Source organism: Oryctolagus cuniculus, chromosome 12 (assembly GCF_964237555.1).
Source record: "Oryctolagus cuniculus chromosome 12, mOryCun1.1, whole genome shotgun sequence".
NCBI classification, from domain to species: Eukaryota; Metazoa; Chordata; class Mammalia; order Lagomorpha; family Leporidae; genus Oryctolagus; species Oryctolagus cuniculus.
In genome coordinates, this window is record NC_091443.1 from 51,475,359 (window position 1) to 51,541,960 (window position 66,602).

The 66,602-nt window shown below is 57.0% G+C and overlaps 5 protein-coding genes and 1 long non-coding RNA gene across 21 annotated transcripts in view; 3 read left to right on the plus strand and 3 right to left on the minus strand.

The window, feature by feature from the left end:
• Nucleotides 1–4,542, minus strand: part of DHRS2 (dehydrogenase/reductase 2) — a 14,938-nt gene extending 10,396 nt beyond the window's left edge. For 2 of the 7 annotated variants that reach the window (XM_070053291.1, XM_070053289.1), the window contains exon 1: nucleotides 4,339–4,536. Coding sequence is in view for 1 of the 7 variants with exons in the window: in XM_070053293.1 (XP_069909394.1) it covers nucleotides 4,339–4,349 (11 nt within the window). In the remaining 6 variants the exon portion in view is untranslated. Of the gene's footprint in view, nucleotides 1–1,095; nucleotides 1,397–4,338 lie in introns of all 7 variants that reach the window. The other 5 variants (XM_051821755.2, XM_070053292.1, XM_051821757.2 and 2 more) reach the window with 5 other exon arrangements.
• Nucleotides 4,543–25,975: 21,433 nt separating this feature from the next.
• JPH4 (junctophilin 4) lies at nucleotides 25,976–35,341 on the plus strand. The gene is made up of 6 exons (XM_051822699.2): nucleotides 25,976–26,675; nucleotides 27,190–27,739; nucleotides 28,319–29,090; nucleotides 31,996–32,114; nucleotides 32,442–32,974; nucleotides 33,797–35,341. The coding sequence occupies exons 2-6, from the start codon at nucleotides 27,361–27,363 to the stop codon at nucleotides 33,878–33,880; spliced, it is 1,887 nt and encodes a 628-aa protein (XP_051678659.2). The 5' UTR covers nucleotides 25,976–26,675; nucleotides 27,190–27,360; the 3' UTR covers nucleotides 33,881–35,341.
• Nucleotides 35,342–35,467: 126 nt separating this feature from the next.
• AP1G2 (adaptor related protein complex 1 subunit gamma 2) lies at nucleotides 35,468–44,177 on the plus strand. Of its 6 annotated transcripts, none has more exons than XR_011380795.1 (22): nucleotides 35,468–35,643; nucleotides 36,018–36,222; nucleotides 36,620–36,744; nucleotides 36,872–37,013; nucleotides 37,125–37,221; nucleotides 37,391–37,467; nucleotides 37,556–37,651; nucleotides 38,030–38,110; nucleotides 38,363–38,461; nucleotides 38,618–38,673; nucleotides 38,814–38,927; nucleotides 39,068–39,208; nucleotides 39,284–39,338; nucleotides 39,422–39,544; nucleotides 40,129–40,218; nucleotides 40,302–40,429; nucleotides 40,627–40,731; nucleotides 41,014–41,140; nucleotides 41,223–41,358; nucleotides 41,855–42,112; nucleotides 42,278–42,376; nucleotides 42,462–44,177. XR_011380795.1 is itself a non-coding variant. In XM_002718086.5 (22 exons), exons 2-22 carry the CDS (start codon nucleotides 36,019–36,021, stop codon nucleotides 42,561–42,563), a joined length of 2,361 nt encoding a protein of 786 aa, XP_002718132.2. In that variant the 5' UTR covers nucleotides 35,468–35,643; nucleotide 36,018; the 3' UTR covers nucleotides 42,564–44,177. The 6 variants fall into 6 exon arrangements, 3 of the variants coding, with proteins under 3 accessions (XP_002718132.2, XP_051678658.2, XP_069909969.1); XM_002718086.5 differs by having other exon boundaries at nucleotides 41,949–42,112; XR_011380797.1 differs by lacking the exon at nucleotides 41,223–41,358 and having other exon boundaries at nucleotides 41,949–42,112.
• On the minus strand, nucleotides 42,724–46,100 carry THTPA (thiamine triphosphatase). The gene is made up of 3 exons (XM_002717909.5): nucleotides 45,733–46,100; nucleotides 44,805–45,353; nucleotides 42,724–43,554 (listed from the first exon to the last, which is right to left on the minus strand). The coding sequence occupies exons 2-3, from the start codon at nucleotides 45,346–45,348 to the stop codon at nucleotides 43,397–43,399; spliced, it is 702 nt and encodes a 233-aa protein (XP_002717955.2). The 5' UTR covers nucleotides 45,349–45,353; nucleotides 45,733–46,100; the 3' UTR covers nucleotides 42,724–43,396.
• A 2,418-nt stretch (nucleotides 46,101–48,518) lies between these two features.
• ZFHX2 (zinc finger homeobox 2) overlaps nucleotides 48,519–66,602 on the plus strand; it is a 28,769-nt gene continuing 10,685 nt past the window's right edge. For 2 of the 4 annotated variants that reach the window (XM_051822679.2, XM_051822682.2), the window contains exons 1-3: nucleotides 48,519–48,872; nucleotides 63,419–65,550; nucleotides 65,747–66,264. In XM_051822679.2, the coding sequence (XP_051678639.2) occupies nucleotides 63,468–65,550; nucleotides 65,747–66,264 (2,601 nt within the window). In that variant the 5' untranslated portion in view covers nucleotides 48,519–48,872; nucleotides 63,419–63,467. Of the gene's footprint in view, nucleotides 48,873–51,736; nucleotides 51,872–60,553; nucleotides 62,965–63,418; nucleotides 65,551–65,746; nucleotides 66,265–66,602 lie in introns of those variants that run through there. The other 2 variants (XM_051822680.2, XM_051822681.2) reach the window with 2 other exon arrangements.
• Nucleotides 66,258–66,602, minus strand: part of LOC103351179 (uncharacterized) — a 17,438-nt gene continuing 17,093 nt past the window's right edge. For both annotated transcript variants that reach the window (XR_011380804.1, XR_011380803.1), the window contains exon 7: nucleotides 66,258–66,602. This exon is cut by the window's right edge. This is a non-coding gene — a long non-coding RNA (uncharacterized lncRNA).

Here is a 66,602-nt window from a genome sequence, read left to right on the forward strand (position 1 = left end):
CGGTTTCTCCTCCTGATTGGCCCACCTTCCCTAAGCAGGACAGTGGGTTCTAAACAGTGCTACGCCCCGCGGGCGCCTCCAGCCCCAAGCCTGAGCGCACATTAACCCCCTATGGAGGGTGAGGGGGATCCAGTCTCCTTGGCAGCGAGGGCAGCCGGGAAAAGCGGACTCTCGTTTTTTTTTGTCGGGACATGACACCCCCTGCTGGAAGGCCGGAGCAATAGCACCGCCAAGAAGCGTGGCGGTTTTCCCGCGGCGGAGGCCGGCGCTCGGGCAGCGTTACAGCTGGGGGCGGTTTGAACTTGCCTCAGGGTGGTCCTGGGGAAAGCTCGCCTTTTGCGAGGAAAAGCAGCCCCGACCTGTTGCAGGCCTGCGGAGAGGAGATCAGGCCTCATCCTGATCTCAAGAACTGTTCCCCCTGCTTCCCCTTCCCCTTCAAAGCCCCCTTGGCATCCCCTGGGAGAGGGAGCAGCCGCCCAGGGCTCAAGGTCATCCTCCCGTCACTCACTCACTCACTGGTACTTACTCCAGCCCAGGCGGGCATGACCACAGGCTCAGCTTAGAATGCCCAGGGTGATATCCCTCCCCATGCCAGTCCATTCAGACCCAAATATGGGAGTGGGAAAGCCAAATGGACTCCCCTCACCCCCAAACACACACACACACAGCCCCATCTTGGAGGTGGACGGCCTCAGCACTGGGTCCTAGAGAGAAGAGAAGGGCAAAGGAAAAGAAAACAAAGATCAGGGACGAGGGAGAACCAGAGGCCGGGCACAGCGGGGGTCCCTGGGAAGGAGAGACTAAGGAGCTGTGGACAGATGCTCTGTGATAGCGATGGCGGGCAGGCTCTTGCAGCTTAGGAGGAGGAGGGGCTGCCCTGGATGGTCCTAAGGGCCTGAGAGCCCCCAGAACTTCATTGGGAAGACCAGAGAAGTGAAGCCTGCCCAGCGGACACACGGCCAGGAGAAAGGACTACCAGCCCAGAAAGGGGGAAGGAGTGAAGGCGAGTGCGGTCGCCGCTCTGGCGTGGGGCAGACGGGCTCAGGCCACACTGTCCCTGCCCTGGGCTCAGTGGCCCCTGCTGGTGCCGCCTACCTGGCTGCAGGTGAGAAGCGCCTCTGCGGGAGTCTGCGGCTGAGTGTGAGGAGGGAGGAAGCTGCGGGCTGCACAAGGCACTGCTGATTTCTATCTGGAAACCCCAGGATTCCCAGAATGTGTAGTCCCATTCCCAGAATCAGAGGGAGGCAGGGGAGGGGGGAGAGGGGGAGAGGCCTCACCCACAGCAGAGGAGGGAGAAAGTGCAGGACTTGAGGTGAGTCATGTACTGCAGACGCCACACGCACCACTCACCAGGGACCCTTCCCCGTGGTCTGGCTGCCCCCAGAGATGCTGTCATCTGGGGAAACAGACAGATGCGTGGGTCCAAAGCAGGCTCCAAGCCCCACTCTGTAAGCACAGGGTGGGACGGGCAGCTGCAGGCCCAGCTGGCTGGAGGGGCAGGGCTGGATACAAGGCCACAAAGAGGCCACAGGCCCCAGCCCCAAAGCTTCCCTAGGTCAGGGCCCTAGCACCTTCCAGGACCCATGGCTGGAAAGCTCCAGGTGTCTGCACACCACCCAGGCTCTCACCTGTGCCCAGGTGTTTCATGAGCACCTACTTCATGCTAGGCACTGTGTCGAGAATGACAAATGCCAAAATAATGCAAGCACTGTGCCTTACAAAAATCCATTTTAAAAATGCTTGCAGTGGCCAGTGCCGCGGCTTACTAGGCTAATCCTCCGTCCGCGGCGCCGGCACACCTGTTCTAGTCCCGGTCAGGGCGCCGGATTCTGTCCCGGTTGCACCTCTTCCAGTCTAGCTCTCTGCTGTAGCCCCAGAGTCCAGTGGAGAATGGCCCAAGTCTTTGGGCCCTGTACCCACATGAGAGACCAAGAAAAGCACCTGGCTCCTGGCTCTGGCCGCAGCAGCCATTGAGGGGTGAACCAACAGAAAAGGAAGACCTTTCTCTCTGTCTCTCTCTCACTGTCCACTCTGCCTGTCAAAAATGCTTGCAGCCTATCAGGAAGTAGGTGTGAGGCTCAGGGGCACCACAGGCAAGCATGGGAAAGCCAAATGGAGAGGCACACAGTGTGTTCCCAAGGAGGTGGCCCTGCCATCGGGGAAAGCCGCCCAGAGCTCAAGAGAAGGGCAGAGGTCTTAGGGGGAAGCAGCTTCATAAAGTGGGTGACAGCTGCCAGGACTGAGGTTGTTGCCAGACTCTGCGATGACCTTGTCCCCTGCTGCTGGCACTCACACTGCATGCAGCCACCTGTCCCATCAGACCAGGTGGCCGAAGAAATGATCTGTCCATTACTTCTGAGATGAGGATACAAAAAATCAGGCATTCCAGCTTGGGCCTGTGCACTCTCAGATGGTGAGAAAACACATTTCCAAGGGGCTAAGGTTGAAGATGACTGGCTAAGTGGTAACAGTTAGATAATGAATATAGGAGCTTCAGAGAGAAGGAACCCACTAGTAAAGGAACCTTGGAGGGATAGGGTAGAAAATACTAAAATTAAAAAAAATTAATGGCCGGCACCATGGCTCAATAGGCTAATCCTCCACCTTGTGGCGCCGGCACACCGGGTTCGAGCCCGGGTCGAGGCGCCGGATTCTGTCCCGGTTGCCCCTCTTCCAGGCCAGCTCTCTGCTGTGGCCCGGGAGTGCAGTGGAGGATGGCCCAAGTGCTTGGGCCCTGCACCCCATGGGAGACCAGGATAAGTACCTGGCTCCTGCCATCGGATCAGCGCGGTGCGGCGGTCATTGGAAGGTGAATCAACGGCAAAAAGGAAGACCTTTCTCTCTGTCTCTCTCATTGTCCACTCTGCCTGTCAAAAAAAAAAAAAAATTAATGAAGCAGCCACAATTAAAGCCGGCATTGTCTGTTGTTACATGAACAGACAAAGGGGAGGAACAGAAGGGAAGCTCCAGAAATAGATGCAAACACATGTGGGAATGTAGCATAGGATAAAGGTGCTGTTGAAACCGACAAGAAGAAAAGATTGATTTTGTGATCAATAACAGATGTTGAGACAACTGGGTAGCTTTATAGAGGAAAGAAACGAAACTAGATTTGTGCCTTTCACGCTGCCTTAGTCCATCCTCTGTAGTTACAACAGACTATCTGAGACCAGGTAATTTAAAAAGAATACAGGCTTGGCTGGCGCCACGGCTCACTAGGCTAATCCTCCACCTTGCAGCGCCGGCACACCAGGTTCTAGCCCCGGTCGGGGCACCAGATTCTGTCCCCGTTGCCCCTCTTCCAGGCCAGCTCTCTGCTGTGGCCAGGGAGTGCAGTGGAGGATGGCCCAAGTATTTGGGCCTTGCACCCCATGGGAGACCAGGATAAGTACCTGGCTCCTGCCATCGGATCAGCGTGGTGCGCCGGCCGCAGCGCGCCGGCTGCGGCGGCCATTGGAGGGTGAACCAATGGCAAAGGAAGACCTTTCTCTCTGTCTCTCTCTCTCACTGTCCACTCTGCCTGTCAAAAAAAAAAAAATAAATAAAAAATAAAATCTAAGGATGTGTTGCTCTGAAGAAGTGTTGGCCATGGTGAAGGCTCCTGAGACAGAAGTGGGGACGGGGGGTGCGTGGACACCTCCCCAGGGGGACGGAGGGGGATGGGAGAGCCTCAGGAAACCCCCTGAGGTAGCCATGGCCTTAAGCAGCAGTGGGGTAGAAGGGCAGGGACCCGGGGCAGGTGTTGTGGCCCAGCAGGTAAGATGCTGCTTGGGGCACCCACATCCCATATCTGAGTGCTTGGGCTCCTGTCCACTCAGCTTCCAATTCACAGCTAATGCACCTGCGAGGCAGTGGGAGATGGCCCTGGTACTTGAGTCTCTGCCACCCACGTGGGAGATCCTGATGGAGTTCTAGGTTCCTGGCTTCGATCCGGTCTACCCTGGCCATGGTGGGCACCTGGAGAGTGAGCCAGTGGCTGGGAGATCGATCAGTCTTTCTCTCTCTCTCTCTTCTTCCTTCCTTCCTTCCTTCCTTCTTTCCTTCCTTCCTTCCTTCCTTCCTTCCTTCCTTCTTTCCATCCTTTCTTCCTTCCTTCCTTTCAAATAAATAAAACTTGGAAGGAAGGAAAGGAAAGGAGGGAGGGAGGGAGAAAGAAGGGAACCAGCTAGAGCCCAAACACATAGAAAATGCCAGCAGCCTTATGGTGGCTGCCGGAGTTAGGCAAGCCTGCCTCCAAAGGCGACCTTGGAGACTTCTGTGTGCTTAAACAACAGCAAATTCCCATTGCAACATTTTACAACCGCCTTCCGATTCCTCGCCCCCCCCCCCCCCCATTACCATAACATCATCCAGAAGGCCAGCTGCAAAGGCGTTCATCAGGAGAGCAGTCAGCCTGCAGGCGTGCCTCGGCCCCAGCACCCTCCCATCACAGCTTAGCCTAGCCTGTGTCGGCCCCGCACACAGGGCGTACGGCATGCTCCAGTGAGCCCAGGCCACCACGGATCCAGGCTGGACTCTACCTCCTGGCACCAAAGAGCCCTCCCCCAGGGAGTCCTCGCCTTCCACACAAAGACTCCCTTTCTCCCTTTATGAGATTGCCTGACATGCAAATAAAGATACAGGATGCCCAGTTAGCTTTGAGTTTCAGATAAACAACAAATAATGCCTTTTTTAAAAAGATGTTATTATTTATTTGAGAGGTAGAGTTACAGACAGTGAAGGGGGGGAGGGAGAGAGAGAGAGATTAACTCCCCAAATGGACACAACGGCCGGAGCTGTGCTGATCCGAAGCCAGGAGCCAGGAGCTTCCTCCTGGTCTCCCATGCAGGTTCAGGGGTCTAAGCACCTGGGCCATCCTCCACTGCCCTCCTGGGCCACAGCAGACAGCTGGGCTGGAAGAGGAGCAGCCAGGACTAGAATTGGTGCCCATATAGAATGCCGGCGCCACAGGTGGAAGATTAACCTACTGCGCCACAGCGCCATCCCCAAATAATGCTTTAGCATAAGGATGTTCCAAATACTGCGTGGGACATATTTATACTAAAAAAATTTGTGGTTTGTTTGAAATTAAGACAACTGAGTGTCAGTATTTTGTCTCATAGCTATATCCCTTATGATTCTCCAGTGAACAGGGACAGCAGCCTATCAACTTATATGAAACGATATTATAACTATTATATAAATATCACACATGAGCCAGGAAAAAAGTGAACACAAAATTTTTATTTTGTTACTTGTTTGAAATGCAGAGTTACAAAGAGAGAGGGACAGAGAGAGAGAGAGAGAGAGAGAGAGAGAGATCCTCCATCCACTGTTTCACTCCCAAAATGGTCAGGAGCCTGGAACTCTGTCCTGGTCGCCCACATGGGTGGCAGGGGCCCAAGCATTTGGACCACCTTCCCCATCTTCCACTGCTTTCCCAGGCTCATCAGCAGGGAGCTGGATTAGAAGTGGAGCAGGCGGGACTCAAACTGGTGCTCACATGGGATGCTGGTGGCACAGGCAGCCACTTAACCCACTGCATCACAAGGCAGAACCCCACAAAATATTCTTTTTTATTTTGTTTTGCATGTGATTTTTAATTTCAGTTTTTTTAGCTTTTAACAGATTCAATATAGTTCACAGATACAATTCTAAGAATATGATATTTCCTTCCCCCCTCCCTTCCCCTCTCCTCTCTGCCTCTCTCCCCCTCTCTCCCTCCCACCTTGCCTTCATTTCTCTTTTTTCAGTTTTTGAGATAACGTTTTTAATCTATAAGTCAAGGGCTTAATGCTCCACCAAATAAAAAGATTAACATGTAAAAAGCCAAAAGGGGGCTGGCGCTGTGGCGTAGCAGATTAAAGCCGCCGCCCATAGAGCCGGCATCCTATATGGGCGGCGGGATCAGGTCCTGGCTGCTCCACTTCCTGTCCAGCTCTCTGCTATGGCCTGGGAAAGCAGCAGAAGATGGCCCAAGTGCCTGGGCCCCTGCACCCGCTTGGGAGACCCGAAGAAGCTCCTGGCTCCTGGCTTTGGATCAACCCAGCTCCAGCCATTGCAGCCATTTGGGGAGTGAACCAGCAGATGGAAGACTTTCTCTCTCTCTCTCTGCCTCTCTATAACTCTGCCTTTCAAATTAATAAATACATCGAAAAAAAAAAAACCAACACTGGAGAAGATCAAGGTGACATATGAGAGCACCGTGGCAGGTAGAAAGGAGGCCCGCACTCACGCTCCACAGAACTGTGCAGCAGAAATCTGATGAAGCCCGTGCTGCCCTCCCCTATGTGGACATAACAGTTTCTATCCTGAGGTCTCGTGCCAGAGCCCTGGAATAGTATTACAGCACTAGGTGAATTACAGCATCATTTTGAAACCAGTCATTCAGAGTTTAGAGAAAAAACTGAATGGACTATAATAAAGAAGGATAGGATCTCTTTCAGAGCTAAAGAGTCTTAGCTTTTTAACCTAGAAATGAACATTGCTGGAGCACCTTCCAGGGGAAGCTGTAGTATTGTGCTAGCTGGAGAGGCCCACACAGGCGCTGGGAGATAAGAAGGCTTTGTGAGCTGACATTGCCAAAGGCTTGCGGGATGAAAAGTCAGCGAAAGAAACCCGGGCACTGCCAACTCTACAGTGACACAGTCACTCGTCGGACTCTGGTGTCGCCGCAAGCACCAAGACTCAGCTCCCTGCATGTCTGAAGAGTTGTGCTTTTGCCTTACACATGGGGTTTCCTTGTTTTCTTTTATTCATCCAGTATTGGCACCAATTAATCAAGTTTTTATAAAGTTTTTATTTCTTTATTTAAGAGGCTGAGTTACAGAGAGAAAGAGAGACAGAGAAGTCTTCCATCTGCTGGTTCACTCCCCAAATGGTCACAATGGCTGGAGCTGAGCCAGGCTGAAGCCAGGAGCTTCCTCCAGGTCTCCCACATGGGTGCGGGGGCCCAAGGACTGGGGCCATCCTCCGCTGCTTTCCCAGGCACATTAGCAGGGGGCTCGTTGGGAAGTGGAGCAGCTGGGACCTGAACTGGCCACAGCACCGGCCCCTTTTAATCATCAAAGATCTTCTTTCATATGAATACTTGGCAATGTGGACCAGCTGTGTGGGACCTCACGCTTTCTCCTACAACACTTTGACTATTCCCACCTATGACACAAAAGCAATGGGTTAAACTGCTAGTGTCCATCACAAGTCAAGGCAGCGGCACAAAATATTCTTCATTGCCATGTATCTTGCCAACAGAGGGGAAGATGACAGATCCAGTCAACATCATTTCCCTAAAACTTGAATCTGGAGAGCATAGCTTTCTCACATTTACATTTTTTTGTTGTTGTTGTTAAAAAAAATGAGAATTATCGGGGCCGGCACTGTGGCGTAGCGGGTAAAGCCGCCACCTGCAGTGCCGGCATCCCATATGGGCACCGGTTTGAGTCCCAGCTGCTTCACTTCCAATCCAGCTCTCTGTTATGGCCTGGGAAAGCAGTAGAAGATGGCTCAAGTCCTTGGGCCCCTGCACCCGTGTGGGTGACCCGGAAGAAGTTCCTGGCTCCTGGCTTTGGATCAGCGCAGCTCCAGCAGTTTCGGCCAATTGGGAAGTGAACCAGCGGTTGGTTGGTCTCTCTCTCTGCCTCTCCTTCTCTCTATGTAACTCTGACTTTCAAGTAAAATAATAAAAAATAAAAATAATAAAAAAGAGAAGTATGCATACAAATTTCTGTTGCATACTGAAGAATGATGGCTATCTTTAAAAAGCACTTGTGCAATTGTTAAGATGTGACCAGCACCACTTGCTTTTGCAGTGTTGTGCTATTTTTGCTGGAAAGAAGGGCTGACAGATAGAACTGTGATCGTGCAGGTTTGGGTATCTAGCAGACATTTTCTCAAAAATGAGCAGATTCTGTCACTTCAAGGAAAAATAGCTGGCAATATTAGCTGCCAGTGATAACATGTGAACTCTGCAGCAAAAATTAGAATTGTGAAAAATGTGTGTCTGCCATCAGGAGCTTGACAACTGCCTAAGTTTTCCAAAAAGACCAATGCTGACATCAATAAGCATCATTTTTTGATCTTGTGCAATGGAATATGTCAACATTTAGAAAATCTGCATACCTCTGTTATCTCAGAACAAAACTTTCCGGATGACCAATGCATGATGTGACCAAATTATGCATGGGTGAAATACCCATCCAACATGCAAGACGGACCAGTGGAATTTAAAGATAACAGAATACAAAAATATTTGCTGACATGATTTCAGACTTCACGTTGCAAGTAACCTTTAACAAACCCCAGTCTGTGAAGTTTTGGGGTAATATTAAAGGAGGATATTCACAAGCATCTGAAAAAGCTAATGGTCCTCACTTTTCCAACTGTTTGTGGTAGAGCAGATACTTTGCATATTATGTCCATTGAAAAAACATTGTAACTGATTGCAAAAGCAGGTATGAGCTTCCAGCTAGTTCATTTATGTATTTGTTTATTTAATTGAAAGCCAGCAAGACAGAGAGATCTTCCACCTGCTAATTCACTTCCCAGATACCCCTAACAGCTGGGCCTGGGCCAGGCGAAAGCCAGGACCCAGAACACAATCCAGATCTACCACATGGGTGGCAGGGGCTCAGCTACTCAAGCCCTCAACTGCTGCCCCCAGGGTTTGCATAGCAAGAAGCTGGAATCTGGAGTGGAGCTAGGACAGGAACCCCGGCTCTCCGATTTGGGATGTGGTCCTCCGGAGCCATAGCTTAACCACTATGCCAAACACCCACCCCCAGCTGTTTTCTATTAAGCCAGATAGTAAAGAGATTTGCAAAAATGTATACTAATGCCTCTTTTCTCACTAATGTTCTTGTTTTAATAAAATCTTATTTACGTGAGCGAACAATATTTGTTTTTAATATTGCTTTTAATGAGTAAGTTTTTTTTCAATTTCTCAGTTTTAATTTTTATTGTGGTAAATAAGAGCAGATACAACTCACAAAAACAAAAACTCTTTGGAGACCTCAATAATTTTTAACAGGCAAGGGATCCTGAGACCAAAAGTTTGGGCACCTTGCTCTAGTTTGTTTATTCTACTATTGATGGACATTTAGAGTGTTCCTTTCATTCCCTATAAGCAATGTTGTAATAATCATCTTTGTATCTCTCTCTTCACGCATGATAATAAGGAAATCTATTTCACTGATGGGGGGGGGGGGATCTTCTGAATCTAGCTCACGGTGATTGTCAGCTGGCTCCGAGCCATGCACCAGGGGGAAAACATAGGTCGGCAGCTCCTGACCTGGTTGAGGGTGAATCAGGAAGAACCCGGGCCAGTCACTGGCGAGCATCATCAGAAGGCCTACGGCCGACCATCGTGACGAAGCTTGCGCTGCTGGCACCGGTGATCAGCACAGGTGCTAGGGAAAGAAGGAGAACCATCAGTTTGCTCTGCTGACGGTCGGAGGTGGTGACGCCACCTGGGGCTGTGGCAGCGGTGGAGTCAGGTCAAACCTGTGAAGCACCTGGCAGCACGCCTGCAGCCCACCAGGCACTGACCAGCTGCTGCTCTCTCTCACCCTTCTTTTCTCCTCCATTACGTGGCTGGCCCAAGTACTTCTCCCATCTCACCCAATGCTGGGAGATGGCCCATTCCCAGACTCACTGCCCCATCCTGGCCTCACACACCCTGGGCTTCAGAGAAGGGACTCTGGGGCCCATTTGGGAGGACTTCCAGTGTCACTAAGGCTCTGGCCTCCCCGGTCTGGGCAGCCTGCTCTGCGACTTGAGGACAGAGCAGCAAGCCCCCGGTTGCCCGGGGACAGCTAGGGCTGCCCGCGCCACCCCGTGCACAGCAGGACAGGGGTCAGGCCCCTGGCCCGAGCCTCCCTCAGATCCCCATCGCCAGTTCCAACCCTGAGAACGAAGCGGAAGGCAGGTTCCCACACAGCCACCCACTTTGTGCTCTCCCCCCATGGGCAAAACGGTACAACTTGCTCCTGTTGGTGACTCAACCCTCACCATCAGTCTATCAATTCCCATCTACCCCTAGGCCTCAGCAGGTGAGCACGGCTCAGGCTGCTGGAAACGACAGGTGCGTTAAGGGGAAGATTGATGGCGGCTTTCAGGGCTGCACACCCAGGAGCTTCGGGAGCGTTTTACCCCACCCCCTCCTCCCCTGAGAAGATATTCTTCCTGTCAGCCCCAACCATTGACTCAACAAACTGTTGCCAAGTCATAAATTATTTGTCTAAGCATCAGGAAGATTTCACAGTCTCCAACACAGACTGTCCCCAGCAGTCACCCTCTGCCCTCTGTGCCCCACCCACCTCCCAGAGCCTCCTGAGTTCCCAGTATGGGTGTGTTGAGTAAGTCTCTTTCCCCTAAACCTCACACATTACAGAAAAACCCACTCAAACCAGAGCACAGGCCTCAGGGCGAAGCATGAAACTGCAACGCGTTCGGGAGAAAACATGAGTGAATCATGAGAAACCACAAGGATTGATTTTTCATTGTTAAATAGCTGGTTGGTCATGACATATAATGATTTTTATATATTGCTGAATTCTATTTGCTCAAGGTTTGTTTAAAGATTTTATCTTCATGAGAGATTTAGAATTACAGCTTTCCTTTTTTTTTTTTTTTACTTTCTTTGGTTTTAATATCAAGGTAATATTAACATAAAATAAATGCCGGGGAGGGGGGCGGCACTGTGGCGTACGAGGTAAAGCCGCTGCTTGCTGTGCCAGCATCCCATGTGGGCACCAGTTTGAGTCCTGGCTGCTCTACTTCTGATCCAGCTCTCTGCTATGGCCTGGGAAAGCAACAGAAGATGGCCCAAGTCCTTGGGCCCCTGCACCCGCGTGGGAAGACTCAGAGGAAGTCCTGGCTCCTGGCTCCTGATCGGCACAGCTTTGGCCGTTGCAGCCAATTGGGGAGTGAACCAGTGGATGGAAGACCTCTCTCTCTCTCTCTCTCTCTCTCTCTCTCTCTCTCTCGGTGCCTCTCCTCTCTCTGCGTAACTCTTTCAAATAAAATAAATCTTTAAAAAAAATAATTTTTAAAAAAGGAAAGTATTCCTTCCTCTACCATTTTCTGAAAAAGATTTTGTAGAATTGGGCAAACCCATCTAGTGGATACCACGGGAGACAAACCTTTGTTTCTTTCTTTCTTTACTGACAATGGTTAATAACGCTATTGAAGAGGCAACCACTGATCTAAGCTAAGGCTCAATTCCACCCTGTTTGGAGTTGTGCTATCTCCAATTTAGTACAGCTTCTCGTATGTCCCAGAAACTCTTTTACACACTTCCTAGATAGTAATTCTTGCATCTCCATTGGAAGCAAGAACTATGATTATCTCTGTTTTACAGCTGAGAGAACTGGCCGAAAGAGCAAGTAACCGCACGTGGTCCCACAGCTGGTGAATGGCCGAGTTCAGGTGCAGCAAGCCCAGGCAGCTGCGATGCTCATGGATGGTTATTCTTACCTTCCAGGTAAACTGGAAGCCCAGAGGGCTAAGTTCTTTGCCCAACTGTCTGCAGCCAGAGCAGAATCCTTGACCCCCAACCCTTCTTGAAACCTGGCTCTCCACACCCACCCCTCTCAGGAAGGAATTCCAACCAAAGGTCAAGAGCTCCTCTCACCTCCTACCTCCCAGCCAGGAGCGAGTCCTGTTGCTGCCACCTCCGGAGCAGGCACGGAATCCCCACGTCTGCCTCCCCTACCCTCTCTCACCTCGGCTCTCACTGCGCTCACTCGCTCGCTTCCTCATTTCGTTTTTGAGCCCCCGGAAGCCATTCTCTGCCTACCCTGCAGCCAGAATTATCTTTTTAAACATAAATCTCCTCTGTTTATGGCCCTCCAGTGGCTTGCCACTGCACTCAGAAACACATCCAAATTCTTCCCTGCTCAAACACCGCCGCCGCCGCCCCCCCCCCCCCCAGGAGCTCTAGGATCACCTGGATGCTCCAGCCCCTCGGCTGCTTTCTGCCAATCAGACTACGTAACCACGCCCTTTGGGGGGTGAATAAAAGGCCCATAGCACCGTGGGCCCTCCCCTAGCTGCCCCGTGCCTTTGGGTGGGTGTGTGGCCTATCAGCTTCTTCCCTGCCTCAGCTTCCTGCCTGCCTGCTGCACATGACTCCTGGCCTGCTCTCTGCCTGGTGTGGGATCAACTTAGCTTCTAGACTTCTTTCTCCCCTGATTAAAGCCCTCACTTTCCTGTGCATTTCTCTCACTGAATAAAAATGCTTAAAAGCTCACCATGTTACCAGGTCCACTTGAGCCAGCATTTAGAATTCTCTGGATAGATGGCAAGAACCCACAGGATTATTAATATTGCAATTATGAATAAGGCTGGACAAGGTCAGCACCACTCCGTATCCTCTTCCTCCTTTCTCTTTCATTTCCTCACAGCCTCCGACTTTCCCCCCTTGTTTGGTGATTTCCTCCTCAGCTAGAATGCACGCACCTTAAGCTGATAATGATAACTAACACTTCCCTAACTCACTTCACGTGAGGCACTGTTTGCTCTGAGTACTGCATGCGTGTAGACTCATTGAGCTGCACTCTGAACATCTCCATGTCTCAGAGAACAAAACTGAGGAACAGAGAAGCAGAGCAACTTGCCCTGGTCACACAGCCTGCAAGGCACGGAGCTGGGAGCTGGCCCTGGTTGGCAGGCCATGCTCTCAGCCCTCGTGCTTCACGGCTCTCGTGGGAGTGGAGCCCTCATGTGCGTTGTACTTAGCCACAGTCCCAGCTCTTGTACCCACGCCTGGAGAAAAGGAAGCACCCACAAATCCTGGTGGAATAAACAAGTTCTGCATAACTGGTCTAAAGGTAAAGTCTGCCTTTGAACCGGATTGGTCTGACTCCAAACGCATACCTGCTGGAGTACAGACACTGAGGGATGCCAGCTTCAAAGCAGGAATTCAATGTTGCCTTCCTCTCTTCTAGACATGTTCACAGTCCCTAGGGAGAGCACACTCGCAAGGAAAGAACCATCCGCCAGGCAATAGACCCCGGTGCCCCAAGCGTGGGGCACACGGAGTTCCAGCCAGGGATCGGTGACTTTTTCTTTTTTTTTTCAAGATTTATTTAGGGGCCGGCATTGTGGCATAACAGGTTAAGCAGATGCCTGTGATGCCAGCATCCCATATTGGCGCAGATTTGAGTCCCAACTGCTCCATTTCTGATCCAGCTCCCTGCTAATGTGCCTGGGAAAGCAGCGGAAGAGGTCCAAGTGTTTGGGCCCCTGCACCCACATGGGAAACCTGGAAGAAGCTCCTGGCTCCTGGCATCAGCCTGGCCCAACCCCAGCTGTTGCAGCCATTTGTGGAGTGAGCCAGCAGATAGAAGATCTCTCTGTGTGTGTCTTTCTCTCTCCTTCTGTAACTCTGCCTTTCAAATAAATACAATCTTAAAAATACATAAATATATATTTATTTATTTATTTGAGAGGCAGAGTCAGAGAAAGAGAGAGGTCTTCCATCCACTGGTTCACTCCCCAAATGGCTACAACAGCTGGAGCTGGACCCATCCAAAGCCAGGAACCAGGAGTTTCTTTGGGGTCTTCCACTGGGTACAGGGGCCCAAGCACTTAGGCCATCTTCTACTGCTTTCCCAGGCCATAGCAGAGAGCTGGATGGGAAATGGAGCAGCTGGGACATGAATCAGCGCCCATATAGGATGCTGGTGCCAAAGTCGGAGGCTTAACCCACAGTACCAGCCCCAGGGGTTGGTGACTTTTAATTAGGAAGGCAAGGAAGCTCCAGAGGAAGTATGAGCTCCACCTCTAGGACATCCTCCTTGCAAAGTCAAAGGAGGGCTTCTAGATGGAGGTGCCCAGCAGGCAGGTAGGAACGCTAAACCAACCGAGAGGAAGCCGGGCTGTGGGGCTGCGGGGTAGCACCAGCTACAGAGATGTGATTATTGGGTGGGGATCGAGAGTCCAGACACAGGAGGAAGCGGCCAAGGCCAGACCTCAGAAATGATGGCGCTACTGACTTGTCCCTGGGCACCACGCCCACTCTACTCCGTGGTACTAGGGCTGGAGGTCATCAGGCAGCTCCTCCCAGACCCCCTCATACAAGCTCACTGCCCATGAGCTTGTAGGTGAGAACCACTGGGACAAGAGGGGGTGGAGGGCGTCCTTCCTGCAGCCAGCTCCTGCCCGCCCTAGGGTCAGCAAGGTTTGTCTGTGAGCAGCTGGAAGGGAAGCAGCGTGGACTTGGCAGGCCTTGGTCACAGCTTCTGGGCTCTGCCCCTGTGGTGAAAGCAGCTGTGGACAATAAGGAAATGACCCAGGGTGACCATGCGGCAATAAAACTTGAGGGAAACTGGCATGTGCATGTGAGTTTTTTTTAATAGTTTTCATGTGTTATGACCACCTAAAACATGGTGAAAACCATCCTTGGCTCCCAGGTCATGGGGAAGCAGGTGGCAGCGAGACCTGGCCTGGTGGGCTGCAGTTGGCCCAGCGCCCGCCTCCAAACTCCAGTCACTTCCAGCAGCTGCTGAACCGCACCTGCTGGAGACGTCCACGCCCCCGTCCCCTGCAACCCACAGGGCAGCCCCGCGCAGAGACCTGAGTCTGAACCGAATGGGGGCGACTCTTCTGAGCCTGACAGCTCTGGAGACACCACTAGGGGAAGGGTGGGGGCGCGGGAATCAGGTGCAACGTGCTCTTGTGAGAGTTTGGGGGGAGGAGGGTGAGCAACTTAAGGACAGGGTCTGATGTGGTGCCTGGGCCTCCCACCCATGCATGGAAGCGTGGAGATAGTTCTGCTCCCGTCTGGCCATCAATCACCTCCCCTGGGCCCCCTTGAACCCTGGCATGCCTTCCCACGCTGTTCCCTCCTGACCCTGTGTCTGAAGACAGAACACACTTGGGCACTGGCTGGGGGGTCCCTGCTCCTGCAGATGTCCTCCTGGTGGACTCTGCCCTCCCGGGTAGCAGGCGCAGGTGAATTTCCCTCCCCCACCCCACCCCCTCTACCTCCTCAGCTCTTGCAGGGGCTGAGCCGAGCGTGACAGCCAGGGTCAGCCCTCCTGAGCTGCCGTGCAGGCGCAGAGAGCGCTGTGGGTGTTTTCAACGCCATTGTGAGTTATCACTGCATTCAGTGATTATGTCCCGCATCCCCGTCCTCCGGCCCAGGCCCTGCTGTAGGTGCGGGTGACACAGCAGCAAGGAGAAGGAGGCCCATGCCTTCGAGGAGCTTGTGTTCGGGTGGAGGGAGGCAGAACAGAAGGGGCAGCTCTGAGAGCAGTCCGGAAGAGAAACGCAGTGCGGCGAAGGGGCCTGGGGTGTGTGCTGCAGTGGCCAGCTCAGCAAGGTCGCTCTGAAGAGGCCACAGGTGCACAGAGACCTGTAGGAAGTGGGGGGGCGAGAATGTTCCAGGCAGCAGGAAAAGCCAAGGCAGAGGCTGGAGGTAGGAGGACGCGTAGCACGGTTCAAAGACCAGCAAGGGGGCCAGGGCGGCTAAAGCGGGTGGGAGGGAGGGTGGGAGGGGGGAGGAAGTAAGGCAGAGAGGGTCAGGCTTCCAGATCGTCTCGCTGACCTCGCGGGTTCGAACAGAGAAGTGACACATCTGATTTGCATTGTACAACGTGTGCTGTGATGACCATGGGGAGAAGAGACTTCGAGCTGACCCCTCCATTCTTAGAACATTCTGAAAATAGAATACAAAGTGACATCCCCCAGATACAGCTCAACTGGCTGCATACAAGAATAATAGAAGGGAAGCTCTGGGTCAGAGTGCCCACAGGCTAAATATGACTTGGTTAGTGCCATGCTATGGGGAGAACCCAAATGCCAGAGTGTTCCGGAATGTGTCGGTATAGACAATCTGACACACAGAACTGGGTCGCCAGCCGTGTGCCGTGTTTGGCGCTTCTGGGACTCCCTGCCATGCCTTATGCTTGCTGGTCTGCCCACCTGCCCCGCAGCCTGGCCTGCAGCCGGTCCTGGTTCCCTCCACGAGGGCTGTCTCCCGGTGTTTCCCCTCCTCTCCTGCCAGTGCCTTTCATGCCAACATCCGTTCAGCAACTGCCATCCACACGACTGAATGAAGAGCACCATGGGAGACTCTGGAAGGCCCCTGACGTCCGTCCGAGTCCGAGGCCTTTGTTACCTGTGCCTGGAGAGCTGAAACCCCCGCTGAGCAGCTCTAACCGGGGGCTCTCCGCCACCTCTCACCGTCAGGCCCTCACAGCCAGCCTCCGTCTGCAGCCCGTGAGGCTGGCAGGGGCAGAATCGCGCAGCGAGTCCACGGGTCCTCTTGAATGCCTCTCCCCTCCCCGCTAAGCACAGCCCTTTCTTCCCCCAGCAAAGTGGGACACTATGTGACTGGGTACAAGGCTAAAGCATGTGGGACACACAGCCACTCTCGCTTTTCTGGAAGGGAATGGAGATGCGTCCGGAAAGGGTGAAACCTGGAGGCGCAGACACTGGGTGGCTGAGCCAGGGCAGGGGAACGGGAGCCAGTTCCCATCCTGCGGAGAGCGGGGACAGGTGTCCTCTTCCTCCTCCCAGCTTGGAGACTTCCCAGCCATGAGGCTCCCCGAGGTGTCTGCAGTCTTGCACCCAGCCGCCTGCTCCAGGGCCCTGGAAGAGTCCCCGGAGGTTGGAAGCCTGAGAGGCCACGGCTGGGGAGTGGCTCCTGCACTGCCCCAGGCCCAACACTCAGGTCCCGTGTGCACAGAGGAGGGGTGGGATGGAGAGGTGAGTTGCCAACAAATCAGAGTTCGCCCTGGCTTCCCTCCCCTTCCCTGCTTCCTGCCCTTGCCATCCCAAGGCCCATCAGATACAACACCCACTGGCAATGGAGTCTAAGAGCACGAATGCACTCCCAAGGGAGGGTAGCTCCAGCCCAAGTACCCTCCCGGAGGCCTCTGCCCCTGAGCGCTGGGGGCCCAGCCCAGCCCTGGGGGCTTCTGGGCTTCCTCCTCCACTCCTTTCTGACCAGATTTCCTAACCGTGGTTCTGCAGGGCTCCCCGCTCCCAGCTGCCCTCTCCTTGCCTGCTTCCTCCCCTCCCAGGGTGGGGATGTGGCTGGAAGAGCTTTGAATTCCAGAATAAATCCAGAGAACCAGGGCTCCAGCCGCACCCCCTCCACCAGGGTCATGCGACAGACTTCTGCTTTTTATTCCTCGGCCCAAGTCAGGCTTTGCTGGGGGTAGGGGATGGGCCCTGCCCTTGAGGGTTTTGGGGTAGGGGTGTGGGCAGCACAATCCCTTGTGGGGACAAGGGAAGAAACTTCTGAGCTTCATTAGAAGCCGTTCTCTTTGAATTTAAGAAGGAGAGAGAGAGAGAGAGAGTCTCATCTGCTGGTTCACTCTTCAAATGCCTGCAACTGCCAGGGCTGGGCTGGGGCCAGAGCCAGGGGACACAAGCTCAATCCAAGTCTCCCTCACCGGTGGCAGGGATCCAGTTATTTGAGCCATCACCACTGCCTCCCAGGGTCTGCCTCAGCAGGAAGCTGGCGTCAGGAGCCAGAGCTGGGCTCCAACCCAAGCACTCTGATATTGGACACAAATGTCCCAATCAGCAGCTTAGCCACTAAGCCAAATGCCCAGCACTGCAAGCTGCAGCAGAAACCGGGTCCTACAGGATCTCAGTGGAAGGAGGCACTTGCTCTGCTTGGAGGGTGATCCAGGAATGGGTGAGAATATGAACGGATAGGAGAGGGCTCAAAGATAAGCTTGTGGAGACAAAAACCTAGAAGTCTAATCTGAACCTAGAACAAGGACCAGTGGCCTGGTGCATCATTGGCCAAGGTGAAAGCCGTCAGAAGCCTTTCCAAGTTGCTTAAGGGTCTCTTGGGGAGGGTGTGGGGTGCCTCTCACTGCTGCCACCCCTTAAGCCATCCTTCCATCACAACCTGAGGCCACCACGGTCACTGGTGTCTAAAGGCCAGAAATAGAAATGAGTCACTTGGTCTTCGAATGTGCTGAGTCGAATGCTTAATTTATTAAATGAAACAGTGGCACTTTGTGGTGGGAACCATACCAGGCCCCGGAGCAGCTGGGTGCGGTGTCTGGGCCCCAGCATTCACGTTACGACAACTGCGTAGCACCTTCTGCTGCAAAGCAGCCACGCTACCCCCAGTCCAGCCCTAAGTCAGCTCTGGCAGGGGAGCGGTGCTGAGGCACCACCATCAGTGCAGCAGACGTCACCCTACTTTTCCTTTTCCTTAGCTTATCAGCAAAGGGCTGGAGATGAAGGGAAGCCTGTCTCCAAGGATGGGATTCTGACCTTGGACATGTACCCCAGAGGGATGAATGTCAAGGGTCACTCTGCACATACTCAGGACGACTCCTGTCCGGCATAAGCGGAGTGCTGACCAGGCAGGAAGAGATCTTTCCAGAGATTCAATGAGCAGGAGGCCATGGCAAGCAAGGTCTGGCTGTCGGTGTCAGGGACCCAAGGGCAGCCTCCTCAGAAGCCACAGGTCAGAACCTGAGGCACCAAGGATCCCCAGGTCCACAGGAAGGCCAGCAGCCACACAGCCTTGAAGCCAGGCCAGCAGACGACCACCAGGGGTTCCTCCAGCTCCTCTGTAGGACCAGGATGGCCCCAGGATTGAGAGTGGGGAAGAGGACAGAATTCTGTCCTCCCAAAGACCCTCCTGGTGGGCTGACAGCATGGCTTAGCCAGCGTGGGCTGCTGGGGTGACACACCACAGACTGGGTGGCTGATTGGCTTATTAACAGCAGAAAAGTATCTCTCACAGTTCAAGAGGCAGGTAGCAGGGCGGGCGGTGTGGTACAGCAGGTTAAGCCACCGCCTGCGACACCAGCCTCCCATGTGAACACTGGTTTGAGTACTGGCTGCTCTGCTTTGGATCCAGCTCCCTGCTAATGTGCCTGGGAAAGCAGAGGATGATATCCCAACTAGGTGGGCCCCAGTCACCCGTGTAGGAGAACCGAATGCAGTTCTGGGCTCCTGGCTTCAGCCTGGCCCTGCCCAGCCACCGTGGCCATTTGGGGAGTGAATCGGCATATGTAAGATCTCTCTCTCTCTCTCTCTCTTTCTCTCTGTCTCTCTTTCTCTCTCTCTCTCTCTCTCCTGGGCCGGGCAGGGGGCTTCACAAACAGAGCCGCATTGCTGGGACAAGTCTTCCCAGGCTGAAAGCAAGCTATGGGTGCGATTAGGGAGAGAAGAGTGAAACTGTCTGGTTGTTCATCCATTCCATCTCCCAGCAAGGGCAGGGTTTGAGGAGTTACCAAGCTCTCTAATCCACAGCCTTCTCATCTGGACAGTGGGGTGGTAATAGTCTGCTCTGTAAAGTCGCTGAGGATTACGTGACACTCTGCACGTAGAATGCCTATCACAGGGCTTGCTGCATGGAAAGCCTTCCGGGAATCAGTTCATCAGCACCACTGTCTCCCATGTTATCTGCAAAACAACAAGAATCCCGGGTCCAGTCAATGTCATGGTCAATGCCCACAGCACTGATGGGAAGACTGTCCTGGGGCCACTGTGTCAGGAGGCAGGGACTGCAGGGAGCTTCTGCGAGGTGCCCTGGGTGAGAGCCCAGCAGTTGTGCGAGGCAGGAGCTTTCAAACACTGGGAACTGGGTCTGCGACTGTCATGGCGAGACGGAGGCATCAGATCGGGGCTAAGGAGAGGAAGGGCAGGGCATCTGCCAGCTTCATGAGGCAGAATGAGAAGTTTCTTTTCTTTAAATTTTATTTATTTGGGAGGCTGATGAAAAGAGAGACCTCTCACCACTAGTTTACTCCCTAAATGCCCATAACAGCCACAGTTGGGCCAGGCCAAAGGGAGCAAGGAACTCAGAATCTCCCATGCCTGGAAGGGTCCCAAGTACTTGAGCCAACACCTGCCACCCCCCAGAGTGCCCATTGGCAGGAAGCTGGACTCAGGAGTGGAGCCCGGACTCGAACTCAGGCACCCGGACATGGGATGTGGACGTCCCAAGCAGCGTCCTAGTCGTTGAGCCAGACGCCCAGAGAGAAGCTTCTTTACCCGGAGACGTAGCTCAGAGCCGCCGGGATCTCCCACACTTATTCTCAGCACACATCATTTCAAACGATTGCTCCCACTTTTCTTCGAAGATGCCACTTTTAAAATATTTTTTCGACTTTTCTATTTTTATCGAAGAATCAAGGAGATGTTAAACTGTCTTTAACACCTGCTAATTTCCTATTTAATAAGGAAATGCTGTGAGAAGTAGCAGTTGCAGCTGCGAGAGGTAAAAATTGCACCCTGGGAAATAAAATGGTTGAGCTGCCGAGTCCAGAGCAGGCATCAGAAACGAAGAATCGCGAAGCCTGAGCGGGATTTCCTGCACTCACGTGTGTGCTGTAATTGTAGTTTAACCGCCAGGCCTCTTCCAGCTTCTTCCTCTCCCCGCAGCTGCCAGATAGGGATTTAGGTAATGATCCCAGTTTGCTGCTTCTTCAGGTGGCCTTATCTACAAATATAAACCGGCCGCTGAAGAGGCGTGATTTTGTGGGACTCAGCCTCTCCAAGCCCCCAGCTCCTCTTGCAGCTGTAGGTCAAGCCTGCATTGCTCTGGGAATCTTGAGGGTCCTAACTCCACCTCCCACACACATTTGCATGGGGTTAAGGCAAAGGAAGGGGCTGACCGCTGTGGCATAGCAGGTAAAGCTGCCGCCTGCAGTGACGACACCCCATATGGATGCCGGTTCAAGTCCCGGCTACTCCACTTCCAATCCAGCTCTCTGCTATGCCTTGGGACTGCAATAGAGGATACTCCAAGTCTTTGGGCCCCTGCACCCACGTAGGATACCCAGAAGAAGCTCCTGGCTCCTGGCTTTGGATCGGCCCAGCTCCAGCCATTGTGGCCATTTGGGGAGTGAGCCAGTGGATGGAAGATCTCTCTCTCTCTCTCTCTCTCTTTCTCTCTCTCTGCCTCTTCTTCTCTGTGACTATACCTTTCAAATAAATAAATAAATCTTAAAAAAAAAAAAAAAGACTTGGAGAAAATCTAAAAAAAAAAAAAGACTAGAGCAATGCCCCAGAAGGCAGTACGTGGCTGGTGGCCACCTCTTGGGTGTCTTGGCCACATCCCCGACTCTGGCTCAGAGGAGTGGGCTCCAACCCCACTCACCTAGGCTCAGGCATGCTTCCCTTGACCCCCTGATCCCCAGGCCAGTCATTGAAAGCACACAGCACGTGCACCTCTGCAAGAGGGAGGGTCCTTTGCTGTTCATTCAGATCCCACGTGGCCCTGTGACAGCCCAAGTGGTCGCAACGGTATCATCCTCCCTCCCCTTCCGCACTCCATCCCACCCCGGGCAGATCCAGGTTCTGCCCTCAGCCCCACCGACGAGGAGGAAGGTCCAGTACCAGGCGGATCTCTTCGCACCAGCACAGGAAGCAGACAGGCTTAGGAGAGCACCGTAGCAGATGCTGGGCTTTGAGGGACATTGTCCTCTCTCCAGAGGGGCAGAGAAGCGATATGCATGTCCCATTTGCCCACAGTCCCTGGGGCCCTTCCCTGTGTCTCAGTCAATGGACCTCCGGTAAAAACCTCTGCTCCCATGGAAACATGAACAGAGAAAGAGCAAAACCAAGATCTCACAGCCAGTGTGGTTTCGGCCAGGCCATTGCCCCTCTCAGCCAGCCAAACCTGGGAAAATGAGAGGTGGGGACAGGCAGGGAAGGGCGGTCTTACAGAACATTCTGGAATCGTGATCCGATGAGCAGAGGGGACCCGTGCATCTAGCTGGCAGTGGCCAGACAGAGGAAATGCAGTGTCTGGCTGCTGGCCACTATCACCTGCTCCCACGGGCAGGATCTCTGGCCCTCTCCTGACCCCTGGCGGCCCACAAGATGAGGCAGGGGAGGGCAACTCCTCCCTGCTCTAGGGGCAGGGGGCAGCCAAATGATCCCAGCGCAGCTGGAAAGATGCAGCCCCTACCCCACAGCCCCAGCAGGGGTCCCCACGAGGTGCCAGCATCCTTACAGTCATCAGATGTCTTCTCATTAAGAAGCCTGTCAATCATTCAGATGTATACAAAGAATGAACTTTTCAGCTGTCAATATGGTAAAATGGATATGTGTGTGTGTATCCCTGTGTGTATCCACATCTATCTGTAAGTGTGTGTGTCCCTGTGTGTATCCATGTCCAAGCATCTGTGTGTGTGTGTATCCTTGTCTAAGTATCTGTGTGTGTGTTACAAATAAAGGCCAGTATAGATCAGGGTGCAATGAAACCAGCATTCTCATTCATAACCTGTGAGAGTTAAATTCATTCAAGTGATTCTGGCAAAATCTTAAAAAGTCCTTCTATTCTGGGACCTAATAATTGTATTGTTAAGAATCCAACCTCAGGGGTCAGCGTTGTGGCACAGCAGGTTAAACCTCCACCTTAGGCCTGGCCCAGCCCCAGCCTTTGTGGCCATTTGGGGAATAAATTAGTGGATGGAAGACCTCTCTCTGTGTCTCTCCTCCTCTCTCTGTAACTCTGTCTTTCGGGTAAAAACACAAATAAATTTTTTATAAAGAAACTTGTTTAAAAAAAAAGAATTCAACTTCAGGGGCCAGCGCTGTGATGCCGTGGGTTATGCCGCTACTTGCCCCACCGTCATCCAATACCAGAGCACCAGCTCAAGTCCCAGCTGCTCTGCCTGGGAGGGCAGCAGGTGATGACCCAAGGACTTGGGTCTCTGCCATCCGTGTGGGAGACCATCATGGAATTCCTGGCTCCTGGCTTTGGCCTGGCCCCGTCTTGTCCACTGCAGGCCATCTGGGGAACGAACCAGGGTGGTGGATGGAAGCTCTCTCTCTGTCTGTCCCTCTTTCTCTGTGTAGCTTTGCCTTTCAAATAAATAAATCAATCTTCTTTAAAAAAAAAAAAAAAAGAAGAAGAAGAAGAAGAAGAAGGAGTCCAACTTCAAGAAATCGAGAGACTGACACCACAGAAGACCTGGAATTTGAGTAAAGGTGGTGGAGGGGGATAAAGTGAGCCAAGAGTGATTCTTGCTGAAGTGAGGGGATGGGCAGGTAGGCAGAGGCTGTTTAGTCTATCTACTTTGGCTTATTTTGAAATTTTCAAGAATAAAACGTTTTAAAGAAAAGTCAGAGATACAAAGATCTGTACACAAAGATTAATTTTTAACAACAAAAAAGTGCAGACAGCATAAAAGAGCTAAACTAAAATAGTAAAAAAAAAAACAAAAAAAAATATGGTGCCTCCAAACAGGGGAATATTACACAGTCATTCAAGATCCAGGGAGGTTTTTAACGACGTGAAAAAAAATGCTTACCACGTAAAGCCAAGTGAATGAGTAGGATGCAAAATCTCATGTGCAGCATTTAGCCAATTATATTAAGTAAAAATGCATGGACGCGGCTCTGAGAATGTACCGAGTGTCATACAGTGTTACACGGTGATTTCCCTTTGTATTCCTGGTATTGTACTGTGTTCTCCAAATTTCTACAATGTTCCCACTTTGCTTTTATAAAATGGCATCTGTGAGTGCATATGAACTTGAGCACCAAGGGCTGCCATAGGTTAGCTGTGCCACACTGGACAAATTAATTAACTTCCAGGGCCCTGATCCCTTACCTCTAAAACAGGCCAATTGCCAATGTATTTTCAAGCCGCTATTACTATGCACTGGGCACCAGGCCAAGTAGTCCGCCCTCCATTAATAAGCATACATTCTATCCATGCACACAATTTGCACGTGATCATCTCCATCTTCACCATGAGCCATGGAGTAGGTCATGATATCCCCGAGATACACGCAGGCTGCCAATCAGAATGGTTACGCGATGCGCTCAGGTTTACCCCGCTCAAAGGTGGAAGAGTCAGGATGCAGCCGTAGGTCTGTCCATCTTTGGAAGCCCAGCTCCTGGTCCCCAGCTTGGATGGCTCCCGGTTTCCGTTTGGTTGTGAGGAGTGAATGAGGTCATCCAGACAGCGTGCCAAGCACAGAACCTGGCTCCCAGCACAGAGCCACTCCATGTAATGCTAGCTCCCTTGGCCCTGACATCTGAACATGGGCATATGGTGGCCAAACAAACCAGTGAGCTCTTGGAAGAAAAAAAAAAAAAGCATTCCTGCCCTGAGAGGGGGACTGGAGGACATGTGAGGACAGAAGAGGACAGGGCCGGAAGGCTGGCTCCCCCAGGGCTGGCGTCTCACATGTTCCGCGCAGCTGCTGTCAGAGACTTCGGCACTTCAGCAAGCCCCCCTGTTTTAACTTCCACTTCAAATACAGGCACAAAGCACCGCCCCAACTTCCACTTATACCTGCTTCCTCGGGTCTGTGCTGTGCCCATGGCTTGGCGTGGCTTCTCCTGTATTCTCCCTTTCTTGGAGAAAAGAGGGGTCTTAACTGCAGAGTAAGACGAGGCACCACGAGAAGCAGGGAGGGGTAGCTATCTAAGGACAGCTGACACAGCCGCAGCTGCCCCCGAGCTCCCTTTCGGAGTCACCGTCACTGCCTCTTTCCCTGGGGAGCAGCGGGAGTTCAGCTCCGGCCCTAGTCCCTGTTCCCAGCCCATGGGCTTGCCAGGGCACTGGCACTGGTTAGCTGTCTGCCTTCTCTGTTAGGTGAGAGCAGGACCACGCCGTTCACCACCGGATCCCTAGCTCCCAGCAATGGGCCTAGCCCATGGTAAACTCCGCAATGCCTGATGGAGAGCTGAATGAATGAATGAATGAATGAACAAACGAATGACACAGGAGCTCTCCATCAACCATCAGGTCCCCAGTGGACCCTTACCCACCCTGTACCGTGCTAGCATTTATAAGATGCGGTCCCTGACCTGGAGACGTAACATTGACATTTTTTTTCCAATGTCATAGAAACTTAGTGAAAACTTAGAGCGAGGGAAATCTTGCTTACTCCAAACCTCACGCTCTCTATTTCCCACCCCACCCCATCCCACCCCCGCCAAGAACTCAAAATGGAGCCCCTGAGTCTCAGAAGTACATGGGATCCTGAGAGGAATTACAGGGCTCAAAATATCTGGCATCCAGTGCCCTGATCCTAGCTCTGCCGCCTCTGCTGTGTGGCCTCTGGCGACTGACTTCCCACTCTGGGCCTTCTCAACGTATAGTAAGGCTTGGGAGGGGAGCAGTGGAGCAGGTCTCTTAGGAAGCAAAAGCAAGTATTGGGTCTGACTGTTAACCTGCCATGTGTCCTCCTTCCTAAATGCTTAGAGACGGGTGGACAGAGCCGCACAGTCTACAGAAGCTTGAGGGGCTGCTGCTTGAGGCTGGACAGAGGCATGGTGGGCTGAAAGCCTCTCACTGCTCAAGGGGCCTGCGCAGCTGTGTGCAGCAGCATTTTTGCTGAACAGCCGCAAAGGAGAAGACCTCCAAAGCCCCCAGGGTCTTCATGGCATCACCACACACGACCCCACCCTCCACCCCCACCCTACCTCCCCCATTTTAAAATAGCACACCCCTCCTCTTCAGTAGCATGAACCAGGGAGCAATAGTTGTTGGGGGTGGATCTTGGGGAGGCCTGGAAAAGCACAGGTGGTGCCAGCCCCCCCCCCCGCACCCCACCCTCGGGTCAGGGCCCCGGTCAAGCTTCCTGAGAAAGCACAACGGAGTGCGGCGCTCGGCGCTCGGTCGGTCGTGGGCTCCCTGGACGCCCGCATCCAGGCCCAAAGGCTGCCTGGCTTCCAGCCAAGCTGCTGGCAGGTTCACGCTCCCCGCCTGGACCCCACCAACACCACTTCCGGCCCTCCTGTCTCCATCTGGGCTCTTCCTGCCTGCATTTCTATACCCACGCCTGCCCTGCCCTCTGCAGCGCCTTCTCCCTCCCTTCACAACCCTTCTCTCCATATCTATTTCTTTCCCCTCCCTCCCTCCTCCCCTGCTCTCCCCGCGGAACCATCCCTCACCAGCACCAGACCGGGTCTCCCGCCCCCCACGCCCGCGATAGCCACCCCCCTCCTTGGTGCTCACCCCTGCACCTCTCTCTTTGTATTCCTCTCACCGGCATCTCTCCTCCCCCGCCCGGCCTGGGCCTCCCCCTGCCTCCCCATCTTCAGCCCAGTCTCCTCCCCCTGGCTCCTCTCCCTCCCTCCCCCCACCTCACCCCACTCCCTGCCTGCAGGCCAGGGTTTCTCTCCGCCCTGGGGGTCTCAGTGCCTCTCCCTCTGCTCCCTACCTGCCTCCCCTACACTGCAGCTTAGCGGGCACCCATCCTTTCTGCCTGGGCTTTCCCCCTCCCCATCTTCTTCATCTGCCTCCTCCTCTCTCCACCCTCTCCTCTCCTCTCTCTGCCCCTTTAAATCTGCCTGGTCCAGCCTCCCCCGTGATGCTGGAATGGAGCAAACATTGATTTGTGCTCGGATGGAATCGGAATTTTGATTTTTTTTTTCCTCTCCCAACCATCAGAAGAAAAAAAATAATTAAAAACACCCCCTCTCGCTAGCCCCCTCCCCCTTCCCATCCAGCTTCCAGCTCCTCTTGCCTGTCTCCATCCAAGACAGATTTTTTTTCCCCTACACTATTCTCATCTCCCTCCACCCCTGCCGCTGCCTCGCCCCCCACTCCATCAGCCTGCTCCTTCAGCTGGAAAGAGCGAGAGAGAGGGGCCTCTCTTCCAACGACTCCCCACCTCCCCTGTCTGGGGTGGAGCGGTCTCTCCGGAAGGGGAGGGGGCTTGGCTTGTCCAGGCGAGGTGGGAGTGGAGGTGTCCAGCCATGGATGCTGAGCCCGGGAGGCGGCCTGAGCCTCAGCCCACAGGGTGAGTACCGGCCCCCTCCCTGCCTGTCTGCCCATCCCCACCCTGGCCTTTCCCCTTCATAGCCACCCCCTGTCCCCAACCTTCCCCCAGAGGAACCCTCTCTCTGCCCACCTTGTCTGATTCCCCCCCCCAACATTTTTACCCCACCCCCACCCCTGCTTCGCCAGAGAAGTCAGAGAACCGGAGCAGAGGGGTCCTGACAGCACCTGGGAAGCGGGTGGAAGAGTCTGCCCAGCCCCCTCTTGGGACCCCTAAACTGCCATCCTCTCCATGCGCTTTGGGGTTCTAGGCTGGAGAAGTGGGACGCCCGCTTGGGGTTGGGGCTTGCAGTCTCTACAGGGAGGGAGGGATGGGGAAGCCTCCGGGCCCCCCCAAAGCTTTGGGAGCTGCTACCGGGGGCGGAGGGGGGCGGCTGGGGGGCGGTACTGAGGCTTTGGAGACGCCCGGCCAGGGAGCGGCGGGCAGAGGAGGGGCCTCGCTCACCACCTTCCCCCCACCTCGTCTTTCTCCGCAGCCACTCAGGATGAGGGTCCGGCCCTGCCTGCCCGCGCTGGGGGCCCCCCGCCCAGCCCCGGTCTAAGTGCCCCCGCCCCCAGGCCTCGCCCGGCTCCCAGGCCCCCAGCCGGCTCTCCAGCCCCAGGATGCGCTGAGCCACCGGGGGGCTGAGGCCGCGCCAACTACATGCATGTCCCCCGGGGGCAAGTTCGACTTTGACGACGGGGGCTGCTACGTGGGGGGCTGGGAGGCGGGGCGGGCACATGGCTACGGCGTGTGCACGGGGCCCGGCGCCCAGGGCGAGTACAGCGGCTGCTGGGCGCACGGCTTCGAGTCACTGGGCGTCTTCACCGGGCCCGGCGGACACAGCTACCAGGGCCACTGGCAGCAGGGCAAGCGCGAAGGGCTGGGCGTGGAGCGCAAGAGCCGCTGGACGTACCGCGGCGAGTGGCTGGGCGGGCTGAAGGGGCGCAGCGGCGTGTGGGAGAGCGTGTCCGGCCTGCGCTACGCCGGGCTCTGGAAGGACGGCTTCCAGGACGGCTACGGCACCGAGACCTACTCCGACGGAGGTGCGCGGCCCGGCCCACCGATGTCTGTCTGCTCCTCCGCCGGCGCCCTCCCCCCCACCCCCCGCCATATGCCCCGCGCCCCGTTGTTCCCCAAACGCCTCCCCCAGCCATATGCGACCCCGGCGCCCATTCCCCCGCCCTTCTGCCCTCTCCCGCCACCGCCCGCCCCTGCCATCCTCGTGCGTCTCTCTCCCTCGTCCCCGTCTGCCCGCCCTCACCCCTTGCTGTCTGCCTGCCCCTCCCCACCTGCCGGCGCCCAGCATCCCTGCTCAGCCCACACGCCCTCGCTGCTCTCCTCTGAGGGCTTGCCCGTCGTGGTGCGGGTGGCTTGCCCCGTGTTTGTCGTAGACATATTGTCAGGTGGCCCTCACGCCCTCTGGGCCGCCTGTGTGTGCCTCCTCCTCGCCCCGTCACTCCCCCTACCCCCGCCACTGCCCAGAGCCACGTGCCTCCCTGCTCCGCTGGTCACCCACCCCTGCCCACCCAGCAGGGCCCCCCCACCTCCCACTCTCGGGACCGGGGCTGCCTGCAGCCCAGCGACGAGGTCTGACTGTGTCTCCCATCCCCTCCCGCCCGCAGGCACCTACCAGGGCCAGTGGCAGTCCGGCAAGCGCCACGGCTACGGGGTGCGCCAGAGTGTGCCCTACCATCAGGCGGCGCTGCTGCGTTCGCCCCGACGCACCTCCCTGGACTCCGGCCACAGCGACCCCCCGACGCCGCCCCCGCCTCTGCCCCTGCCGGGCGACGAGGGAGGCAGCCCGGCCTCGGGCTCCAGGGGCGGCTTCGTGCTGGCCGGGCCGGGGGACGCCGACGGCGCGTCCTCCCGAAAGCGCACCCCAGCGGCCGGCGGGTTCTTCCGGCGCTCGTTGCTGCTCAGCGGGCTCCGGGCAGGCGGGCGCCGCAGCTCCCTGGGCAGCAAGCGGGGCTCCCTGCGCAGCGAGGTGAGCAGTGAAGTGGGCAGCACGGGACCCCCGGGCTCCGAGGCCAGCGGGCCGCCGGCCCCAGCGCCGCCCGCCCTCATCGAGGGCTCTGCCACCGAGGTGTACGCGGGCGAGTGGCGCGCCGATCGGCGCAGCGGCTACGGCGTGAGCCAGCGCTCCAACGGGCTGCGCTACGAGGGCGAGTGGCTAGGCAACCGGCGGCACGGATACGGGCGCACCACCCGCCCCGACGGCTCCCGCGAGGAGGGCAAGTACAAGCGCAACCGGCTGGTGCACGGGGGGCGCGTCCGCAGCCTCCTGCCCCTGGCTCTTCGGCGTGGCAAAGTCAAGGAGAAGGTGGACAGGGCTGTCGAGGGCGCGCGTCGAGCCGTGAGCGCAGCCCGCCAGCGCCAGGAGATCGCCGCTGCCAGGTGGGCATCTGGGGAGTGCAGAGCCCAAAGCTTGGCAGAGAGGCCAGAGGGTGTGCTGGGGACAAGGCAGGAGGAGCTGCATCAGGGAGGACCGAGGCCCAAGGCCCAGGGCCTGGAGGGGGAGAGCAGGCCTAAGACTAGGCCGCAGTAGTTCTGGGCGATCGAGGGTGTTTAGATGTGAGGCTACAGGTGGATGTGGGTGTCATCGTGGGCAGCTTTGCATAGGAGGGCAAAGACTGCACGTGTGTCTCAGGATCCTCTGTGTGGTGATGTGTGTCCCACTGCTGTGTGTGGAAGTAGCCACGGGCACTGCTTTGTACAGGCCCAAAGGCCTTTCTGGAACTCAGACGTGTCCCTAGTGGGAAGACTCTGGCATCCGGTCCAGCTTTCAGGCCTGAACATCAGCCCTGGGCAGAACAGGGAGGGAGTGTCCCTTCCTAACCACATCCTAGGCTGACACCATTTCAACCCTGGGCCTGGGGGAGGTCTCACTTTCTCACTTGTCCGCCTGACTTACCCACCTGAAAAGATGGTCTCTCCCGGTTTTACATCCTCTGCCTTCTTTCATCGGATGGCTAAAGATGTGAGAGGAGGAGGAGGTGGCTTGTCTGTAAATGGAATTTCCTTTCTGCAAATCAGATTGCAGTTCCACACCAGGAGCTTGCTGTCTAAAGCAGTGCTGTCCAATAAGAAAATAAGTCAAATATGTAACAAAGTCTCCTCATAGCCACATTTTTAAAAAAAAATACACAGGTAAAATGAATTTAATAATATATTTTTACTTAAACCAGTATGAGTATATCCAAAAGATTATCGTTTCAACCTGTAGTCAATATAAAGCTACTGAGATATTTTGCATTGCTTTCAGACCAAGTTTTTGAAATCTGGTGTGTATTTTACACTGACAACACATGATTTCAAATCAGACTGGCCACATGTCAAGTGCTTAATAGCCACACATGGCTTTTGAGTATTGAATTAGATAGCACAGATCGAAAGCAAGCCAGAAATCCATCTGTAATGAGATTCAGAGGCCCTTGATTTATACAACCCACACATTTGAATTTTTATACGTTGGCTTTTCTTTAAAAGACATGGGGGCGTGGCTGAGGAATTTTGTTTGCATCTGAAACTATTCCAGAGGGTCGGAGAAGAGGATCTCTCCAGTAGGCTCCTGTGGGTTTGTATGATGGTGCCTCTGTGTGTGTGTGTGAACGTATGAAACCCAGGGACTGTGCATCTGTACATGTTTCTGAGCATCTGGGTGTTTGCGCTAAGCCAGGGAAGGGGGAAGGCAGAGCACCGGGGAATATTTAAGGCTGGAGAGGGTGGAGGCATGTGCAGGAAAATCTGATCTCAGTAACTAGAGGATCAGACAGTGGGAAGAGGCTGGTTGGTCTCCCCAGCAACAGGCCTGGCAACCCTGATTGGCTGCCAGCTGCCATGGAAACAGCAGAGCCTCCAGAGCAGGTGCCTCTGTCAGGTAGCCTGCACTTGGCCTGGTGCCTGAGCACAGATGAAGGCCGTGCCTAGGATCTGATCATCCGTATCCTCCATCTGCAAAAAAGCCAGTTTCAGGGCTGCCAGAGAGCTTGGTGCAACCCAAGACTGATCCTCACACCCTGCCCCAGACTCAGACCTGCTCCGTTTCAGCCTGAACACCCCAAGACAGAAGGGCAGGGCTCTCTGAGGTCCCTCCAAGCAGGCCCTCGAGGTCCCTGAGCCTCCAGGTTTGAGGACAGGAGACCGACCATATCTCCCCCATAGCACATAAAACAGTACGTGGGTAAGAGGTGGACTTCGATGACAAGAGCAGCCCCACCCTCCACCCAGGCTGCCTTCCTAAGTCAGATAAAACAGGTCTGTAGCCAGAGACTCTTGGGCCTGGAGCCATGCAAGCTCATGACAAAGGCACCTGATCACGTCTGTCTGCCCCTCTTGTGCTCCATCTTCAGTCAGGCACACACACACACACACACACACACACACACTCTTAACAGCAGACAATAAAGGGGAAGGGGAAATTGAGGAAGTGTCTAACCTCAGGGAGAACCGAAAAACTACAACTAAGAGGGGGAAGATTGATGCTGCTGCCAGGGTCGCTGTGCCGAGGAGCAGGGCGGGAGGGGATGGGGCTGAGTCACAATGGTGAGAACACAGGCACAGGATCACAGCAGAGGAGTCCCACCTTGCTCCAGTGCAGGAGCTCAGAAAAGCATGAGGTGGGGAAGGGGGGCGGAGTGGCAGAGAGAACAATGTGAACACAAAGGAGGCTGAAGAAAAGCAAGATGGGAAATGCTCATGTCAGGAAATCCATGCTGGAGGAGGTAGGATTTAAAAAGCAAGGAGAGCAGGCAGGGGAGAGGGGAAGGGAGGCTCCAGGCAGGGGGTGGGAAAGGCCGGGATGCAAGTACAGGATGGTACCCCGGACCCTACAGAGAAACCTGTGACCCCGGGGAGTGTGCAAGGGGTTGATACCAACAGGAAGCCCCCGCTGCAAAGAGGGCAGCAGGCAGAGCTTGCAGGCACCTTGCGGGCCGCCTGCAGAGGATGTGCCAGCACAGAGGTCTTGCTTGTCACCTGGAAGGGAGCAGGACAGGAACGGAATAACTGGAGGGCGAGGCCCCTGTTGCTGGAAGAAGGAAGTGTTACTATGGGCCCTAATGGCAGAGGGTGTGAGAGGAGCAGGAGGGTGTGATGGCAGCGAACACGGTCCGGAGCAGGCAGAAGCAGCCCCGGCCTGTGCAGGGAGGGAGCAGCAGGCAGGGGGAAAGCAAGGGTGAGGAGCTCAGCTCAGGAGGATATGGCGGGATCAGGGCAGGGGTGAGGGGCTGAAGGGCTGGGTGGGGGCTGATATGGAGCTGCAGGGGAGGTCTGCTAAGTCCCTGTCCCTGGGACCCGACAGGGCCGCCGACGCCCTCCTAAAAGCAGTGGCAGCCAGTAGCGTTGCTGAGAAGGCCGTGGAGGCAGCACGGATGGCCAAGCTGATAGCCCAGGACCTGCAACCCATGCTAGAAGCCCCAGGTGAGAGGAGGGCGAACCCCCTGGGAACCAGAACGGCTCAGGTGTGGAGCAGCGGGGATGGGAAGCCCTGGAGGGGGGACTGGGGAGGTGTGAGGGTCCAAGGGGGCGGTTGGCGGGGCCAGGCCCGGTTGTCTGGGGTGTGGGACTGGGAATTTATGAAATAGGGTGATGGGAGGTTTGGGGTCTGGCAGGGAGCAGCTATGGGCCGGTGGGGGTGGGGTGCAGCAGATTCCTGGGCAGTTCTCTGTCATGGGTGGTGGGGCTAAGGCTGTGAGCCCCCAGCCCAAGGCCAGTGAGGCCCCGCTGATTCCCGTCCATCCCTGCCAGGCCGCAGACCCAGGCAAGACTCAGAAGGTTCCGACACGGAGCCCTTGGATGAGGACAGCCCCGGGGTGTACGAGAATGGACTGACACCCTCAGAGGGCTCCCCCGAACTGCCCAGCAGCCCTGCCTCCTCCCGCCAACCCTGGCGACCCCCTGCCTGCCGGAGCCCACTGCCTCCCGGAGGGGACTGGGGTCCCTTCGCCAGCCCCAAAGCGTGGCCCGAGGAGTGGGGGGGCCCGGGGGAGCAGGTGGAGGAACTAGCTGGCTATGAGGCTGAGGATGAGGCCGGGATGCAGGGGCCAGGACCCAGAGACGGTTCCCCCCTCCTTGGAGGCTGCAGCGACAGCTCAGGAAGTCTTCGAGAGGAGGAAGGGGAAGATGAAGAGTCCCTGCCCCAGCTGAGGGCTCCAGGAGGCTCGGAGCCTGAGCCTGTGGCCACGCCAGTGCTGAAGGGCCCAGCCTCGAGGGGTCCCGCTGCTGGGTGCCTGCTGGAAGAACTCGAGGAGCCGGCTGCCACCGAGAGGCCTGCCCAGCCGGTGAGACCCCCTCCGTCCCCAGTGTGTGCCCTCTCTTCCCCAAAGCCTTGCCTCCCATCCTGTCCAGATCTCTGAGGGGCCTTGACTGCAACTCAGCTTCCTCTCTGCCCGGCCAGTCTTGGACCACCTCCCACCTTCCAGACCTTCTGAGCTGGAAGGAGCCATAGAGACCATGAGGTCCAAGCCCTTCGTTTGGCAGAGAGGGGAACTGGGGCCCGGAGCTCCGAAAGTAACTTGTCCGTGGTTACCAACTAGTGATTAACGGCAGAGCCAGAACATTTGCCTCTGTTCTCTTTCCATATCATTTCCAGTCCCCAGATTCCTACTCCACCCCCACTGCCACCTCCGCACTTTCTCTCTTTGGTGCCCAGAAATAAAAAAGGAAAAAATCGTTCCCTCCCTATTCTGTCTCTCCCTCCCTCTCCTGGGAAGAAGAGAAATTGGAAAAGAGGCAGAAAACTGGGAGAGGCGGGGCTTCCCCAGAACCCTCTATGCTGATTGGACTCCAGGCCCTCTCCTGTTTCCTAGCAACCACATCCTCACCCCTTCATCCCTCCGCCTCACTGCAGCACACGGCGCCGCCAATGTCGGCTTCTGAGGCCGGGCTCCGTCTGCCTGGGCCACAGACTACACGGGTGGGAGGAGTGTGGAGAGGGTGGCAGGGGAAGTGGGGAGCTTTGCAATACAAAGTAACGCCCCCGCCTCTGCAGGACAGTGCCTAGGACCCTCCGGCTTGGCCACTGCAGCCAGCCCAGGAAGCTGGGACCTAGCGCTGGCCCTGGCCCCCAGGGACTCAGCCTGCTTCCCCTTCTGTCTCTCTAGGGAGCTGCCAACCCCCTGGTGGTGGGAGCCGTGGCCCTCCTGGACCTCAGCCTGGCGTTCCTGTTCTCCCAGCTCCTCACCTGAGGCTGCTCCCTGGCCCAGTTCTGGCTTCAGTCGCCTGCCTCTTCACCCCGTGACCTGCCTCTCTCTCTCCCGCCTCCTGGTTGTTTTCTCGCCGGTCCGCCCTCCTCCCTTTCTTTTCTCTCATTCCATCTCTTGCTTTTTCCTCCCCTCTCTTTGGGATCCTCTCATTCCCTCTGTCTTCCTCACCTTCTCTCTCTAGATTGTTTACATACGAAGGGCTTTTCTCTCTCAGAGGCGCTCTCCCTCCTGTCTCTGAGACACACAACTCTAAGTCAGACCATTGCCCCACATGCTCCCCACCTTTTCTTTAGACCTAAACTTTGCTGAGAATGGGGGTTTGGTGTCCTGAGGAGTCTCTTGCGAAGGAGGAAGACCACGGGGAAGAGGTGGCTGGGGGGCGGGCCCAGCGTGGCCCAGCCAAGAGCTGGCTGAGCCCCTGAGGCTTCTGGGCTGCCACCTCCCGCCCTGGAGGGCCTGCTCTTCTGTCCACGCACTGAGCTCAGTCCTTGCCTAAGCCCGTCCTTCCCTGGGGGAGACAAGGGGAGAGAGTGCAAAGTACAGGAACTGCCTGGCGGCTCCCTCTTGCTCTCCTCAGCACGGCCAGCCCCTCCTCCAGTCCCCACGTCGGGGTGCCATACAGAAAGGAACAAGCAACACCCAGGTCCACCACCTCTCAAACTCTGCCCCCGACCCTGTGACCTCGCCCACCCTTCTGTGTCCCCCTAGAAGTTTATTATCGGTTGCTTTGGACTCACTTGTGGCCTTTGATTCAATTCCTAAGGGGCCTGAAGGAGACACTTCTACAGTAGAGGGTTAGGGGGGCGCAGCAGCCGGGACCCCACTCCCCAACTCCGGCAGTTGTGGTGGCGGTGGGCTTGGCACTTGGGGGGGACTGGAGTAGGCAGGAGAGCAGGCGCTGGGACACAGGGCAGCGGCAGAAGCTGTGGCAGCTGAAGCAGCCTCCCAATGGGTCCTGTCCCTGCCCCCATCACACGACCATCTCGTGAAACAGGAAGACAGGAGGCCATCAAGGGAAGCCATCTCTCACACACTCTCCACAGCAGGGCTGAGGCGGGAGGCAGACCCCAGCTGAGAGGTGGGTGTGGGTGGAGAGCCCTGGAGAGGTTGTGGCTGATCCCCGGGACTAACTCACCCCCAGGGAGCTCTTTCCTCCCTCCCCTGCATGAGGCATAGGCAGACTGCCTGCCATCCCCTCCCTCAAGGAATGGCCTTGCCCGGGAATGCCCACCACACACCCCCTCTTCTTTTTTTTCTAGTCAAACTGTTTACTCCTTGGCCTGCCTCCCTCCTTCCTCCCCTCTCAACCTTTACTTCTGATTTCTATTTCATGGAATTTGGGATTGAAGTTATACAACAGTGCCGCCAACACCAAGTCTTGCAGGAAAAAAAAAACAAAGAAATTTAACAAAAAAATATATTAATAAAAAAGTTCAAAAAAGGGGGGGATTGTCATCTCCTTTGGGGTGCGGTGGGAAGGATGTGCCTGGGGGAACCGCAGGGCTGTCACAGTGTCTCCGCCCCTCCACCCCCTACCCTTCTGCTGGCAAGAGCTCTTAACCCCTGACCTCCAGAGCCTTGGCTCCAGGTCCAAGGCTTTAAGAAGCCTCAGCAGGTTAGCCCAGGAGGGGCGGGGTCCCGTGGTGGAGGCGGGGAGAGGGAAGAACCCGACGAAGCGCCAACCCCTGCTCGGCCCTGTACCAGGAAGCGCTGGGGCACAGGAGCGGAGTTGAGACACAAGCCAGGTGAGCCTGGCGTCCTGAGGTGGGGAGCCGGGGCCTCCTGGGAGGGGATTGCGGGAAGGAACCCCGCAGCGCTGGCTAGGAGAGGGATGGCTGGGCTAGAAACGGGCGCCCAGGTGCAGGCAGCAGAGCAGGGTGGGGGGAATAGGCGGGGCCCGAGCGCCTGCTCGAGCGAGCGCAGGGTGGGGCGGGGACGCATGCGCAGTGGGGGCCCTCCTCGGGCGGTGGCGAGGGGCGGGGCGGGAAGACAGAGGTGGGGCTCACTGTTGGGGTAGCCGTGGGACCCAGGCCCTCAGGATCTAGGCACAAGGCACGCTTGGGCAGAAAAGCCAGAGTGTAAAAGCCCTCTGCTTGCACTCCCGGGCTCTGTCCCCCAGGATGGTGGTGACTTCGCTGAAGCTCCAGGATCTAATCGAGGAGATCCGTGGGGCCAAGACCCAGGCGCAGGAGCGGGAGGTGATCCAGAGGGAGTGCGCCCACATCCGGGCCTCCTTCCGCGACGGGGACCCTGCGCAGAGGCACCGCCAGCTGGCCAAGCTGCTGTACGTCCACATGTTGGGCTACCCCGCCCACTTTGGACAGGTACTGGCCGGCGACAACCTGCCCCTGAGCCTCAGCCCCTCACCTCCAGGTGCCCTGATTGCGTTCATGCTGCACACGGTTTCTGAGCGCTCACAGCCCGCGCCGCAGGGTTCTGTCCCTGCCAGCTGGCCCGAACTCTGCCTTCCCTGGCCAGTGCTATTCCGGGCACCTCCTCTCCTCTCCTCTGCCCTCCTCCTCCTCCACTCCTGGTCTCATGAAACTGTTCACTGGCGCCGGAACCTTCTCCGCCTCTCCTCTTGCTGAAGGGAGGATGATGGGGTGTGCCGGCTCCCCAGTCGAACTGGTGTTGAGGAGGAAGGCAGGTGGAGCCGGGCGAGCCTCGCCTGGGCGCCTCTGGTTTCACCCTGCCCCTCTGGGTCTGCTCCCTCCCCTGTAGATGGAGTGTCTGAAATTGATCGCCTCCCCCAGATTCACAGACAAGAGGGTGGGCTACCTGGGGGCCATGCTTCTGTTGGATGAGAGGCACGATGCCCACCTACTCATTACCAACAGCATCAAGAAGTGAGAGGCTTCTGGGAAGCAGGGAGATGGGCGCGTGGGAACTGGGACAGCCCACGGGACTGCCTGCCACAGGTGCTGGGAAGGCCTGCTGTTCCCGGGCTTGACGGCTGGCCTCCCCACCACGCAGCGACCTGAGCCAGGGCTTTCAGCCAGTACAAGGGCTGGCCCTGTGCACGCTGAGCACCATGGGCTCTGCTGACATGTGCCGGGACCTGGTCCCAGAGGTGGAGAAGCTGCTGCTGCAGCCCAGCCCGTACGTGCGGAAGAAGGTGAGACGGCAGGGACTTCTGGAAACTGTCCACAGTCTGCCACGCCGCGGAGGTGGGGCGTCGGCCCTTAGGGGTCCCTGCCCTCGTGTCTGAGACCCCTGACCTCTGCAGGCTATCCTGACTGCAGTGCACATGATCCGGAAAGCCCCCGAGCTCTCTAGCGTCTTCCTCCCGCCCTGCACCCAGCTGCTTCAAGAGCACCACCATGGTAAGGCTGCAGGGTTCCCTAGCCTGCCTTTGGACAGAAGTGAAAAAATGGGACAGGAACACTAGCTCCAAGGAGAAGGGCAGGGCACACACACACACACACACCCCGCCCCGCACCCACCCCCACATGCACATGCACACACAGCAGACTCTCCCTGCCCCGCCCCCAGGCATCCTGCTGACCACCATGACGCTGATCACCGAGCTCTGTGAACAAAGTCCTGCAGCCCTCAGGCACTTCCGAAAGGTGGGCAGGTGCAGGGGCAGCTGGGGAGGAGTGGACCTCTGGTTTGGAGAATTAAGAAGGCCCAGGCAGGGCGGTGCCCTCCCTCCAGGTGGTGCCCCAACTGGTGCAGATCCTCCGGACCCTCGTGACCACCGGCTACTCTGCAGAACACAGCATCGCTGGAGTCAGCGACCCCTTCCTGCAGGTGGGCCGACCTCTCCCTGCTGCCTCCTTGGAGCGGAGAGGGCTTTGCAGTAAGACCAGGGCCACTGGTCACCTCTCAGAGAACACCTGGGCTCTGGCAGTGTCCTGAGTAGGAGGACAGCAGGTGCAGGACTGCTCTGGTGGAGAGATGAGGCACAGAGAGGTCAGAACGTCCAGGTTGGTAACCATGGAAAAAGTCTACTGGATTCCACTGGCCTCGCCCACCTGTGATCCCTCCCAGGGTTCAAGGGGCCTGTGGAGGAAGGAGAGGCACGCAGAGCTCCAGGGCACGGCCAGACCCCTCACAACACTGCCCTTTGGGTCACCAGCCCCGTGCTCCTTTCTCATATCCGCCTTTCAACCTTTAACCCAACCACAGGTGCAGATACTTCGTCTGCTTCGCATTCTGGGCCGGAGCCACGAGGAGAGCAGCGAGGCCATGAATGACTTGCTGGCCCAGGTGGGGCGCTGGGGAGGGGCATGGGTCAGCTATGCTGCTGTGTTACCCCAGCCCTGTGCACCCCTCGCCTGACCTTGCCCTCCCCGTCCCCTCAAGACAGTGGGCTCCCTGCAGGAGGGCTCAATCTTTAGCGCCCAGTCTGGCCTTAGCACCTGGCGGCCACTCCTTTGGATGGCTGAGGGGTGGAGAGATGACGTGGTAGAGACCTTGCGGGGCCCCATGCAGATGGAGCTCTCCTTACTGTCCGCTCAGGTGGCCACTAACACAGACACCAGCCGCAACGCGGGCAGCGCCATCCTGTTTGAGACCGTGCTCACCATCATGGACATCCGCTCTGCAGCCGGCCTGCGGGTATCGGCCTGTCCCACTGTGGCCCGCCTACTGCCCCCCGGCCAGGCACTCGGGTCCTGTTCACTGGTCTCTCCTTCCTACCCCGTCATCCTGTGCCCCGGGGTCCCTGCCCCTGAATGAGCGGGTTGCTCCTCCCCTGACCGCCGCCTCCCTTAGGTCCTAGCTGTCAACATTCTTGGCCGCTTCCTGCTCAACAGTGACAAGAACATTAGGTAACAGACCCAGGTGTCTGGCTGGGCTGTGCCACCGTGTCCTCCAGAGCCCCCTCATCCACCTCCCTCTCACCGGGGCTGCGGGCTGATGGCCATGGCATGATAGAGCCTCCCCGCCCCCCACCCCCCACCCCGAGCAGGTATGTGGCCCTGACATCGCTGCTGCGGCTGGTGCAGTCCGACCACGGGGCCGTGCAGCGGCACCGGCCCACGGTGGTGGAGTGTCTGCAGGAAACCGACGCCTCCCTCAGCCGGTGAGCGGAGAGCAAGGGTTCACCAGGGCAGCAGGGGAGAGGGCCCAGAGCAACTCAGAGCACCTGCAGCAAGGGCATTACAGGGACAGCTGCCTGGAGCAGGGGAGGGTCCGCTTAGGCACTTGTCTTTTTCCCTCCAGGCGGGCCCTGGAGCTGAGCTTGGCCCTGGTGAATAGCTCAAATGTGCGAGCCATGATTCGGGAGCTGCAGGCCTTCCTGGAGTACTGCCCGCCTGACCTCCGGGCTGACTGTGCCTCGGGCATCCTGCTGGCTGCGGAAAGGTGAGGCGACAAGTGCAGGGAAGCAGAGCGGGGCGAGTCTCGGCAGGGTCAGCCCTGATGAGCCATGTCCCCCAGGTTCGCTCCAAGCAAACGGTGGCACATAGACACCATCCTGCACGTGCTGACAACGGTGAGGTGGGGGCTGGCCAGGGAGCGGGGAGGAGTGGGCAGAGCTGAGCATAGTGACCTGGCTGTGTCCTCCCACCCCTCCAGGTAGGCACCCATGTGCGGGATGACGCAGTGGCCAACCTGATCCAGCTGATTGGGGGGGCCCGGGAGTTACACGCCTACTCAGTGTGCCGCCTCTACAGTGCCCTGGCAAATGATATCTCCCAGGTACCGATCCCATCTTCCCAGGCCCAGGGCTGCCCACCTGCTTCCTCCATCCCAATCCATGTCGCAGCTACTTGGTGCAGGAGACACCCAAGGCCAGGGCTGTTTTTTAGTGAGAACACTGGGCTTCTGTCCTGGCCTTGCTACCTACTGGCTGTGTAACCACAGATGACTAATGGGACTTTATTTAAGTTCCTTCTACCCTGCCTGTCCCCCATAGCTGCCGTGAGCATCAGATCAGATCAAAGCTCATTCTGCACGTCTTCGATGTTGCTATTCCCTTGAATGCTGAGTGATTAACCGATGCCAGCCAGCATCTGTAGTGTCCTTTTTCACCTTAAGCCCGGTGGGCCGAAACCACTACCCCTTCCTCTGGGGACCCTCTGCCACCATAGTGCGTTTAGGCCATGTAGTTATAATGCTTGGCCACCAGAGGGCAGTGGGCGCCTGGACACCAGGACAGAGCCAGCTATCAAAGTCACCTCTTCCCACCCTGCCAAGCTCCACTATCTCTGCACTACCTAGGGAGGCTGCAGAGTGTGGGACTGACCCAGACACTGACCTGTGGTGTTTCTCATCCCACACAGCAACCGCTGGTGCAGGTGGCAGCCTGGTGCATTGGGGAATTTGGGGACCTCTTATTAGAGGGAAACTGCGAGGAAACTGAACCCCTTCAGGTGAGACCTGCGTGGGGGTTCACTGGAGAGGGACAGGGTGGGCAGGGCTGGGCCCAGGCTCACTACCTCATCCACGCCCGAAGGTGGAAGAAGAGGAGGTGTTGGCACTGTTGGAAAAGGTGCTGCAGTCCCATCTGTCCCTGCCAGCCACCAGAGCCTACGCCCTCACGGCCCTCATGAAGCTCAGCACCCGGTTCCGCGGGGACAACAAGTGAGGAGGGGGCCGAGCCCTTGAGACTCCCTTCGCTGAGCACCCCTGCAGACACAGGCCCCACTGTTCCCCTGTCCCTAGGGCCAGCTATCCCAGGGGTCTCCTTACTCTGTGCAGCCTCTCCCGGCCCTGCCAGAGCGTGGAGCACAGGGCAGGGCTCACTGCCACTGCCACTCACGTGCCGCACTGTGGCGCAGCCGCATCCGCCAGGTGGTGTCCATCTACGGGAGCTGCGTGGACGTGGAGCTGCAGCAGCGGGCTGTGGAGTATAACACGCTCTTCCGGAAGTACGACCACATGAGGTGTGCCTGGCAGCCCGCTGCAGTGCGGTCTTACTCGGTCCAAGGGTCTCATCCTCGCCTGTGGCCTTCCCCATCCACGTGGGAGCCCCCCCGAGGCTCTCCGATGCTGTGCTGGCTTCCAGCCCTCCGGGCTCACGTGAAACCCAGCAACAGCGCGCTGTCTCAGGAACTCACAAAGGCCCCTCTGACCCGCCCTGTGCCACGGTGCCCTGTGCCACGGCCCCCACCCCCAGATGCTTCCTGTTCCACCCAGAGAGACCCACCCACCCTCCCACCTCTCAGGGCTGCCATTCTTGAAAGGATGCCTCTGGTGGAGCGAGGCGGCACTCGGGTTGAAGAGGAAGAAAAGGAAAGCAACAAGGCTGCCCAGCTTTCGGAAGCCGCGGCCCCTGTCCCCGCAGAGCCCCAGGTGAGGGAGGCAGAAACCCTGGGATGAGGCGGCCTGGGTGGAGCCTCCACACCCAGCCCTGAGCCTTCCGTCCTTGGCCCAGGCCTCCAAGCTCTTGGATCTGCTGCACCTCCTGGACGGCTCTTCTGGGGAGGCCCCATGCCCGCCTCCTCAGGATCCCCCCCCTGGAGGCACCTTAGTACACCTCCTCGACCTTCCCTGTGCACCTGCACCCCCAGGTGAGCTGCAGCAGAGGGAAGACGCCTCAGAGAAGGCTGCTCCTGGTCCTGAGCCAGGGACCGAGGCTCGTCACCCTTCCCACGCCTGGGTCCCCCAGCCCCTTCCCAGCAGGGGGAGGGGTCACTCTATCACGCCTCTCTTTTGTCTTTTTACCTTGGCCTGTGGGCCCCGCCCATCTCATGCCACAACCCCCATCACTACTCCACTGGCCCTCACTCCTCAAACGCTCCCTGGCCATGCGCTTGGTGACTCAAGTTCTTTTTATATGGGGTGTTCTTTCCTCAGCACTTCAGACCGGCTCAGTCCTCAGCTCAATGCCGGCTGCCTTTCCCTGCCACTCCTCTTGCAGTCTTCCCAGTTAATCCCGGCATAATTTCACCTTCACAATACCACTTACGGCCTGTGCTGGTCTGGCTTCCTTCCTTTATTGTTTCTCCCCACCGCCCCCGAGTGTAAGCGCCAACCTCACGTTCCTGTCTACTTTGCCACTACCAGTAAGTCTCGCTGAGATGGTGCTGAATGGAGGAAAAAATGGACGAACGAACATGTTCTCAGCCTGCCCACTGAGCGGCCTCTCTCCCAACCCTAGCTGCCATCCCCGACTGCAAAGCGTTTGAGCGTGATGGGGTACAGCTGAACCTCTCTTTCATTCGACCACCTGAAACTCCTGCTTTGCTCCTGATCACCGTCACCACCACCAACTCCTCGGGGGGTGACGTCACCCATTTCACCTGCCAGGCTGCTGTGCCCAAGGTTTGTAAAGATCGGGGTTCAGACGTGGCCTGGGCACTCCAGGAGAAAAGGCCTTAAAGTAGAGGGGGTGGCTGGAGACAGACCGAGACGGGCACTCGGGGGCTGACGGGAAAGCGGTCTGGAAGCACCGTGACTGGAGGCTCTCTCCAAACCGCCTGTGCCCAGAGTTTGCAGCTGCAGCTGCAGGCCCCCAGTGGGGACACGGTTCCAGCTCGGAGCAGCCTGCCCATCACCCAGCTTTTCAGAATCCTCAATCCTAACAAGGTGAGCTCCAGGAGCCCCTGGGCGGGAGACCAGGGATGAGAGAAGTCACGGACGCTGACCCTGGTCCCCACTCTCCTGTTCCTAGGCCCCCTTGCGGCTGAAGCTGCGCCTCACCTATCACCACCTTGGCCAGTCCGTCCAGGAGACCTTTGAGGTGAACAACTTGCCTGTGGAGACCTGGCAGTAACTCCCCATGTATCCCAAACCCTTGGAGCCACAACAGCTTGAGGCCTACACCTGAGGTTGACCAGCAGGTGGCGCTCCGGCGCTGTGTTTGCCACTGCAAAAACTGGGGGGAGGGGGTGGTCCCTTCCCCCACAAATAATGAAAGCCCAATAAAGCCTGAAGGGGTTGGAAAGCCATATTTGGGTATATTTGAGGTAGAAAATGCGTGTGAATCACAGCGAGGGGAGAGCCTTCTGACACGACCAATGTGTCTCCTTCCACTGCATCCGAGGAACCCGTCTCCACCAGGAGTGTCTTCAGATGGGGAGCAGATGTGCCCGCAGCTTCCACAGGAGGCACTCTACCAACTGGGGCAGAGCTGGGCACGGTGGCAGTCAGACCGGCACTCCCGCAGCTCTAACCGGGATTCCCAGCCACTTCCCCAACTGCTGCTACTCCCCACACCCCCAGGCAGGGGAATCCCGCTGCCTCCCCTCATCTCTAACTCAGCTGTAAGGCGGTTTAGGAGCCGCTGGCAGAATCAATGGCATCGACCAAGGGAGGGGGGGTGGCAAGGGATTTTCCTGTGCTTAACTACTGATCACGGCTAAGTGGAAATCCTATAAACACGAGCGGAAATCAATGGAGGCTGCTTAGCGGCCAGGGGAGAGGGGCGGCCCACAGATTGCATCTGACGGATGAGAGAAAGGAGGCAGCCAGGGAGGGCTTGAAGAAGGGTAGCTGGGATGGGGTGAAGGAGCAGGCAGAGCTGTGGACAGAGGGGTCACTGTGGGATGGGAAGAGACACAGCGACCCCAGGAATGCATCCCACGTGGCCCAGAGTCCCGCTTGCTTCTAGGAAGGGCCCCCGGAGCCCAGGCTGTCACCAGGATGCTTGGTCCCCATCCTCTCTGTGGAGCGGTACACTTCTAGCAGGCGCTCATAGTCCTGGGGCCGGAAGCGCTGGAGGTACACGATCAGCTTGGCGGGGGCTGTCTCCTGGGCTGGCACACCTGCGGGCAGGGTGAGGAGAAGCAGAGCAGGAAGCTCCCTGAGTCCAGCCCCTATCCACCCAGCCGGGACCCCACGGTCGTTTCCAAGGTAGCTCTGGGATTCTGAATGCCATCGGCGCAGCCCACCGGCCCACGCCCTCACCGGCCTGTGGAAGTGGGCCTTCCTCCAGCGAGGAGAAATGGCGAAGAGGCAGCCAGGCACCATGACGACAGAGCACGCCACTGCATTGGCCCCATGGCAGTTACTACCTCTGTCCCCCAGGCAAGAGGAGAGCCTGCCGAGGCAGGCCGAAGCCCATCAGCTAGGTACAAAGCACACGCAGAGCTGTGCACGCAGAAACTCGGGGCTGCAGAAAGCAGCCAGGCTGCAGCCACGGGGTGGGATTCACACGGGATATTCTCCGCGTGGCAATGGGCCTGTTGCCAGTGTCTAGTGTGAGTGCCCGGTACCAAGCTGAGCACACAGAAGGCGACTGGGTCCACGTCTGCCGGGAGGAGGGGGAGGCCAGAACAGTCTCCAGGGCTGTAAAACCCCGGGGATGCCCAGCCCCATACTTGTATTGGACAACTAGCCGGACGGACAAAGCCTGAAGACCAAAACAACCCGGCCCAAAGCTTACCCCACTGTCTCCCAGAAATACTGGTTTTGCCTTTTACTTAGAGCCACCGGGACAAAAGAAGCTAGAAAAAAAAAGAAGGAAGGGGTGCGCGTGCCTAGGTTCGTTCCCAGCTCTAACTCCTGGCTCCAGCTTCCCGCCAGTGCACTCCCAGGGAGGCAGAGGATGACAAGTACTTGGGTCCCTGCCACCCATGTGGGAGACCAGGATGGAGTTCTTGACTCCAGCCCCAGCTCTTGGGGGCTTTAGGGGAGTGAACCAGCAGATGGCAGCTGCTTCTCTGCCTCTCAATTTTTTTTTTTTTTTAAAGGTTAGACGTTTGGGCAAAGGTAGGGTCCAAGCAGAGCACGGACAAACCGAAGTGCAGGAGACCTGTCTACAGGTAAGAGAGCAAAATGACAAATGAAATACGATTAGAAACACATAGGAGGGTCAGATCCAGACTGCACAGCTACCCTGAAAGAAGAAAGCAGGTTGGATAGAACTTGCAGCCAACTGGGTCCTTCCGAAAATTGCTAAAGCGATTCCTGTTACAGACACGATCCAGAGACTCCGCACCCCCACCCCGTGATCTGAGCCAGTGGGTGCCTCCTGAAGAGTGATGCGGGAGCAGGACCAGCCCCACGGCCTCACCAAGCTTGCTGCTGAGGCCATGGATCTTCTCCAGCGCCGTGGGCACCTCGGCCTCCTCCTGCACCAGGGCCTCCACCTCCCCCACGGCGTAACCAAAATCGGCTGTATCCAGGTCCACCCTGAGCTCCTCTTCAGCAGCTCCTCCAGGGAGCTCCAGTTTCCAGGCACTCCGTGTTGTCACAAAACTGGCTACCTCTTGCAGCCCCAGGGGGCCCAGCACCGCAGCCACGCCTCCTGCCTCAATACCCTCAGCTCCCAGCACCTCCCAGAGCCTGGCCACAATGGCAGGTTCAGCTACAAGTTCCCTGTACTCAGTGTGGGGCCCCGTGACACCTGCGGAGCCGGGACATTTGAGCTCCCACCCTCTGTCCTCCCGTTGTCGCAGCCAGTGGTCGGCTCGCATGAGGCTCAGCTCAGGGGTGTCATAGTAGGTGTCTCGGAAGATGACCCGGCGCTCCAGGGTGGCCCCCAGCTCCTGCAGCCGCTGCTCTGTGCCAGACCCTGGAATGAACTTCCGCTCCACCTCAATCAAGCCCTGGGCCATGCTACCTGCAATGGAAAAATCAACAAACATTCGCGGAGCTCCCAGGGGTGCTCGGCTTGCGGCGTGACCGCCCGGCACAGACCGCAGCCCAGGGTGAACGTGTGAGGCACACACAGGTCGCAACACCCTCTGCCACGCTACAACCCCTCTCTGACTCCGTGGCAGGAGGCCCCCCTCTGCAACAGTGACAGGGCTCCGGTTAAGTCCCTGCCACCGCTGCCGTCCTCAATCCAAAGGCATCCCGAGAAAGCAGGCCGTGGAGCGGGGACCCGACTTCCAATGCCCTCTCCGTACACCGAGCTACCCGGCAGGCCAGAGGCTCACTGCCTGGAGCAACCTGCCCGTCCTCGCCTCCGCACCGGCCGGCGGAGCCTCGGGTCTCACCTCAAAGCCCGAGGGTCTCCCTCGCCAGGGACCCGGAGATGGGGGGAAGGGGAGCCCACGCCACACCGCGAGGAATGCCGGGAGCAGTCTCTGGCCCCCGACCTCGGCCCGGCTCTCCGCGCGGCCGGCCGGTCCCAGCACCAGCGGCCATGTTAGGCCGATGTGACGGTGCCGAGGGAAGGCCGGAGCCCGGGAGGCCGGCTAGGTTATGGACGGCTGAGACCCCCACGGTGGACAGAGCACCGAGCTGTCCCATGGCGCTGTGCTTCTTATTCTCGACCCCTCCTGGCTGCCTGGGGTCGGCCCGGGTCTCGGGCCTCAGGATGAGCAGGCACCTTGGGGTTCCAGTGCATGATGGGAGATGTAGTTCCAAAGGGAGTTTTGCCTGCCGGGCCTCCCCACCTGTCGCTATGGTAACTGGAAAGCTGCAGTCAGTGCCCGCGGGACTCCACCTACAGCTGAACTAGGGCTGCAGGGCGGTGGGGAGAGTTGGGTGCCAAGAGCTGAGGCTTCAGGCTCCAGCCCCTTCCCAACTAAGCACATGGACAAGGGGATTACACAGTCACTCGTGCAAACACTGTCCAGCAGGTACCTAACTGACCATTATGGAGGCCCACTAAGTGCAGGCCAGCGGCCATGGGCTGGGGTGGGGGCATAGCGGGAAATTAAGTCCGGTTTAGCTCCCGTGGAGTTTTCAAGGGGACCTCATACACCCTGCCATGGAAGTTTAAGGTAAGGGTGGATGAGAGACTCTCCGTCAGAGGCGGAAGTGATGTTTGGGATGGGAACGAAAGATGGGGTGGGATTTCAACAGTTGGAGACCCAGGTGGAGACCAGAACAAAGGCCCAGAAACTGGAGAGCACCTGGCCAGAAAAAGATGAGGCTGGGGCCAGTGCTGTGGCCGTAGCTGGTTAAGCCACCTCCTGCGATGCTGGCATCCCGTGTGAATGCAACTGAGTCCCAGCTGCTCCACTTCCAAGCCAGCTCCTCGCTAATGGCCTGGGAAAGCAACAGAAGATGGGCCAAGTATGTGGACCCCTGCTACCCACATAGGAGACCCGGATGGAGTTCCAGGCTCCTGGCTTCATTGCACTCATTTGGGGTGTGAATCAGCAGGTGGAAGATCTCTCTATGTCTCTAACTCTGCCTTTCAAATAAATGAATTCAGAGAGAGAGAGAGAGAGAGCGAGGAAGGGAGGGAGAGAGGAGAGAGAGAAGAAAGAGAGAGAGAAGAAAGAAGAGGCCAGAAATGCTATGGAGGAGCAGATTGGAAAAGGCCTTGAGTGGCAGTCGCTGAGCAGGTCCAGAGCCATAAATGTATTTGTTCCTGTAAAGCGCATGGAAGATATGGGGCTGGCCTTTTGCTTTGGCAGCCAAAACAGAGAAAGCTCCTTCTCCTCACTCCCTCTGAGGACTGCGGCTGTCTGCACACCTCACCTGGCTGACTGATGCTCCCAGATGGGCGAGAAGCGCCTGGTTCTCCACGCCTGCTCCCCAGGGCTTTCCTGGAAGCACGTGTCCAGTGGGAAGTCCCGTGGGGAGAGAAGGCTGCTGGTTTACAGACTTCTCCCCACCCCGCGCCGGCGCCACCCTTCTCCCTGGCCCGCATTTCATCCCTGCCTTGCCTCTCAGGTGTGTGGACCCAGGAAGGAGACCTACTATGTCCTCTATTATTAGAAGGACCAGTCCAGCGGGCCAGAGGCAGCAACCTCACGGAATGGCACGAGCAGACCCGGGGCTGAACCTGGGCTTGCCCGCCCAGCTTCCCTCTCTGCTGCTGGGTCTTGGGGGAGCTGCCCCTCCCCCCCAGCCTCTCCACGGGTAAATGTGTGTGAGGACTCAGTAACAAACCACAGGTCACGTGGCAGAACCTGGAAATGTCACCTCAGGGGCGTTATTATATTTTGAGAAGTAGGCTTAAACAGCAAGTGTGGGTTCTGGAGCCAGACCAACGAGGTTGGAGTCCTGGCCTTGTCACTTACGGACCACGGGTCAGTTACCTCTCTTGTGCCTTGGTTTCTTCAACTGCAAACGGACTAATAGTAGTGTCCTGCCTTGTGGAGTTGTGGGGATTAAATAAGTTAATACGTGTAAAAAGGCTCGGCACTGTTCCCGTGCACACAATCAATCCTGGAAGTTACTGTTTCTGTGTTGGTATAAGACGATGGGAGCACTCAGGAGCAAATCCACTAAAGAGGAGGAGGAGCCAGAGCCTTCCTCCTCCTCCCCAACTTAGAGGAACATAGGACTGCGGGAAAGGCAGGATCCCAGATATTTCCAAGTAACTGGTATAGAAAGGAAGGTTCTAGTACCCGATCGGAAGGAAAAGGAATAACAAGACAGGAAGAAGGGAATGAAAAGCCTCCGGCGGTTCCGGGCAGCCCACAGAAGCTAGGGCTTGCCCTAGAGCCCATTTAAAACAGAACAGCAAAATACACATATGGTTTCCATAGGCTAGAGGAAGAGGACAGGAGAGAGTTTAAAGCGACCTGCCCTCTACAAGCACTGGCTTGGACACGGCGCGAATCAAGGAAGCGCCCGAGCCCCTCTGCCCGCCTGCCCCGGGGTCCCGGGTGCGTGAGGCTGACGCACGCGAAGCTCCTGGGCCACGGGGCGGGGGCGGGGCGGACAGACTACAACTCCCGGCATGCGCCGCGGCGGGCGGGCCGCTGCACCTGCTCAGTGGGGCCGCCCCGGGCGCCTGGGTATTGATTATTCCATTGTGTGGGACGCCTCGGCTCCAGCCAGTGAATGAGGCGGAGGAGTGAGGACGAGGAGGAGGAGGAGGAGGGCGAGGAGGAGGAGGAGGAGGAGGAGGAGGAGGAGGAGGCAGGGAGCGAGCGAGTGCCCTGGGTGAATCAATGGAAACCCCCTCACGAAGCCGGGAAAACACTTCAGCCGCAGCCAAATAGCATTGATTATTTTCCTTCACTTCCCTCACCACCGTGAATTTATTTATTTATTTTTTCCATCTCCGTCCCCGACGCCCCGGAGCGAGCGCTGGAGGGAGGGAGGAGGAGGGGAAAAAAAAGGAATCAACACATCGGAGAAGTCCCTTCCAAGAGCCGCCCCCTCCCCTCCCCGCCTCGCGCTGCTCGGCGGCCGCGGTTCGACTCCCGTCCCTGCTTCCAGCTGAGGTGTAAGTGCATCGATTTCCGATGCTGCTGGGTTGGTTGTTGTTTTTTTTTTTTCTCCTCTCCCTCTCACTCTTCTCCCCTTCCTTGCTCTTTGGAAGCTCGAGACGGAGGGGAGACGAGGCGCTCGGAGGCCGCCGCTGGAGGGGACGGAGAGGGACGGGAAGGGGCTGGGGGAGGGGACGCGGACGGACGGACAGACACCGAGAGCCCGGGGGGAAGTGGGGGCAGGAGAGTGGGAGGGCGAATGCGCGCGAACTGGGTCGGGCGGAGGGAGAGACGGGGAAGGGAAAGGCAGGGGCCAGCCGGACACACGGAGGGTAACGAAAGCCTAGACGGGCCGCGCCGAGCCGTGCGGGGAGCGGGGTTCCTGGAGGGAAGGGGAGGCCGGGTGAGTGCCAGGGCTCGGAGCTGTCAGCCTGAAGGGGCCAGGGTCTCGTGGCCCCCCGCCGGCTGCGGGATGGGGGAGGAACCGCGGCTGCCGGCTGATGGATGGGCCGGCGCGCTAGGGCGTGGGGCGGAAGGGGACGTGGATACCCTCAGTCTTCGTTTTTGCCTGAAGTTGAGTTTTTATTTTTTTGAAAGGTGCTAGTAGGTGAGGGGAGGCCCTGTTCATGGTGCAGCGTGTCCGTCCCAGCCCCCGGCCCCGACCCTACAGCCGCTCCTGCCTGCCCCTCTCTGATTATCCGTACCATTTCTGAGCACTGGACCAGGCTGCTCGCCATGCCCGGAGCCCGCTGCTCTCGGTCTTGCCATGCTTCACCTCGTGTCTCCACCCCATCCCTGTCCAGTTCCGTGTCGCTGCCTCTGCTTGTGCCCCTTGCCATCTGCGCGATCCCCTCTCGCTGTGGGTCCCTGTCACCGAGTGGCACACGCTGCCCGGCTCGGGCTCCGGTGCTCTCCCTCCCTGCCGGGGCTGTCCGGATCTCTCGGGCCTTTTCACGCTACTTTGGAGTTTTCTTGTCAGTCCCGATTGTGGTTGTCGCTGGTCACCGGGCCTGCATGTGTTCCCCGACAGCAGGGCCGCCTCTTGCGCCTGGGCTAGGGAAACTCTGGAACTACCTAGCATTGTGGACTGCCCCCACTGCCATGTGCCTGTCTCCCCCTATCAGGATCTCACCTTCTGGTCTCCTGTGTGTCATCGGCCTTTGCGGGAGCCTTCTACCACAAGCCTCTTCCCTGCTCACCCGATTCTCCTCCCTTCCCCCACTTTACCATCCTATATTTTCACCCCTTTTTTCCATCCGCGATCCTCGACAATCTCCCTGCTTATTCTGCACCTTTGTCTCGCAGACTGCCCTCTCCCTACCTGTTCTCCTTGGTCACCCTAAAAGTTCCTTTGATCCCTTATCCTCTTACCCAGCACTTTAACTCCAGTAGCAGCAGATGCCACAAGCTGGGAGCTGTCGGGGTATGGTTTGCGAAGGCTCATAAACAGGCAAAGAAATCAATTAAATGGGCTTCCAGGGGCATATAACCCCTTCACCAGTCAGTGCCATCATGTCAGTGAACTGTCAACTTTGATTCTGTAAGGAGACATTCCCTAGGACTATAAGCTCCTCCCAGCTTGGTGGCACCCTCCCCACCCCCCATACACACACACACACTCTTCAGCTCATTCTAAATACCAGTGGCTTTTTCTGCACTTTTGAGTTCATCTTCTTTCCGGGCCCTGGCTATGACGGTGTTTCGATTCAGCACCATTCTCAGTGAGGCCGTTTTTCTCATTGTGACAGAAGCTGTCTTACGCATGGGGCCACATTCATCCAGCCTCACAGAAGGGCCAAGGTGGAGACAGAATCTGGAGAGTTTATGTTGGTGTTAAGCCCATCACTGTTTCTCCAGACCTCGGATCTGGAAGGGTAAAAGCAGGAGGGAGACAGATATGGGTAGCAGACAGACGATTTCAGAGGTGAACAGAATTACAGAAAGGGGCGGGGGGGGGGGCAGGTGCAACAGACACATGGGAAGAGGAACGCATGACGTGAGGGATGTGCAAAGAAGGGAGGGAAATCTGTGGGGGGGGGCGGGGGAACTCAGGGTGATTGATGAAAAACTGAGAGAATGAAATAAATACAAGTAATAGCTATAGGAAGGGAGAGGAGATAAATGATAGAATATTCCCAAAGAGGTCGACAGGAACGAATACAATGGTGAAGGGGGAAGGGAGGGAGGAAGTGACATCGAGTAAGAGAATGTGGTACAGCAAAGGTAAATGGAGGGGGGGGCTGAAGCTGAGCAGAGCTGTGTGGAGCCAGCTCTGCGGGTCGGGGGAGAGGGGAGGAGGAGGTATCAAAGGAAACAGATGCCTCTGGTGTGAGGAGGGCACAGCAGGGCTGAAGCAAAGACAGCACCGCAGGGGGTGGGCGATTTGGAAAGAAGGCGCAGCAGCAGGGCCACCGAGCTGAGCCCCAAAAGAGAAAGTCCAGAGAGGGAGAGGACACAGAGAGAGCAGGCCAAGAGAGGGAGCGAGAACCTCACACACAGTCATTCCAGGGGCCTGATCACTCACTTCCCTACCCATCTTATTCCCAAGCCAGGAGAACACAGCAAAGAGATGAAAAGTAGAATTCCCCTTTCCTTCCACTGACAGGAACTTGAATCTTCCTGGCCCCTTGAGAACCGAAGACCTCAAGCCTCTGATGTCATAAATTGCTCGTGTTGCCGTGGCAACCGGACAAGGTTCCTCCCTCCATGATGTCAGAGGCAGCTGGTGTTACCTTGAGACGCATCCAGGAACACGTTGCTGCTTTGCTGGGGGAGCTACATCACATGTGGGGCTGGGGCCTGAGTAAAATCTGTGGGATTCCTGGCTCTGGTAGTGTGGCCTTGCCTCTCTCTCGGGAGCTGTTCTCAGCCCAGAATGACAGTTGTCACAAAGCAATGTTGTTAGAGCCTGACGGGAGGGACCTCGGGAGACCAGGGGCATTGAGGAGGGGATGAAGGCAAGGGAGGAGGCCGAGAGCTGGAAACGCAGTTTCAGAACCTGCAAGGAGGCAGCGCGGTGAGCAGCAGGCAGAGTGGCTGCTTGTGTGAGCTGAGGCTGGCTTTGGATTTGGGAACGCAGGCTAGAGCTGGCAATGCCCGGGAGTGGCAGTGGGAGCTGGATGAGGCTGTGCACTGTTGCAAGGACAGAGAGGAGGGAGGGGTCTGGGCTGCCAGGGGGCCCAGTGGGATCCGGCGGTAGAGGAACAGGGAAAGGGGTCCCTTTAGTCCAAGAGGCTAAGCTGTCTGGTGAGAGGCTGAGGGTGGTCACGATGACCACCCGAGAAGGGGCTGCGTCTGTCTGGCTTCCGGTTGTTTCCTAGCACCTAGCACAGCGTCTGCTACCCAGGACAGGCTGAATCAGCGTCATCCAATGTGGAATTAACAGGGAGAGGCTCAAGAGAGGAGTTGGCCCCCTAACTAACTCTTGCCCCCCACCAGCACCCCCATAAACAAAAGGGCAAGTTGGGAAAGGGCTGGAGGGGCGTTCCCCGGGGATGGAGAGATCTGAGGCTGAGACAGGACAGACTTTGGGTTATAGGCACACTTGGAGGCAGCCAGGGTTGATTTGGGGAGTCTTTTTTTTTTTTTTTTTTTTTTTGAGATTCCAGGAGGAAAAAAAAAAAAAAAAACCATGAATGAACAGTCCTAGGAACTCAGAGGAAGAGGTGGAGGAGGCTAAGGGAGGGAGGCGGTTTCCAGAGAAGGTTGAGAGTGGTTTCCTAAAAGAGTCAGCAAATCTGAATAGGAAGTGGCACTCCCACCTCATCTCCAAGGGTGGAATCGGTCATACCTGCGTGGACACGCTGGCTACTTCATCAAGCAACACCTGGCCAAGCCCAGCAGTGGCCCCATGGGCTAAAGGCAGGGGCGGCAGAGGTGACTGCCGCCCAGGGCTCCCTGGAAAGAACCCTGAAAGTCAGCCTTCACGTCCGGCTGCTGCCCACTGCCTAGAGCCCAGGGCAGCTGTGGAAGGGGCCGGGGGCGGGGGCGTGAAGGGAGGACGTGGTGACTGTGTGCACTGTCAGCCGCTGCCACAGACTTGGGCAGCTCATATTTTGCGGCAGGCGACAGGCTGTCGACACTGCGGTCCTTTACCTCACCGTTAGAAACTCATTTCATTGATTTTTCCATCTTTCTTCTCGGGCTCCTCGCACTAAGCTCAGTCATCCCACCACCCACATTCCCAGAACCCCCTGGCCTCTCTGGGGAATGCCAGAGGGGGCCGTGGTGGGGAGGGACTGCCTGCCCACGCCTCCTCCACCCCAGGCCAGTGAGGCAGGGGTGTCAGGTTTGGAGGGCACTTCCTCCCCTGAGGTAATCCCACTGGCTGTCAGTGGCCCTTCCATCCAGAGAGCAGGGCCCATGTGTGAGGGAGCAACAGGGCTGAGATCCACTCTGGTTCCTGCCACCAAGCTATTCCCTGGATGTGGGGGGTTGCAAATGCAGGGCGGGAGACATCTTTGATGGCTACCAATGCAGCTCAGCACTCTGCAACAGTCTGGTTTTGTGTGTGTGTTTCCTTTCAAAAGTCCAATGAGAGCAGGTGTGTTTTGGCAGGAGTGTGGGATTACTCAGGCCTTGGCATTCCATTGGAACCTTGCATGCATAGGGGCCTGTGCACGGAGGGTCTGGTCCTAGGGAGCCTGCAGATGGGCAGTCAGTGGGGCACGATGGGTGTGGGCCGAAATCTTCCCTGTCCCTAGTGCCTCCTGCAGCCATAGCTAGCTACCCTCCGCCTCTCCCTTTGGGGCTGGGCTTGGGCTAAAGGTCAGGAGTCAATTGCCAGTCACTTGGCTTCTCAGGGAAGGAGGGAGGGGTAGAACAGGAACTGGTGGGTTAAACGCTATTTCCATCCTTGATTTTTTCATTTCTTGTGTTGTCGCCAATCCTGCTTCCTGTAACCAAGTCTGAAGCCCAAGGCCCTCTGCCTCTGGTGTTGTTGGCTGGGTTCTTGAGTCTTGGATATGAGTCTCGGGTTTGCTGCTCCCCTTGATTCAGAGCCCCCTGCTCTGTGGCGGTGGTCTCCGTCCCGTGTCCTGTGTGCCTGGCCACAGATGCCTTCCTTCTGCCCATTGCCAGCCTCTGCAGGCTGTGGGGTCCCCAAACACTGGCGCTCTTGGGGAAAGAAGGTGCATTTGAGGTTAGGAAGTGAGAAGGCCAGGGACGGACAAGGAAAAGGTTCTGGGTAGACTGGGCAGAGAGAAGAGGGGAGTGTGACAGGGACGAAGGTGACTTCACCTGAGTGACAATTTGCTGGGGGATGGGGGGAAGGAGTAGGCTGTGAAGAATAAGAGATACTGGAGAGAAAACAGGAAGCCTGACCTCCGACCCCCACCCACCCACACACTTGGAAGTAAAGAGGGCTGAGGAGGAGGAAGGAGGAAGTGTGGTTATGTGAGACCAGAAAGCGGAAAAGCCAGGCCACCGGTCTCCGTCTCTGCCTCAGTCCTGAGTTCAAGCCTTGCTGGCTTTGACCCTTGTGGGAGGAACTGAAGTGGCAAATTAACGATGATAATGAAGTCACTGCTCCTTGTTTGTCTTTGCTGGTTTCCCCTTGAGATTTGTCCTTTGGCCAGACAGGGCAATGTGGGGGAGGGGAGAGACAGCAGCAGTGGAGGGCGGGGGAGGGTGTGGGAAATCGGATGGAGAGATGGACAAATGGGCTTGAGAGAAGAGGGGAGGGTGAGTGGAGCGCAGGGAAGCAGGACCCAGGGATGGGGGAGAGGAGGGAGGAGGGGAAAGGAGAGAGGTGTGGACTGCCTGCCGGGCAGGGAAAAGAACAATGGGGAACAGCAGAGGGAAACCTGCCCGGAGGAGCGCGGGAGGGAGACCGAGAGGTGGCACGGAGTGTCGGTGAGCCGGAGGGAGAGAGCTGCAGCTGGCGGGGCCTGTGGGCGGGGCCTCATCTCCATCTCTAATGGCTGTGAAATGAGGTTAGCTCCATTAGAGGCGGCGAGAGTGTAACGAGATCACACTCATTAGGGCTGGGCCATCCCAGTAATTACCACCACCCCAAACACGCCCGTGCCAGCCAGGCCGCCAGGTACTTACAGACACACAGCAACGCACCCACACAGGACATCCTGCTGCTGACCAGGCCCGCACAGGTGTAACGGGGAGGACCCAGCTGGTTCTGGTGCACCTTCACCAACCCCAAAGACTTGCTCCTCAGGGCTACACACGCATGGGCAGAAAGCAGTAAACACACACACACACACCCCTAACCCAGGAAATAAGGCGTGCGGATGAATAATTATTGTTTCCATTTATTGATCACATCCAAAGTGCCAGTCTCACTAATGATCACCTCCACAGATACGACTCCATGAGGGACTATTCCCCATTCTCTACAGGAAGAAACTGAACTGAGGCTTTAAGCAACTGAGCTAAGGTCATTTACATGTTAGAACTGGAAGGAGAATTTGATTCCAAGTCTGTCTGACTCTGAAAGGCTGTGTTTTTCACTAACACCAGCCTGCTTATCTGATGTTCATATACTGATATGGATAACCGAATGTGGCACACACATCGTCTGGATAACCTCACCTGTGATATCCGCCTTCCCGCCGCCACCTCTCTGTCACACAAACACCCCCCCACCCCCACCCACACACGCAGACTCAGTGCCCCTGCATAGACTGCAGTGTGAATGGCGCCCCCTGGAGCTCGCACAGAGCAGTGATCCTGTTCTGGTCCATCTTGTGCTAAGAGAGAAACTAAGGTGGAGGCAGGCAGCATCGCTGCCTTCCAGCTCCAAGAGGAGCGCAGCAGCACCTGTGCGCAAGGCAGCACACTTGGGGGCAGAGTAGCATGCTCAGAGTCCCAGACCTCGCTCAAACGCAAACCAGCCCACGGCTGGGCGCTTCCAGAGTCACTCAGGAGCCGAGTGCCGGTCTTGGCTCTGCGTCTTTCTAAGTGGGAGATCTTCAGAATCTGTCCATGTTTGTCAGAAGGAAGAGCTGGAGCTCTGCGTCAGACTGGTGAGGGAGTCGGGAGGCCGCGCTTCCTGGGGCTCGGCCCGGTGCCGGCTTGGTGCGTGGCCCACATCTGAGCAGTGCTGCAGGTGCAGGCTGAGTACTTTTTATCCAAGATGCTTGGGAAATATTTTTGATTTTAAAAATGATTGTTTATATTTATTTGAAAGGGGGAGAGAGAGAGAGAGATCCTTCATCCATTGGTTCACTCCCCAAATGCCTGTAACAGCCACATGAGCATGCAGGGCCAGGCTGAAGTCAGAAACCAAGAACTCAATTCGGTTGGGTGGCAGGGACCCAAGTACTCAAGGCATCGCCTGCTGCCTCCCAGGATGTACGTTAGCAAAAAGCTGGGGCAGAAGCAGGGCCAGGACCTGGACCCGGGCACTCCAATATGGGATGCGAGTGTCTTACATACTGCACCAAATATCTACCTCTTGGAATTTTAAATTTGCATGTATTTGCACATACATAACGAGATGGCTTAGGGATGGAACCCAAGTCTAAACATGAAATTCATTTATGTTTCATGTATATCTTTTACACAACTTAAAGGTAACTTTTTTAAAACATCTTTTAGCATAGCTGCATATTGAAAATTTATTCAAGAGACAGAGAAACAGAGGCAGGTAGGCAGAGAGGGCCCCCCTCCCCCTCTACTGGTCTACTCTCCAAATGCCTGCACCAGCAGAGGCTGGGCTAAGCCAAAGCCCAGAGTGGGGAACTCAAGCCTGTCTCCAGTGTGAGTGGCAGGAAGCCAAACGCTTGGGCTGAGACTCAAACCCAGGCACTCTATATGGCATCTCAATCCATATCTCAACCACCAGGCCAACACACGTTGACTGTGACCCATCACGTGAACACAGGTGTGGGATTCTCTGTATGTTATACCACATCAGGCTCATAATGCATTAGATGATTTTAGACGATTGTGGATTTTGAGGTTAGGGATGCCCAGCGTGTATAGTTGTTGTAAAAGTATTTAAATGGAGTCATTGCACATTACGGGTTCATGCAGTCAGAGAGCCAGACCGACTTATATACACAGTCACTTACAGTGGTATCTTTCCACATAATTATAGAAGGATTGCCTGCAGTTCCATGCAAGCTCAGGGCGATCATTGTCGTCTACGCAAGTCCCCGGTGCCAGCACCAGAGAGGAACCTGATTCTGGATGCAAGGGCGCAGTCCCTGCCTGCCCATGCCCAAGTGTTCCTGCGGAACTGGGTGGGGGAGGTTCTGGGCTGGTTCTCGGACGTGGTCGTCCGAGCTTGAGGTATGTAGAACCGCAGGGCCTCGCGTCTCCAGGGCGCTGTAAGATCAGACAGCTCCACACTGCTCTCCTGCCCTGGACACCCACTCCCCGCAGCAGCGGGCGCTCTACGCTCACTTCAACAAATGCACTTCCCTTCCGCCCCTGTCTACTCTGCGTCCACCGTCCACCGCCAGCTTCTTCCCCTGAGCCTCCCCTTTCCATATCTCACTCGGTCCTCCCATGCCCACCTTTAAGCATCTTGCAAGGGGACAGGCCACCTGCCCATTGTGTTGCCAGAGCTGGGAGGCTGGGCAGAGCGTCCATGTTTACCTGGGCACATCGGGAAGCAGACTTGCCCTGCCCCACCCTCCCTTCCTCCCTGTCACTTTTGTTTACACACTCCGTGAACTTCTCCTGCTTGTGTGTTTCATTGCTGCCTTACTCATTCATTCATTCATTCATTCATTCTCTCTCTCTGACAAAACAGGTTGCACAACAATAAGTGCTTGCTCCCTAAATATTTGTAGGAGCAGGAAAGCAGAGATCTGGGATAGGTAGGTAGAGTTTACATGCAGGAATAGAGTTAGTGTTTGTCTTGTTTTTCAATGTAGAGGACCAGGTTTAGAGGCAGAGAAAATTAGTTTTAAAATGCAAGAAGAGGGGGCCAGTGCCGTGGCTCACTTGGTTAATCCTCCACCTGCGGCGCCGGCATCCCATATGGGCACCGGATTCTGTCCCGGCTGCTCCTCTTCCAGTCCAGCTCTCTGCTGTGGCCTGGGAAGGCAGTGGAGGATGGCCCAGGTCCTTGGGCCCTGCACCCACATGGGAGACCAGGAGAAGCACCTGGCTCCTGGCTTCGGATTGGTGCAGCGCCGGCCGTAGCGGCCATCTGGGGAGTGAACCAACAGAAGGAAGACCTTTCTCTCTGTCTCTCTCTCTCTCACTGTCTATAACTCTACCTGTCAAATAAATAAATAAATAAATGCAAGGAGAGGCCACAATAATTCTGATGCAGGTGCCCGTGGCTTCTGCGCCCGGTCCAAGTGTGAGCCTGGGCAAACCTTCTGCTCTTTGCCTGGGATCACGGGTGTCAGCAGGCCCAGCACCAAGACAAGAGGGACAGTCGGAAGTACCTCTGCGGTCAGGAGGGCTAGATTTAAACCCTGAGGCTCTGCCCTTGGCTGCAAAGGGCAGAGATTCGGTGACTGATCCTGGTCAGAAGAGGAGTGAAGCTTGCTAGGGAACTTCCTAAGGGGAAGCTGGGACTGAGCCTGGGTCTGCATGGATCCAAACCGCCTGTTCTCTCACTGCCTAAAAACCACGAGGCTCTGCTGGCGAGAGGTTCTTTGCTGTTTATGTCAGACGGGCCCCCTGAAGTAGGGGTGCACAAACTCATCTCTCTTGCTTGTCTTTCCCCTCCCTGCAGGCAGCCTGCACTTGAACGCCACAGGTTGAGACAAAGAGGGGAGAGAGGTGAGGGCAGAAGGAGCTGGAAGAGAGCAGTGCTTTGGGCAGGAATCTCAGAGGGAGAGGAGAAAGAGAAGGTTCTGCAGAGGGCCTCTGAATAAGGGAAGCAGGAGCTAGGACAGTTGGAAAGACAAACACACCTGGAAGGCTCCGGTGTGGAAATCATTGTATGCAAACTGTAAGCAAACCATGCTGCCCTCTGACAGGCTTGCATAGGAAAGCTTCAGCCATGTCGTTGGGTTTGGACACAAGGACAAAACAGGGGCCTTTGTTTTTTGAAGCGCCATTGGAGACACTCTGCCCCCTTTCTGATAGGCCCCCTCCTCTGTGTTGTTCCCTCTGTGACCACCAGGGAGCAGTAGTGTTTCTCATCCGCCGCCGGAGGTGGGAGGGGGGTTGCACCAAGGAGTCCAGGTCTAGCTGGCTGCTCTGCAGGAAGCACCCCAGGTCTACTGCACCTCCTGCCCTGCAAGCCAGCGTGGCTCCCGGCTCCTCACCCAAGCATCATTTCACCCTTGGCCCTTTGTTGCTTGTAAATTCTCTGGTTTGGGGGGTCTCACCGTGTTTCCGCTGCCCAGCTTGCTCTCAGAGCCTGCCTTCTCCGCTTTCCCTCTCTGTTCTTGCAACTTCACATCCGGGTCGTGTGGGCTGTCCTGTATAACACCCCCGCCCCCGCCCCGCGGTTTGCCGGGCCCTGCTGTGTGCGGTGCTGCCTCATGGATGCCCTGTCTTCCTTTCTCTGCCCACCTCCTGCAGTTCAGGAATCATGACTTGGGGGTGGGGGACACTGGCTCCCCAGCTGAGCTCTGAGAGATGTCTTCCAGCGCAATAACCAGAGGGCGGTGGCGGGCAGCGGGGAGAGGTGGTGCCAGAGAGAGCAGGGAGCGGCCTGGGGTTTCTCAGCTCCGATGCACGAGGGAGGGAGGGAAGGAGGAAGGGGCAGCAAGGGCGCCCTGGAGCCTGGGGCCAGTTGGGAGCTGGAAGATTCATCTCGGGGGAGGACTGCACCCTCACAACTCTCCACCCTCCTCCCTCGGCTCCTGGCCTCCCTCCTCCCATCCCCCTCAGTGGCAGCAGCCTTGTAATTTAAAGCTCTCTCTGTCGCCTCTAATGTGATCCTCTCGTTTTATTGACTCTCTCTGCCGTCTGTGGCGCCCCTTCACATCAATCTCCTCTAATCACACCGCCGCCACCGCCTGCTCGGCTCCCCTAACCCCTCTGCTCTGCACCAGCCCCGGGCCGCGCCTCTCCCCAGTGGACAGTTCCCCACTCCACACCGCACCTGCCCTCTTCCTCCACCCCTCCTTTCCAGGCTGGGGCGTCAGGGCCTTCCAGGAGTCACCTTCCCTCTCCCCCACCCCCACCCCCGGGTCCCCTGGGAGAGGAGGTGCCCTCTAGGAAGCCAGGCTCAGAAGGGCAGGGGGTCTGGGGGAAGCTGACAGCATCTTGGCCCACACCCCGGGGTGGCAGGAAGGGGGTGACTCTTAGGCCTGTCCTGTTTCCGCACCATCTCCAGGGCAAGTAGGAAGGGACAGAGAGGGACACAGATTCAGAGAGGGAAGGAAGAAAAGATGGAGGAGGAGGAGGAAAGAGGAAATGGAAGGAGAAAAAAAAAAGTGAAAAAATAATTGCTGCAGCTAAGGGTTTGTGATAAATAGTGGGTGATGGGAGAGCAAGGGGGGAGGGGGGAGGGGGAGTTGGGGGCCGTGGGGGGGCTGGGGAGGGATGCACTGAGGCAGAGATAAATTTGCAATTGAAATTCTTTCCTGAAGAGAAGGAGGGGCAGGTTGGGAGGTGGGGGAGACATTTGCAATTTTAAACAGCTCCCAACCTGCCCTGGACAGATCTGGGTCTCACCCAGGAGCTAGCCAAGAGCTTAGCTCCTTTAGTTTCTAGCCAGGAACCGGCCGTCTTTGTCCTGGGAAGTCGACATCTTAGAGAGAGAGTCCGGCCGCGGAGTCTGCTCCCAGTAGGCGGGGGGGGGGGGGGGGGGGGGCTACTGCTGGCCAGCTGGGAGACTGCACCCACACCCACTCGTGTCCAGCTGCACCCACTCAGTGGCAGGACCCACACGGGCTCCTCTGGCCAGGTGGTTTCTTCCCACCAGGTAGGGTAGTGAAAGATGGTAGGGCCCCAGCTTCTAGGATTGAGTGGAACATCAGACCCTCACGAACCCGTGTACCTTCTTCCCACCAGGGCTTCTGTGAGAGCAATCTCTCCCACACCTGGAGAGTCTCTCTCTCTCTCTCTCTCTCTCTCTGGTCCTCTCTGTCCAATTCCTTCACTTCCCTTTGGATTCTCCAGTTCCCCCCACCTCTCCATTCCCTCCACCCAGGTACTGATTTGCATTTTCATTAGCATGCTAATCCAGCCCCTCTGGAGCTTCTTAATGGCTATGACTTCACGCCTGGCTGGACCCCCTGGAGGAGGGAAGGGAATAGGGGCCTGCAGGCTGCTTGGGACCAGACCCAGGAACCCATTCCCAAACCAGAAATCTGGAGGTGGCCCAAGGAAAGTGAAGCCGTGCCCTCCACCCTTCCCTGAAGCCCTCTGGACAGAACTCCGGAAGTGTGCTCATCGGCCAGCTGCTGTTAGGGCCTGGGGAGAGCTGGGAAGGAGGTAGATGGGCTGTTGGCACCTGGGAGTGGTAAGGTATGGAGGCCTGGGGAAATCTGGGGAGTAGCTGGGAGACTTGGTGCTTCTGGTCAGTGGCAGGCAACCAGGAATCCTGACTTCCAGGCCTGGCAAGGCTCCTGTTTGCCTGTATTGGGTCTGAGGGACGGTCTGGCAGGAGGAGGGGCCCAGGCCACCGCGTGGGGAGAACCCTGTGCCTAGCCGGTACTTTTCTGGTTCCGCCACCTTGGAGCTGTGTGGTCATCAGCAGCTCATCTGACCTCTTTCGTTGGCTGCCTGAATCATCTATAAAATAGGGTTGCCCTTGTGAGAGTGAATAGTTGACGCAAAGCATGATGTGTGTGCCATACTAGCCGTCAGTAACATTAGCACTGTCACATGTTATTATATCTTTTGGGGGAGGAGAAGGCAGCGTGCAAGCTGTTGTCTTTCAACTGGCTGAGGAAGCTCCCACGTATTCCACATGGTTGAAACCAAAGATAGATCTAGAAGGCACCAGACAACCGCACAGTGCCCACGGGCCAGGGGGAGTCAGTTGTGGCTTCTCTCTGGCCAGAATCTGAGGGTCTTCCCAGAGTTCACCCCTTCAAAAGACAAACATTGACTGTGCTCACGACAGAGCAGTCAGGGAAGCACAAGGTGCCTGCTCTGATAGAACTCACCTTCTAGGAACACTGGGAATACCAGGTAGCACAAGATCGCTGAAGAAAGTAACTCTGGGACTGATTCAGCTTCTGTCGAGAGGAAAGACCTGTTGGAGGAGATATTTGTTTATAATTTTTATTTATTTGCTTGAGAGAGAGAGAGAGTTCCCACCTACTGGTTAACTTCCTAAATGCCCACAACTGGTCCCAAAGCCAGGAGCTGGGAACTCAGTGTGGGTCTCCCATGTGGGTGATGAGGACCCAACTACTTGAGCCATTGCCACTGCCTATCCGGGAAAGCTGGAATGGATCCGAAGTACAGCCAGGGATCCGAACCCACACTCTCTGCTCTGGGATGTGGGCATCCCAGCTGGTGTGGTGACCAGCAGCCACCCAGCTGCCCTTGCGGAAGTGGTGTTTAAGCACAGAACTGAACGTCAAGGGGCCACCACACAGAGACTGGGCAGTCGGCCAGGCTGAGTAAGCACCGGGCAAGGGCCTGAAGGTGGCCATGAACTTGGTGTGTTTGAGAATCAGGAGGAAAGCCAGTGGGCTGGAGCGAGCTGGCAGGGCGGCTTGGAGAGCGAGAGATGGTTCAGAAGGACCTTTTTGTAGATCAGGAAGAGTTTAGATTTGAGTCACAGTGCCATGAGAAGTCACTGGTGGGTTTTAAGCAGAATACAGTATGATTAACTAAAAGATGAGTTTTTTAGGATGCCTGAAATTTGCTTCTAAACAATGCACAAAAGGCAGGGAAGTGGGTGAGGATATAGATGAGACAAGGTAGGCCATGGATTGATAAATTTTTTGTGAAGATTTATTTATCTATTTGAAAGGCAGAATTACAGGGGGCAGGAAGGGAGAAACGGAAACAGCATCATCTACTGGTTCATTCCCCAAATGGCCAGGACAACAGCGGGAGCCAGGAACTCTGTCCAGGTCTCCCACGTGGATGGCAAGGGCTCAAGCACTTGGGCCATCTTCTGCTTCCTTCTCAGACACACTAGCAGGGAGCTGGATCGGAAGCGAAGAGCCAGGACTCAAACCAGAGCTTGAACATGGAATGCTGGTATTGCAAGCTTAACCCGCTGCACCACAGCACTGGCCCCGGGTTGATAACTGTTGAAGCAGGGAGGTGGGTTGTAAGGGTGTTCTGTGTACTAATTTGGCCTACTCTTAGCTATGTTTGCATTTTCATAATTGAAAATGAAAAGAGCATTCTGGCTGCTGAGTGGAGGGAATACATCGTAGGGCAACGTTGGAAACCAGGGGTCGACGTGGAGTTTGCTGTGTTTGTCCAGGGAAGAGATGATAAACAGCCAGGCCAGGGCGGTGCTTGTGGGGGAGGTGAGTGGACTTAGCAGAAGCTGAGAGAACACGAAGGTTGCAGCTGAGGCAGGTGGATTAGTGTAGGTGCCAACTTTCAAGATGGGAAGGACAGGGAGAAACAAAGAGTTGTGACTTCCGACATGTTCGCTAGAAGCCGTGTGACGCGGCAGGCTGCTGAGTGGGCGCCTGCGTGTGGTGTTCAGGGAGCAGGATGGGGCCCCGCAGCCTCACGGCACTGCTTTCTCCATGTTTCCCTGCAGGTCCCTGGCTGTCGCGCTGAAATGAACCCCCAGCACTCCTCCGTCTACGATGGCCACCCTTAACTCAGCCTCTCCCACCGGCACCACCCCCTCTCCCCGGCACAATGCCCCATCCCCAGCTCCGGACCCCGCCTCCTGCGGCACCCCCTCTGATCCTGTCACCAAAGATCCCCCTGCTGTCCCCTCCAGCTCTGAGAGCATGAGGCCCTCAGAGCCGGGGGGACAGCCCTCAGAGTCGGGCTGTGGCCTCGTCCCACCAAAGGAGACTGGGGAGCCCCAGGGAGAGTCTGGCAGTGGCGGCTTCCTAGCCGAAGGCCCCGGGGTGGACCAGGAGCAGGAGCAGGAAGGAGGGCTCCCTCCCCTGGACCTAAGCAACCACTTGTTCTTCACGGCGGGCGGGGATGCCTACCTGGTGGCCACGCTGCCCCTGCCAGGCGGCAGTGACCTCCTGTTACCAAAGGGCTTTCCCTGGGGCGAGGCAGGCGGCGAGCAGGAGCCCGGCCTGCCCCTCCTTGCCCAGCCGCCCCCCACACACCTCACTGCCCTTCATGTCCAACGTGGCTTTGACCCAACCCAAGGCTTTAGCTCTTCTGACCAAATTCTGTCCCAGGATACCTCAGCGCCATCTCCGGACGCCTGTGAGGAAAGGGATGGAGCCTTCTGGAGCTACCGGCTGGCTCCCAACCCACCCGGAGATCCCAAAGATGGCCCCACAGGGAGTGGCGGGGGAGGCCACCCGGCGCCCTTCTGGCTCTGCCTCCTGTGCCGCCTGGGCTTCGGCAGGCCCCAGGCCTTCGGGAGCCACGCACAGTCTCACGGGGTGACGCTAAGCCCTGCCCAACACCAGGGCCTGCCGGGCAGCCCAGCTGTGCTCTGGGAGGGGGACAAGGGCTGCACGGCCCTCATGAGCTTTCTGGAACCAAAACCCCCTGCCCGCGCCCCTCCGGAGATAGCCCCTCACGACGGCAGCACGGTCAACGCAGAGGCGAACGCAGCCCAGACCGAGGTTGGCTCCCCCGAGGCAAGAGTCCAGGCCCTCGTCCTCCCCACTGAAGAAGTCATGGCCCTCAGCCCACCCTCCCCAGCCACAACCCCGGCCACCTGGGACCCCAGCCCAACCCAAGCCAAAGAATCGCCAGGAGCAGCAGGCGAGGCAGGGCCAGACTGGTTCCCTGAGGCGCAGGACGAGGATGGAGGGCCCTGCCCCCCACTCAACCAAAGCTCACCCACCTCCAAGGAGGGGGGCACTCTCCCCGCCCCCGTGGGCTCCCCGGAAGACCCCAGTGAGCCACCCCAGCCCTACCGCCTCGCTGACGACTACACCCCAGTCCCTGCGGCCTTCCAGGGCCTCAGCCTGTCCAGCCACATGTCCCTGCTACACTCACGCAACTCCTGCAAGACACTCAAGTGTCCCAAGTGCAACTGGCACTACAAGTACCAGCAGACCCTGGACGTGCACATGCGGGAAAAGCACCCCGAGAGCAACAGTCAGTGCAGCTACTGCAGCGCCGGGGGCGCCCACCCGCGCCTCGCCCGCGGGGAGAGCTACAACTGCGGCTACAAGCCCTACCGCTGCGACGTCTGCAACTACTCCACCACCACCAAGGGCAACCTCAGCATCCACATGCAGTCGGACAAGCACCTCGCCAACCTGCAGGGCTTCCAGGCGGCACCCGCCGGCGGCTGCGGCGGCAGCGGTGGAGGTGGAGGTGGTGGCGGTGGCGGGCAGGGAAGTCCCCCAGAGGCCTCCCTGCCGCCCTCCACCGGGGACAAAGAGCCCAAGACCAAATCGTCCTGGCAGTGCAAGGTGTGCAGCTACGAGACCAACATCTCCCGCAACCTGCGCATCCACATGACCTCCGAGAAGCACATGCAGAACGTGCTGATGCTGCACCAGGGCCTGCCGCTGGGCCTGCCTCCTGGGCTGGTGGGGCCGGGCCCGCCTCCCCCACCAGGGGCTGCCCCGCCCAACGCGCCTGAACTCTTTCCATACTTTGGGCCCCAGGCCCTGGGGCAGCCCCAGGCCCCCTTGCCTGGCCCCGGGATGAGGCCCGACAAGCCCCTGGAAGCCCAGCTGCTTCTCAATGGCTTCCACCACCTTGGAGCACCTGCCCGCAAGTTCCCCACACCTGGTAAGCTCCGTGCGCCCTGTTCCTTGCTCCCCTTCTCCCCTCCCCTGGAGCCAAGCTCTACCTCCTGTTCTCTCCCAACGGCCAACCACCCACTTAGGTAACAACCATAACCCCCCTCATTAACCCACCTCCCCGCATTGCAGAGTGGCCCTGCCCTGTGCCTTCCTCGGGCCACTGATCTGTCTCCGTCCCCCAGCCCCCGGCAGCCTCTCCCCTGATGCCCACCTGCCTCCAAGTCAGCTCCTGGGCTCCTCGTCCGACGGCCTGCCCACCTCGCCGCCCCCAGAGGACAGCCCGTCCCTGAAGGTATTCCGCTGCCTGGTGTGCCAGGCCTTCAGCACGGACAGCCTGGAGCTGCTGCTCTACCACTGCAGCGTAGGCCGCAGCCTCCCCGAAGCCGAGTGGAAGGAGGTGGCCGGCGACACCCACCGCTGCAAGCTCTGCTGCTACGGCACCCAGCTCAAGGCCAACTTCCAGCTCCACCTCAAGACGGACAAACACGCTCAGAAGTACCAGCTGGCGGCCCACCTGCGGGAGGGTGGTGGGGCCCTGGGCGCCCCCTCCCCGATGCCCCTGGGAGAGGGGGCTCCATATGGATCTGTCTCCCCGCTGCACCTGCGCTGCAACATCTGTGACTTTGAGTCCAATAGCAAGGAGAAGATGCAGCTGCATGCCCGGGGCTCGGCCCATGAAGAGAACAGCCAGATCTATAAGGTGAGGCTGGGCGGGGAGGGGCTGGGGGGCCGAGGGAAGGGAGAAACCCAGGATGTGCGCACCCGGGGGACAAGGTGTTCAGACAGACGGGAGAAAGAGAGAAACCAAAGGACAGTGGCCTCTGATGAAGTGAAGACTTTATTCAGCTCTCCTGGTGTTTGGGCTGGAGGGAGGGGTCCGTGCCAGCTCAGTCCACGCGTCACTGTTGAAGGTTCAAGAGGATGCGCCCACATGGCATTCACCACGAGGAGGGTGCAGGATTGGCAGGAGGAGGAGGAGACTGTAGTACTCAGGGGGCGATAGGAGGGAAGAGGGGGCTCAAGTCGGGGGAAGCAGGT

What these genes read in the sequence shown, in the direction of transcription:
- AP1G2 (XM_002718086.5), top strand. Translation starts at nt 36,019, where the DNA reads ATGGTGGTGACTTCGCTGAAGCTCCAGGATCTAATCGAGGAGATCCGT. An exon ending in GCCCGTACGTGCGGAAGAAG is followed by an intron (nt 37,014 to 37,124) that starts GTGAGACGGCAG and finishes TGACCTCTGCAG; the next exon opens with GCTATCCTGACTGCAGTGCA. An exon ending in TCAGCGACCCCTTCCTGCAG is followed by an intron (nt 37,652 to 38,029) that starts GTGGGCCGACCT and finishes ACCCAACCACAG; the next exon opens with GTGCAGATACTTCGTCTGCT.
- THTPA (XM_002717909.5), bottom strand. Translation starts at nt 45,348, where the DNA reads ATGGCCCAGGGCTTGATTGAGGTGGAGCGGAAGTTCATTCCAGGGTCT. An exon ending in TGGCCTCAGCAGCAAGCTTG is followed by an intron (nt 43,555 to 44,804) that starts GTGAGGCCGTGG and finishes CCCTGCCCGCAG; the next exon opens with GTGTGCCAGCCCAGGAGACA.
- JPH4 (XM_051822699.2), top strand. Translation starts at nt 27,361, where the DNA reads ATGTCCCCCGGGGGCAAGTTCGACTTTGACGACGGGGGCTGCTACGTG. An exon ending in CGAGACCTACTCCGACGGAG is followed by an intron (nt 27,740 to 28,318) that starts GTGCGCGGCCCG and finishes TCCCGCCCGCAG; the next exon opens with GCACCTACCAGGGCCAGTGG. An exon ending in ACCCATGCTAGAAGCCCCAG is followed by an intron (nt 32,115 to 32,441) that starts GTGAGAGGAGGG and finishes CATCCCTGCCAG; the next exon opens with GCCGCAGACCCAGGCAAGAC.